The sequence below is a fragment of the Coffea arabica genome, chromosome 4e, assembly GCF_036785885.1.
Source record: "Coffea arabica cultivar ET-39 chromosome 4e, Coffea Arabica ET-39 HiFi, whole genome shotgun sequence".
Taxonomy (NCBI): Eukaryota; Viridiplantae; Streptophyta; class Magnoliopsida; order Gentianales; family Rubiaceae; genus Coffea; species Coffea arabica.
In genome coordinates, this window is record NC_092317.1 from 32,240,014 (window position 1) to 32,312,102 (window position 72,089).

General features: G+C 37.1%; 1 protein-coding gene and 1 long non-coding RNA gene across 3 annotated transcripts; both read left to right on the forward strand.

Moving 5' to 3' along the window:
- The first annotated feature begins 19,703 nt into the window (after nt 1–19,703).
- On the forward strand, nt 19,704–25,522 carry LOC113740558 (uncharacterized membrane protein At4g09580-like). 2 transcript variants are annotated; one of them, XM_027268104.2, is made up of 4 exons: nt 19,704–20,601; nt 23,661–23,931; nt 24,022–24,192; nt 24,929–25,522. In XM_027268104.2, exons 1-4 carry the CDS (start codon nt 20,198–20,200, stop codon nt 25,058–25,060), a joined length of 978 nt encoding a protein of 325 aa, XP_027123905.1. In that variant the 5' UTR covers nt 19,704–20,197; the 3' UTR covers nt 25,061–25,522. The 2 variants fall into 2 exon arrangements, with proteins under 2 accessions (XP_027123905.1, XP_071903940.1); XM_072047839.1 differs by lacking the exon at nt 24,022–24,192.
- A 4,243-nt stretch (nt 25,523–29,765) lies between these two features.
- LOC140005766 (uncharacterized) lies at nt 29,766–33,689 on the forward strand. Its single transcript, XR_011813334.1, has 3 exons — nt 29,766–30,126; nt 32,626–32,681; nt 33,429–33,689. It is a non-coding gene; the product is annotated as an uncharacterized lncRNA (long non-coding RNA).
- Nucleotides 33,690–72,089: the final 38,400 nt, after the last annotated feature.

Below are 72,089 nucleotides of genomic sequence, written 5' to 3' on the forward strand. Positions count from 1 at the left end.
AGGGTTTCATAACCAAACCTGATTTTATTAAGAATTCACCATTCAAATGAGATAATCACACCAAAAGTCCCATTATCAAGTTTAATCACCAACCCAATCAACTAAGAAAACCTATAACAAGAAGCCCAAATTTCTCTTGGTTTGACCGAAATTTCAGCAGCAAAATATCACCAAGATGAACCATTAAACTCTATATAATCACCATCTATATCATATAAGATCATAAAAACAACAAAAGCATCACTTTTCATGGATTCAAGACTTAAGCACCAAACTTTAACTTCCAAGAGAGATGACTTACCTTCTAGTTGCAAGTTTCTTAGGTTGATCTTCCAAAACTCAAGCCCCAAGTTGTTCTTCCAAGATCCAAACTCAAGGTTGATGAACACAAATGCAAGAAACAAAAGCTTTTCTCTCTTTTTTTCTTTCTCTCCCTCTCGGCTCTTTCTCTCTTTCTTTTCCTTTGGTTTGTTTTGTTTTTTTGCCTTATTATTATCTTACAAATCCTATGGTATAATATAGTCAAAGCTTGTGGAAGATATTTTCTACTACCACCAATCACATAAAAGCTCCCAATTTGCTCTCAAGCCCTTACACCTTCAACTTTGCATTTGATCCACTCTTACCCTTAAACATTTGGAACTCTTTCAATTTACTCCATAGGTTATAACCTTAATCTAGTCCAAAACATGTAATCACACTTAATTGCTTCACTAATCACTTTCCTTTCTTAATCACCTATACTTAATCATACCTTAACTCACATAAAAGCAACTAAACAATAATATTTTTGTCATAGGCAAAATTAGGGTTTTAACCCAACTTAGAATTCTAACAAATCATATCACTAGAAATTTTTCTAGTTTAGGGTTTTCCTAACTTCCAAACTCACTTAACCTATATAAAATGGATCAAATCCTATACTTACCCGCACGAAAACACACACTAGCATAACTAACTTTAACCACCACTCGAACTTAGGATTAGTACAAAAACTAGGGTTTCAATCCTAACCCCAACTCAGGGTTTTCTAATTAACCCTAAAACCCCAAATTTTACCGCACAAATAATGAATATCACCTAATATCAAACTTGATAACTGACCGGGGTCTCACAAGTACAATCGCAAAATTTCCAAAAATTAGACTATGCTAACCTGTACCAGTCTCACGCCTCGCTCGTACCCCCTATAAGGAAAACAAATGGCGTGGAATGAGTTAAAAGCCCAGTGAGATTCCCAAACAAGTAATCAGGTATAGAAATCTTGGAAATGTTACATTTAACAATTTGTACATTTTGCACTGTAATATCCAGTCATTCAAGAAATAAACACTCAATCATTGGAAGGATACGTGCTCACTTGGTGCCATTCATTCAAGTCATTCATTCATTTGCCAATCATTTTCCTCATCCCTCCGACATTAGAAAACATTTGCAAGCGAAAACTCCTCCAGTGTTCTTGACATTCATTCATTTATTTCATTTCCCGCCACTAGCCAATTCACTGGCCAGTCTCCACCAATTTTTGTGGTCATACTCGAGTATACCAAAACACTATCCCAGGGTCACCAACCGCCCGACCGACTCCGCTTCTGGCTCGAGTCGGCTGGCAACGAAGGGCAAGGGCCCAATTCAGCCAAAAGGCTTACATTCATGCACAAGTAGCATTCAATCATTGAAAATTCACTTTGGCTTGGGTCAAGTGCGATAAAGTACACACTCGCCCATCGAAAATCCATTTAGTAATCCTTAGAAAGCAGTTAACATTCAAGCAACATTCACAAATAGTCACATAGTCACTTATTGTACAGACACACAAGGAACACTCACCAAAGATTTTGTGCTTGTCAAAATCACATTCAGGTGTAACTCCTTGGTTGGAGTTCAAATCTGCGATACAATATCATTTAAAAGCTTGAAATCAACTAGGGTTCGAAACTTAAGGGTTTCGCTTTAAACAGATCAAGTAAATGAAACTCATTTAGATAGAATTCATGTTACGTATCAAACTCTAGAAAATTCAAACTCGCTTTTTGCGTGTTGCTAAAGAAGCAACTAAAACTTTGGAATTCGCATTTAAGTCCAAAAGACAAGAAAAACATATTGCGAGTGGTCACTACTTTCCAAGGGTACGAGTTTCGGCCAAATTTCAGCTTATATACCTTTACGAAAGAAGACTCGAATACCATAGACAATCCAAGTTCAATTCGACCTCAAATCTTTGTTCAAGTTGCGAGTACACATTCCTAACCCTCGAGTGAAAATTTGGGCGGCATGCCCTTTGTATTTAGCTATTTTCCAACCATTTATGGTTTCATTATTTTTTTCAACTCAGCCCAAATTCACACATAAACAATCTTAACATAATAGCACTTCAATAGGCTCAATGTCATCCCAATACAAGGCAATTCTAGCAATGCAACTATCAAAATCAAAGCTGGAACTAGTACTAAAGAAGAATAACTAAGTAATAGGTTTTACATCTTCCGGTGTTTTGGTCACAGTTGAAGCTACGCTTATCGGATTGGGTTACATTTTATGGCGTTTCGAACCTAAGATAGAGAGCTACATTTCTTATGAAGACATCAACACCCAGTTCATGCATTTTCAAGGTCAAAATGTGGAATCTCAGAGAAATCAGAAAGCTGCCTGTGAAATAGGGCTTTTGGCAGTCAGGGGTATTATAGTCATTTCACATGTTACAGTACTTCGATTGAGCTGAAATTTTACAAGTCATTCCCTACAACTTTTATGTTTTGAGCAGGACCTGATTCAATCTCTATCATGGACGAATATGTAGGTCAGAAACAGGGAAGATTCATCCTCAAAGCTGGAATTTCACTTCTACTCTAATAATTTATATTCTAGCTCAATACTATCAAGTCCTATATCATCAAAACCATCAATTACTAGCTCAATACCATTAATTACTAGGTAAACAACTATAATCAAGGCTAAAAATGCAAACCCTAGCTAACCCTTCCATTATACCATCCAAAACTGAATCATTAACCATAATAAGCCAAGAACATAAGCTTCTATCCAAATTTAAACAAGATTAAGGAAGAGAAAAGGAAAGGCAGCCATGATACCTTCCAATAATTGCTTGTAATGAAAACCACACCCCTTTCTTTCAAAACTTTTACCACACAAAGCTTTCCAACCACCAAAAAAGAAGTTTAATCGGTTTAGATTTTTGGTTCCAACTCAAACAAGTAAGATCAAGGTGGACATGGAAGGTTTCTCCTCTCTTGTTTTTCTCTCCAAGAATTTTGGCCAACATGAAGGAAAATGAAGAAAAATGATCCAAGAAGAAAGATAAGAAGGAAGGAAAATCAATTGGTCAAAGTTTCATGGATTGCCAACAAGTGTCAACTCAAGATGGCTTCTTATTTTTTTCCTTTTCTCCCTTTTCTTTGGTCCAAAATTTTGGCTGATTTAGGAGATATTTTAGGGTTGATTTTACTCAATTCATAAAAAGGAGATTAAGGTAATAAAGTAGTGTTCAAGTGGTGCACTCAATCAGTAGTAAACGGTGTACGTCGGTTCAAACCGTTTTCCCTTAACTCGCGCGTACTTGTGTTTTTATTTATGGTTCACTCATTTATTATTATCACTTCTAATCACACACTTTTTCTTATCCAAAACTCACTCTTAACCATGAAATTTAGTACACACACCTCACCAAATGATCACACGACCAAAATGCACCAAAAACACACCAAAAACCCTAGTATGCACAAAAACCCCCTAACTTATGCCCTTACTTTAGAAAAATCATAACTTGAGTTATAAATATCAAAAATTCATACAACTTGGCTTGTTAAAAACTAGACTTCAAATACTGATAATCTTTAGAAGACACCTCAAAGAAATTCATCTCATAAGTTGGTCCAAATTGAGGCATAAGCTACTACAACATTCCTATGTTTACTTGTGCAGGGCAGAATTTTCAGTCAACTTTACCAATTTTTTGGAATTTATAGAGATTGAATCAAACTCTAAATTTTACATAGTAGGAAGATCTATGAGTGTAGTTTCAAACGCAACAAACAGAACTCAATTCCAACTTTTCTATACGAAGTTATAGCCAATTTTCCAAAGCTGCGCAGAGCCTCCTGTGAAAATTTATAGATTTTCTAACAACTTGAGATTATGAAACTTTTCGTAACAAAATTCATTCCCTTGACTCAAATTGAACCATTAAAGCAACCAAGAATCAAAAGTAAGTGAGTTCACATAAGGGTTATAAAGACAAGTAAAATTTCGGGGTCTCACACTCTCTCCCCCTTAAAAGAATTTCATCCTCGAAATTCGAACCTTTGCTCGCACAAAACTTGATGTTACAGGATTTTCCTCCAATTCCTAAGTGGCTTTCTCTTACTCATAGTACTGCCACAAACTTAACTAGAGGGAAAATCGCACCAACGTAATGGCCAAGTTGCATGCTAAGGAAGTTCAATGAAGGCGTCAAATTGTGCAAAGTGATATAAATTTAAGAACTCGATGAAAAGGAAAATTCGTAACTATGAAACTTGCTTACCACTCTTGCCTACCATCCATACCTCTTTTGAAAATAGATTTATAGGTATAAGCAAAATAAAGTAGTCATAAAGTTCTATAAAGTATTTCCAAATCATAAATACCTATGAGTTTCAAAAACTCTCAATCTCGGCACGATAATAATCAAAATCAAATTTCTATGCGGTATCGTAGAAGGGTAGAAAATAGAAAATAAATAGTCAATCAAGACTTAAAATGAGTTTAAAAGAAATACATGTGTAACCATAATCAAATCGTAGCAAAATCATAGAGACATGGAACAAGGATACACATGTACGGGAGAAATGAAACAAGTTACAATACTAGCGCCTTAACGTTCACGACGTCCACAAACTAGCCATCATCCCTAGAAACCCTAACCAAACATACACGAAACCAATCCATGACAACACTCATTGCTCCACTCTCCTTGATCAGTTCAATCTCAAGTCCACTACTAGAATCTTTCACACCTTGACGTTTACCATCCAAATTTATCTCAAGTTCAATCGAGATATAGACCCTTATTCTAGTGCTATCCACTTTTGGTACTCAAGTACGAGAATCCATAATAAGATAATTCACAACTCGAGTCGGCCTGTCCCAGGAGTAAATCACCCCTACTAGATATTCCTACCTGACGTACATATATATCTTCCCCAAATACCATGATAAGGGATTTTCACTTATAACAGGCACGATTCATAGCTTACGTCCAAGAAGAGCACTTAGTCCTTTACCCTTATTCACATAATCGGGACCATATCACCACTTGGCCCGAGCTCACTCCACGCAGAGACCATGCGAAACAGCTCTGATACCATCTATGACGACCCCACCACCCCATAGGGCGTACCCCAGGGTTTGGCGGATCGCCTGCCCAACTCTCGCCAGGACTCGTTCACTCTTAACAAATAAAATAAGATATAACCTCAAGAATAAGTGAAATAACAGTTCTCAAACTTGGAACGTGTACTTACATTCATATCTTTCCCAAACATTCAAACAATCCCAAATATAACAAAAGTTGTGAATTTCAAATACATTTAACCCTAACCGAGCACTAGTGCGAGTACAATTGCCAAATGTTCAAAAACTAGACTATGCTAACCTGTACCAGTCTCACGCCTCACTCGTACCCCCTGTAAGAAAAACAAATGGCATGGAATGAGCTAAAAGCCCAGTGAGGTTCCCAAACAAGTAATCAGGTATACAAATTAGGGAAACGTTACATTTAACAATTTGCACAGTAGCTAAGTCTAATATTTTGGGCTTGTAGGGGGTTTGGATGGTGGACGGAGATTGTAGCTAAGTGGTGCTCTATTGGACTGGTTACTTTGCTTGAAAGTTGACGGAGTGTCAACTACTACTTGATCAAGCTCTGGTGAAGCAATGGGAACTTGGCTCCTGAGAGCTTTCCGTATCCTTATACTTTGAATGATTATTGTTTATTAGATTATTGTTTCTTTTGAAAAAAAAACACTTTACACTCGATCATTTTGAGATTTGCTACTTGAAATATTATTGCTCACTTTTATGGACTCGTTATGCTCGTTATTTTCCTATTCTGATACTTTCACTTCTAAATAAAGGTCGACTTGCTATTTGAAATCTCACTGGGCTTTTAGCTCATTCCACGCCATTTATTTTCCTTACAGGAGGTACGGACGAGGCGTGAGACTTGTACAGACTAGCGTAGTCTAGTTTTTCTGAATTTTGTAATTGTACTCGCACTAGTTGCTCGATTAGGATTGAATGTATTTAGAACTCCAATCTTTTGATGTATTTGGAGTTGTATGGATGTTTGAGACAAAAATGAATGTAATTGTACTTTCCTAAGTCGGTAACTATTATTTCCTTTATTATTGAGGTTGTACCCTATTTGAGTTGGAGTGAGTGAGTGAGTTCTGGCAAGAACTGGGCAGGCGGTCCACTAAACCCTAGGGTACGCCCTAGGGGGAAGTGGGGTCGTCACAGATGGTATCAGAGCTCTTATCGAGCTCGTGCCGGGAGAGGGTTCTCGGACTATGGGGATTGGCTTATTAAGTGTGGAACAATTGTCTATTGTTGGGAACATTAGATATGTATGTTGGGTAGGAATCTCAAAAGTGGTTGATTTCCCTTGAGCCTGGCCAGCTCGAGTGGCGAATTATCATATTTTCGAATTCTTATACCCGAGTACCAAAGAGTAATCCCATTATGATAAGTTAATATCTCGAGTAATATTAGGATAAGTTTAGATGGCAAATCCAAAGCACGGGGAATGCGAATAGTTTGAACTTGGGATATATTGAAGATATTAATGAGAATTGGGACCCTTAGTATGCAAGTTTACATACCTGGTTGTACTTTTTCAAGTTTTGATTATGTATAGTGCCTGAGCAATACCTAGGGTTAATGTCCCATTGGCTATGTGACTATATATATAAGGAGAGTGTTTTATTTTAAATGTGCTCTATTGTTTTCACTTTAGAATTTAGAAATGTTTTTATCGAACTTTATAGCTACTTTATTTTGCATATACCTCTATAGTCTATTTTTGTTTTTTTTTTCAAAAGAGGCATGGAGGGTAGTATGTGTCTAGAGATTTAATTGTAGTCATGAGAGGAGATGTACTTTGAAGATTATTTGCCAATGCATAGTGTTTTATTTCACGATTTAGCAAGAGTAGTAACCAAGTTTCATAGTTATGAATTTTCCTTTTCATCAAGTTCCTAAATTTATATCGCTTTGCACAATTTGACGCCTTCATTGAACTTCCTCAGCATATCAACTTAGCTATTACGTCGGTGAGATTTTCCCTCTAGATAAGTTTGTGGCAGTACTATGAGTCAGAGAAAGCCACTTAGGAATTAGAGAAAAATCTTGTAACGTCAAGTTTTGTGCGAACAAAGGTTCGAATTTCGAGGACGAAATTCTTTTAAGGGGGAGAGAGTGTGAGACCCAGAAATTTTACTTGTCTTTTATAACCCTTAGGTGAACTCACTTACCTTTGATTCTTGGTTGCTTTAATGGTTGAATTTGAGTCAAGGGAGTGAATTTTGTTAAGAAAAATTTCATAATCTCAAGTTGTTAGAAAATCTAGAAATTTTCGCAGGAGGCTCTACACAGCTTTGGGAAATTGGCTATAACTTTGTATAGGAAAGTTGGAATTGAGTTCCGTTTATTGCGTTTGAAACTACACTCATAGGGCTTCCTACGATATAAAATTCAGAGTTTGATTCAATCTCTATAAATTCCAGAAAATTGGCAAAGTTGACTGAAATTCTGCCCTGCACAAGTAAACATAGGAATGTTGTACTAGCTTATGCCTCAATTTGGACCAACTTATGAGCTGAATTTCTTTGAGGTGTCTTCTAAAGATTATCAATATTTGCAGTCTAGTTTTTAACAGGCCAAGTTGTGTGAATTTTTTATATTTATAACTCAAGTTATGATTTTTGTAAAGGAAGGGCATAAGTTAGGGGGTTTTTGTGCATACTAGGGTTTATTGTGTGTTTTTGGTGCATTTTGGCCGTGTGATCACTTGGTGAGGTGTGTGTACTAAATTTCATGGTTAAAAGTGAGTTTTAGATAAGAAAAAGTGTGTGATTAGAAGTGATAATAATAAGTGAGTGAACCATAAGTAAAAACACAAGTACGTGTGAGTTAAGGAAAATAGGCTTGAACCGACGTGCACCGTTTGCTACCGAGTGAGTACACTACTTGAACATTACTTTATTACCTTAATCTTCTTGTTTTTAATTGAGCTAATTAGCCCTTAATTATTCCATAAGTCAGCCACCATTATTGACTAAGGAAAAGGAAGAAAAGAAAACAAAAACAAAGAAAGATCTTGAGCGACAAGTGTCGGCAATCCAACGGTTGTTTGACTAAGACAAGTTTCTTTCTTCTTGGCCAATTTTACTTCATTTCTTACTAGCATGGCCGAAATTTTGGAGAGGGAAAGAGAGAAAACAAACTTCAACTCCAACCTTAGATTTTACCTTGTTTGAGTGAAATCAACCGAACTAAACCGATTATACTTCTCTTTTGGTGGTTGGAAAGCTTTGTGTGGTAAAGTTTTGGAAGGAAAGGTTGTGGTTTTCACTTGCAAGCATCCTTGTGAGGTATTATGGCTGTCTTTTCTATTTCTCTCCCTTAATCTTGTTTAAGTTTGGCTAGCAACTCATACTCTTGGCTAAGGATGATTATTTAAGTAGTTTTGATGAATGTGGTGGATTTTTGAGCTAGGGTTTAAGTTGTTCAGTTGTATTTCTTGTTGTTTATATAGCATATGATGTTTATAAACTTGGATAGGGAGTTGGGATAGTGGTTCAAGACATGAATGAGAATTTTAAACTTCGAATTCATCAAATTTCCAGCTTTAAGATTGACACTGTCCTGCTTCTGACCTGTTTAATTCGTCCATGTTAGAGGTCGAATCAGGCTTAGGTCAAAACATGAAAATTGTAGAAATGCTGCCTGTAAAATTTCAGCTCAATCGGAGCACTGTAGCATGGATATGACAAAAATACCCTTGACTGCCAAATGTACTGTTTTGCGGATAGTTTTGAGATTTCACATTTTTTGCTTCATTTTTCACTTTGATCCGTATCAAATCAGCCTTTGGTTAAAACATGAAAATTTTACCACTATTTTTCAGCTTTCCAACGCATCTGAAAATGCCTCAATCGAAAATTTGTAGTTTGAGTTATTGTCGTTCAAATCCAATGCTGACATTGAAATTCTGGTTCTGTAATCTACAAATTTGACCTAGATCAAATGTGAACTGGGTTGACATGTCTCCATAAAAGTTGTAACCCTTTATCTTATCTTCGAAACAATATAAAGTATACCCCAATCCGATAAATGTAGCTCCAGTTGTGACCAAAATGCTATATGATGTCAAATCTGCTGTTTAGCCTTTTGTCTTCAAAACTGATTTCCGATTGTATTATTAGACTTGTGTTATAATTGGATGATTTTGGAGCCTAATTGAAGGACTATGATGGTAACATTGCTTGTGTGTGACTTTGGGGCTGATCTGAGAAAAATAATGAAGCCATAAATAGTTGAAAAATAGGTAAATACAAAGGGCGTGCTGCCCAAATTTTCATTCGAGGACTAGACGTGTGTACTTGTAGTTTGAGCGAGGAGTTGGGGTTGAATTGAGTTTGAATTGTCTAGGTTATTCAAGTCCTCTTTCATGGAGGTATGTAAGCTAGAATTCGGCCGAAACTTGTACCCTTGGAAAAATGAAAGTAACGACTAATAGAAATACGTTTTCCTTGTCTCTTCGACTCAAATGGTGATTTCAAAGTTTAATCGCTTCAAAGTTTCAAAGTTTTAAGAGCGAGCATGAGTTTTACGAATATTCTCCAAATGAGTTTCAATCACTTGATTCTCGTTAAACGAAACGTTTAAGTTTCGAACCTTAGTGATTTCAAAGCTCTTAAACAATGTTTTATCGCAGATTTGGACTCCCAACAAGGAGTAATACCTGAACGTGATCCGTAGAAACACTACATCTTTGGTGAGTGCTTCCAAATACCTGATTGAACTTGACACTTGTTTTCAATACTTGACTAATGTGATCGAATGATATTTGATTGGTATGATCGGGTAAGGGTATACTTTATCGCACTTGCTCTAATGTGATATGTATGTGTTTATTGATGCAATTGACTTGATATACTTGTACTTGATTTGTAAGTGCTGGAGCGGCAGCATGTACCACACTCAATCAGAGTAGGAGGTGCCTCTCATTCCCATCTCCGTACTTTTACCTTGATTCAGTCGATCGAAGATGATATCTCATCGAATTCTTGGGGACCCAAACCCCATTGGCTAGTTAATCGAGTCGAGTCGGCAAGGGTTTGGTTGATTAGATAACGAACCATGGGTATCTAGTGTTATCGAGTGGAGTGTTATCTCCTTAACTAATCGGTATGCTCGAGTATTACCACCAATGTTTATTGAGGATTTTGGGCCCAGTAGGGGGTTTGGATGGTGGACGGAGATTGTAGCTAAGTGGTGTTCTACTGGACTGGTTACTTTGCTTGAAAGTTGACGGAGTGTCAACTACTACTTGATCAAGCTCTGGTGAAGCAATAGGAACTTGGCTCCTAAGAGCCATCCGTATCCTTCTACTTTGAAATGATTATTGTTTATTGGATTATTGTTTCTTTTGAAAAAAAAACACTTTACACTCGCTCATTTTGAGATTTGCTACTTGAAGTGTTATTGCTTACTTTTATGGATTCGTTATGCTCGCTATTTTCCTATTCTAATACTTTCACTTCTACATAATGGTCGACTTGCTATTTGGAACCTCACGAGCTTTTAGCTCATTCCACGCCATTTGTTTTCCTTACAGGGGGTACGGGCGAGGCGTGAGACTTGTACAGACTAGCGTAGTCTAGTTTTTCTGAATTTTGTAATTGTACTTGCACTAGTCTCTCGATTAGGGTTGAATGTATTTAGAACTCCAATCTTTTGATGTATTTGGGGTTGTATGGATGTTTGTGACAGAAATGAATGTAATTGTACTTTCCTAAGTCGGTAACTGTTATTTCCTTTATTATTGAGGTTGTACCCTATTTGAGTTGGAGTGAGTGAGTGAGTCCTGGCGAGAACTAGGCAGGCGGTCCACTAAACCCTAGGATACGCCCTAGGGGGAGGTGGGGTCATCATAAAGATTATCATCTTGCTACTCGTGAAAAGATTAAGGATACACGATTTACGTTATATCTATTGTGAAAAAGGTTTTACAATTCTTAAAAGCGGGATGCAGAAGAGATTTCTGGAGTTTTCGAACTAAGGTGAGAATTTCGAGGATGAAATTCTTTTAAAGGGGGAACGATGTGAGGGCTCTACAAATTTTTACTATTTTTAAAAGGTAAATAATAATGATGAAAATATTTAAATTATGTGATTTTTCCAAATTTTTGGTATTCTCATCTATTAAAATGTCATTTTACAACTTGGTTGAATTTTTATTATTAATTGCCCAATTATCATTTGGCTAGCATTAAGTGTGAAACTTTGGAGTGGTGACATGGAACTTAGTCTTAAGATGAAATCTAGAGCATGTAAAGGCTTTAAAGAAATAGAAAAATGATAGGATAATGTTAGATGAGAAAAATCTAGTTAAGGACAAGATGATGCACGAGGACAAGACACATAAGCGAGTAGGTGAGGTGGCCCACCTACCACACTTTAAAAGAAGAAACTAGACTTGAGAGCTCATTCTCTTTCCTCCTCCATTTTGTTTTTGAAGATCACTTGGGGAAAACCATCAACCATCACAATTTCTCTTCTCCTTCTTTTCCTTTTCTTTTAGAGCCAAGAGAGAGAGAGAGAGAGAGAGAGAGAGAGAGATCAACCAAGAGAGAAGGGACACCATCCATCTTGCTCCTTGTAGATTTGTGGAAGAAATCACTAAATAACCTGGAAGGTTTGACCTTTCTTGAGCAAACTTGAAGGGGTGAATCTTGGAAAGAAGTTTTGAGGTTGAATCACACTAGATCTAGTAAGATCCTGAGATAAGAATAAAAAATCACCCTTAATCTTTAATTTCTAGCCATGAAAATGTTAGATTCACTTGATTTAAGTAAGATCTATGCTAGATCTAGTAAATTTCTTGAAACTATACCACTAGATGTTCTAGTAGTTAAAATACTTGCATAGCTCTTGATTTGATTGGTTGGATTTATTTGGAAATTTTCCATTGATAACCAAGGGTTAATAATTGATGAAACCCTTGAGGATTTGAGTTATATTTCTAGTGATTTATTGGGGAAAATGGAAGAAATCACTATGTCCACTAAGTGTTTGATCTTTAGTTGAGGGTTATGTATGTGCAAATTTTCATGATTTTTCTTGCTAAGAATCTCGGCAATATATTGTTTGATGTGTTCATGGATTTGTTATGGGAAAATTAGAAAGATTTGATGGAGAAATATTTGGAAAATTCTGCCTTTACTGTCCAAAACAGGGGAAGATATTCCAGCCTTGATTTCCACTTTTTCTTAATAATTTTGGGCAAGTTCTTGTTCAAGAAACTTGTTAACACATCACTCTTTACTTGTATGTTGAATTTGAACCAAAACTATGAATTTCTTCCTTGTTTTATTGTTGGAAAGTTTGCAAAATAAACTAAAACTCAGAGAGCATTTTCAGTCAAATTTTCAGATTTTCTGGTATTAATTGAAAACGAATTAGAGTCTAAATTTTATACCGTTGGAAAGCCCTTTGAGTCTAGTTTCAAGCGCAACCAAAGGCATTCGATTTCGATTTTTCTACATTGAGTTATAGCCGTTTTCCCAAGACTGCTCAAATGCCCTGATATGACGCGACAGTTTTCTTGTGCCTCTGTGATCTCTATTTTTTACCACGAAAATGCATGAACAGAATTTAGATGTCTTCATAAAAACTATAGATCTATGTCTTAGTTTCGAAACTCCATCAAATTCATCTGAATCTAATAAGTGTACCTCCAGTTATGATCAAAATGCCGAGAGGTGTCAAAGTTGTCACTTTGATTTTTCTCCTTTGCACTCTTTCCTTCACTTTTCTTGGTTCAATTTAACATTTTTCACTCCATATTATACCTGAACCATTGACCTAACAATGTACATGGATTTTTCCTTTGGATTTAGCTTGAAAAATATTATTATTTTCATAACTCGAGCTTACGTGTTTATAGGAGTGATTGAAGACTGTGTTACCGATCCTAACTTGGATTCGGAGCTTTGATATATTGGTGAGTTTCCATGCATGTTATCTGACTTGAATTTGCAAATGTGACATAGATGTGAACTTGATATTGTGACTAAGATGTATAGTGTTTTGAATTGTTGAAGTGTTGTGATGTCGCTTGGGTTGTTATCCCATCGACGATCAGTGATTGAGTGTGCATGTTAATTCTTGGAAATTCATTAGTCCTATAGGTAAGTCTATCGATTCAAACTAGTCATGGGACTTGGTCGAGGAGATTTGACGAGGCATAGGAGAGTGTTATATATTCACTGGACTTGGCGTATGGACTTGTCTCTTGTGAAGTGAAAACTATGGTATGCTCGACCAATACCTATTTTAAGTGTTTTGGAGTGCGGGCCCGGTAGGAGGGAGTCGTTGGAAGGAGAATGAAGTAAGTGGAGCTCTACATGGTGTGAAACTTGAAAGTTGACGGAGTGTCGACTACGTGAAATAAGATCAAGATTCGTGGAAATTGGCTTCTGAGAGCCACCCGTATCCTACCCCTTGATATTGTTAATCGCTTTATTTACTTGTTTTGACTTGTGAACTTGAAGTGTAATTTGAACTGCTCTATGTGACTATATGCCTTTTTGGACCTCACTGGATGTTAGCTCATTCCTTTAATTTTTTTTTCCTAAACAAGAATTGAGAACCCGAGTCTAGCCGCTGTCAGTTAGGGTGTGACCCTGTTTCTTTTGTATCTTGTTTTGGGTTGTTAAACTTTGAATTAGATATTTTGGAAGCTTGTAAGACGAACTCTGATTGTATCTTAAGTACGTTGGATCGTATCTTATTAGTCGGGTTTTAAGTTGAACTTAATTATGTTATAAGTTGTGGAATTGTTATTTAAGTACTTTAGAAGTTTTTTATTCTATTGTATGAGTGAGTCCTGACATAAGTTAGGCAGGTAGCCCGCTGAACCCTTTGATTCGCCCTAGGGGAAGGTGGGACTGTCACACTAACCAACTTGGACAAGGGAAGGTTCACTCCTTCCTTACCCTAAAATCCTTTAGTTGAGCTAAGAAGTTTTACAATTGTCCTAGTTACAATTGAAAGTTCACTCAACTAATTAAGAACTACTTATAAGTGAGGCTCACCTTATTCAAGGTTTTACTTCTCCTCAATGAGAAATCTCACAAACCCAAGAACTTTCTCCACACTTGTACAATATTTAAAGTATTTTTCTATCCAAAAATTACTTTTAAAAACTTGTGTCTTATGTAGGCAAAAGTCTTGCTTTTTATCAAACTTGGGGATAAATTATAGATGGTGAAACTTTGCCCTAAAAGCGTCTCCAACAGTAAAAAAAATAACTGTTAGAAAACTAGCCATTAGGAGAATCAGACATCCGAAGCCAGGGATGTGCCCGAAGCATGCGTTTGATTGCTGAGTGAAAAGCTTCTTTCCACTCCCAGCTCCTGTCGGATGGCCAAAGATTTCTTCTGTGTCCGATCCTCTTCATCCGATAGCAGACAAAATGTAGACAAATTCTTCTCAAATTCTTCGAACGATTGATGCTATTGTTGTGCATCCAATCAATGTGTTTGATAGTAGCAAATGTCCTAAATGTCCGTCCAACATTTGAAACATTCCATTTGAGAGTGTGATCGTTATCTATCGGACATTCGAATGATTGAGTAGCGTCCGACAGCAGCGTCCAATCCTTTGAATCACTTTTTGTGCATTTGAATGCTTTCAATTTTGATTGTTTTGATTGTATATATGTATTCTCACAAAGCATTGGGAAAGATATTAGTAAGAATCATCATTTTGGTTTGTTACCACCAAAGCAAAGGATTGATAAATCTAAAGTTTCAAGTTTTAAATAAAAGTATATAAATGAAGAGCTTAAACTATAGGCAAATAAATGAACTGCCTTCAAAAGTAAAGAAGTAATTTTGTAAAGTAGAGTCAGCTCACATTGCTTCACATAGCAAATTTTGTACTGCATTCAGTTTTCCCTTTCTTTTTTGATTCCGCACCTCATTAAACCAACAAATGAAATGAGACATAACAATGTGGCTCACTTCTACTCCTTTCTCTCCATTCAAATAGACATTCATCTTCCAAACAGGACTAAGAGAACTAAAAATCAATTCATTGTATATCATATTTCATTCATGTACAAAAATACAGGACACATGTTCTTAAGACTCTTAATCCACTTTCAATTTCTTATTACCATGCATTGAAGTTCCATTTGATAGTAATACCTGGCAATAAGAAAAGCAAGGAAAACTGAAAACATGAAAAAAAACTAAAGGGCTTAAACTGTAGACAAATAAATGAACTACCTTGAAAAGAAAATAGAAAATGAGTGTGTTTTTTTGTTTTATAATATTTTTGCTTTCTTTGAGCATATTATTAATTAAAAATCAAAGCCATATTTTGTTTACAAGGATAACTCATCAAATCTGAAAATTGTCTTTATTGATTTGCAACTACTATCAAATTCTTGGCTTGCAATCACTTGTTTATGTCAAGTTTCAAATAATTATATACAAATGAAGAGTTTAAAATGTGGGCAAAAAGATAAATTGGTTCAAAGAGGAAATAGAAAACAAATGGACGCCTTTGTTTTGTAATAATTTTACTCCATCTAGGCATATTACATGCGCATATTAATTAAAATAAAAAATGATATTTTTTATTTGTTTGTCTTTTGTTGATACATTTTGTTTTCTTAATTTTTAAAAAAGGCTAAATTAGGTAGACTTTGATTTATATCGTGTGCTATGGTATCTACCATACCATAAAAGTGTGATTTATAAACCCTCATGATGAAAATAATTTCTTTCTTTATTACTAACTATAATGGTTAAAGAAAGGGATAATTTCACAAACCTCCCCTGAGGTTTGTAACACTTGCACTGAGACCCCTCCAGGTTTTAAAAATTTCACCTAGCTCCCTTGCTTTTCAAATTTTGGCAACAATTCAGTCCAATTAGGATTAAAATATTACTATCATGATAGAGATGACATTTTTATTCCATGAATACCCTCTTCCTCTCTATATTAGTACAAGATTGCAAGTTATTAAAAAGGTTGAGATGATTATCAAAGTTGAGGGGATATAAATGCAATTCAGGAATTTTGATGCAGTACATGGAGACATCTTCAGTATGTTAACAGGAATAGCCAATGACAACTTGCAATCTTCCAACGGCCAGATTTTGTATACCTCCAACTGTATATAAACATCAGAAGTGCAAAGTATATCCTCAAGCCAAAAGATTGTGAGGAGGAAGAGTTTAGGTAGATTAATCCTCATTGTTTTGCAGGAGCATTAACAGAAGGCTATAGTGAAAACATTTAGCAGATCTTATGCATGGCCCCTTGATCCACCATCGACTGCTTGAACCAATGCAAACCGCGGAGTTTAAGCACTTTTAGCTGAGGAAGTCCATTGCAGCATTCTTAACTGACAGAATTTTCAGAAATTTCTGGTTAGTAATCAAAAGTTGCTGTGGCACTGGTTAGGCATTGAAGTAAGGGATGCAATGGGGCTTGCCATCCCCATTTGGTGTCCAACGTACCATAAAAGAGTAGGACACAAGCACCCAAAACATCATTGGAGGCACCATTTTGAAGCTGTTTAGAGATGAACTAGCATTTTTAGCATGATTTTATTTATTTATTGTGAATTTGTGCAATGACTCTTACGGATTGCTACAAGGATTCGGTGACGGATAAAGTATCAACAAATAATTTTTATTTTAAAAGGAATTAAAAAACTTGAAAAAAATTTGCTGGCCAAAATTTGTAGTAAAAACTTAAAAATTATTCACATGACCATCATATGAGTAATTAGTCATAATTTATTATAGTTACTGGCTAGAAGTATTTTTTAAAATTTTTAAAAATAACTAGTTGTTGGCACATGACTCGATTTTGACAATAGCATTCGATAAAAATCAGTTATTAGAACTAAATATGCATGAAACTAAAATATTTGGAACTATATTTATTTTCATCCAAATTTTAGTAACTAAAAGCCTTCACATTCCAAATATTTGGAGCCAAAATTGTAATTCTCCCAAAGCAGTATTTATCTATCAAATTCGGCTTTGCTTCTGACCTTATATATTGGGTCAAGAATGTAGTGCCAACTTGGTAGCGTTAATAAAAATCCCCTGCTTCAATGATGCGAATAAATTAGCTGAAAAAAAGAAAAATCAAAGTCAATCATCAAAGCTTTGCACGAGCTCAACCCATCAAATTTTGCTTTGTGCTACTGGGTGAGAGATTTGGATTGGATAAAAATCATAAAATAAAGGACGGCACAACAACTTTGATCCGAACGCCAGACTGAAGATGGCTGGACATTTGAAGATGTAAATACCAATGTGAAAATGCATTTGTCATCCAAGTTAACGTTAGTCATCTAAACCAACCTCTAAGGACAAATTGGTAATTTCAGCACTCTTCATGTCAGCAATGACCCCAATACTCTGCCAGGGGAGCTAGGTGAAAATTTTAAAACCTAGAGGGGTCTCAGTGCAAGTGTCAGAAACCTCAGGGGAGGTTTGTGAAATTATCCCTTAAAGAAATGACTACTCAAGAGGTTCCCCAAATACCAGAAGGAAGACCATTGTGTCATGTTTTCGTTTGCTCAAACGGAGAAAAGCAGGTTAGTTGTTCAAATCACTAATATATATTCTCCAAAAACACATAAATTGACATTAGCTTTTCTTCCTATAGGGAATTTTTGCGTCTATTTTTCATTCCCTTGGTCTTCAAAATGGTCAAACTATTACAATCTACCAGGCATACAGCACTGGGAAATCAACCTCAAAGATAGATGTTTTGAACAGGGATAGGACTCCTTCTGCAGAGAAAATCTTATTCATGAAAATAATATGGTTTTCTTCACAAAGGGAAATCTTACCTACAATGTTTTAGCTTTCTCTAAGACACAAACTCATATTTGGATGCCTTGGACTCTTCCATTACCAATGCTCTCAAACAAAGGCAGCTGCTTATTTCCTTAGTCTTTTTGTTATTGATGTACCCTTTTTTTTTGTTTCCATAGTATTTAGTATTGTTGACATGTTATCCTTTGTTAATTTATAAACAGATCATGAAGTCCAGGAATCTGTCCTCCATCTCATTGTCTCGTCTATAAATCCATTACTAAAACATGACTGGATGGCATTCAGTTGCTTCTATCAATTCTATCTATCAAAGTACAAGTACAAGTTGGCATTGTTTTGCGTTTCCTCACTTTATTAACTCTCTTTGTTTTTTTTTTTAATTTGTGTGCACTTCCTGATCACTTTTTTTTGTGCATTTATAGGATCTACCAGAATTTACAGATCTAAGGCTAAATGAAGATAGGATGCCAATTATAACTCTCACAAATAGTCATAAATATTATCACACTGGTATGACTGGCAGATGTTTTGATCAAAACTGGAACTATTTTGTTATTGATCATGATTTACGAATGATCAAATACTATTTTTTATTCTATAGTCGAATACTTCCTTTGCCATACTGGTGTTTGACCGAAAAGAGATAGAAAAATTGTATCCATGGCACTTTGCGTTTTGCATTTGATCAGGCATTTGGTTTACGTGATTTTGTTACAGCAAAATGCACTTCATTTGCTGCATTTCTGTTCTTAATACAACATAAGTTCTGATTAGAAAAATGTTTCCAATGCACTAGAAGTTTAATGTTTAGCAAGTTGTTGCAGTTGTTTATAGATTCAAGCATTGATAATGGATGTTTAGCCACAAAATTGATGTAAAGCTACTGACTGCACTTATCAAGTTTTGAAAGTAAATGTTTGAAGTGTTTCTTTGGTTTTTTTCCTTTTTAACTAATAATTAGCCATTGCAATTTCTTTTGCAAATAGTTTCCATATGCAAAACAAATTATTGAAGAGGTTTATCTCCATAAACTACATGTTTAAGAATTGATCTGTTTCGGACTTTATTAATAATCAATATACTTTTTTGGCAAAAATTATTATTTTTATTATTTTAAGATTGGATAGGGTATTTTACATTCCATTGCGAAGCGGGTTTATGCCTCCTAGTTCGAAGGATATCATACTTTTTGCCACCTGACTCATTAATAGTTCTTTGGTACTTATATGGAGGTGAGTTGTATCTTCTCCTAGTTTCGAGTAACACATTACGGAGCCCCCACGGGGTAGCTCGGACGGTGTGCTCCCCCTCTTTAGGGTATGACCACTTACCTGGCAACCAGGGTTTGAGTTCCGTGGCTTACGTCTTCGGTGTGGAGTGGGGCCTCCTCTCCCGGAGCGCAGGGGATTAGTCGAGCCCCGTAAGAATTGACCCGGACACCCTCTGTGTCGACAAAAAAAAAAAAAAAAGAGTAACACATTACCGCTTGTCCGACTAATAAAACGTTACAGTGCTGGAACAATAGGAATCACAAATAATTGATACCATCTCTTCCTCTGTCACTAAAGAAATCTTTGAAATCCCACTATTACTTAATCTCTCTTCTGCCTTTCTCTCCAACCAAAAGGAATGCACAATAACAAGTCCGTAGTCCACCCTAGGAAAGACAGAACCCTCGTCTCTCTCCCTTGGAAAACGCCTTCAATTTTCAAACATCAACCCAACGACCTCACTGTTTACTCTCTCTCTTCTTCCTTTAAAAGTTTACAAAGCAAAGTGTCTAACTTTCCCTAGGGTTCAACTGATAGCCCTTGTTCCAAGAATCCATTTTTATTCTTTGATTCTTCAATTTCTTGATCAATTTTTTTTCATGGGTTTGATCCGATTTCAGTCTTTCGCAAATCCCATCAGAATTACACTGAAAAAAAGTTACTGATATATTTTTATTTCGGTTTCTGGATCAACAATCCTGTTGATCCATCAATGGAATTGTTATCTGATGAAATCAAATCAATATCCCCAAGTTTTTGAATCCATAAATGAAACCCAGATCGTCATTAATCCGCAGCTCGTCGATTTCAGATAGCGCTGGGGGATTATCGTGCGTGCCATTATCAGCAGCATCATCATCAATGGCGGCGCCGAGGAGTGTGGTGGTTGATGCTGGCAGTGTCGGCGTTGGAGTCGGAGGAGGGAGGGTGAGGGATGAGGAGAAGAGTTTTGGGGATTATACTGCAGCGATGGCGGGGGATTCGCCCACCGGCAAGAAGGGTAAAATAGGGGAAGGGGTGATTTTTCCGTTATCCCGGTGGGAAGTCATGGCAGGGTTGGGTGTATTTCTGTTGTTTTCCGTTGGATTGGGTTGTATTTACCTGACAATGCCAGTTGCCGACTATAGTAAGCTCAAGCTGCCTCGGACCCTTTCTGATCTTCGGATGCTCAAGTAAGTTGCTTGTTTTCTATTACTTTTCTTTTATAAATGTAATTTATTTGGTTGGATTTGTTTTTAATTATCGATTGCTTTATGATATGGGAGGACCCTTGTATATTGAAGTTTTTGTTTAACTGCTATTTTAAGTAGTAGTGCTTGGAGTTAATTGGTTAGGTTTATAGGGGTGTTTTAGCAGTGTAATGTGGATAGCTAAAGTACAATGTGCCTATGGACACAGGAGGAACGGGTGAGACTTGAATGGTATTGCGACTTGAATGGTAGAAGACTTGATAGATGGAAATGGTAATTTTTTGCACTTGCATAGAAGTTCCAAGATCCCAAAGTGTACTATTGGTTTGGCCCTCCAAGATCCTACGGTTTTTAAGAGCACAAGATCCTGCGGTTTCTAAGAGCACAATGTATTGGCGTATTGCTTCAGTTGGAGAAAGCTATGCTAGAACTGAAGTAGGCTTTGGGCCTGATGTGGAGAAGTGTAATATGTGGCATCATATCATCAATTTGAAGATAATAAATGTGAAATGGGTAGGAATGTACTGGTATATGATTTAATCATTTGTCGTGTTTGAATTTGAGACCTAGGTTCTTTCATTATCTTTGAGAATAGGAAATATGGTATGCAACTAGTTAATAGTGGTTTAGAATTCAGGACATATGATTGAAATAAAGACTTTTATGGTCCTAGTGATCTGTACTCCAAACCAAAGAAATGCAAGATAAGAAGGAGAGCTCTTCAGGTAAGGTTTCAATGAATGCATGTGGTAAGAGTAAAATGGACCTTATGGTCGATCCAAGGTCCTGTCCACCTGGACTCAAATCTAGCTGATCTTTAATCTATTTCTTCCAGCCAACTCATGAACAAATGTTGGACCAATTTCACAGCTGGCGCAACTGAATTGGTTGATTGAAGACTGAAGAAATGCCAAGTTGTCAAGGACATGTATGAAGAGGAGGCAGATCCTCTAAATTTACCAGAAATATGGGCATAGTAATTTAAATTATTTACCAAGTTGCCAAGTTAGTAGGTCCTTTATTGTTTATGATTATTCGGGGATGATTATTTGGGGATGGCAGACAGTGATTTATATAGTGGTTGTCAGGTATTCACAGCTTTCTTCTTTGGCTTGTAACACAGTGAAATGAGAAATTGCAGAACATAGTAATCGAGGGCTTGTGTAAAGTATGTAGTGTTGTGTTGTGGCTTTCTTGCGATGTAGTTTGGGTCTTCTACAATTAACTTCCAGGAGTTCATTAGCATTTAAATTGTAACTACTGCACTCTGTCCAAAATGGAAACATATTTCCTTAATATTGCCAAAGGAATGTTATAATTGTCTTATTCATTTTGCCAATTGCGCAGAACTTGTTCTGAGAGTTGAAACAGGTATGTTGTGCTTGTGAAACTCCAAGTTTAGGATCTTTGCACCAATGTTTTAAAAGGCGAAAACATTGGGCGAGGCATTTGGTCCTTGCCCAGATGGGGTGAAAGCCCCAAGGCATGAGGCGTAAGCCCCACAAATTTTGATTATTTAATATTAAAAAATATGAAGAATACAAAAAGAAAAACTATTAGATTACTACAAATATACAAATATAGAGTAAATGAATATTAAAAAATCAAAATGCAGAAATGTTAGTGCTTTAAAATTCTGCACCAATTAAGCAGATAATTTCAAGTGATTTAATTCTTTCTCTTTAAAGTCAACACCAGATTGAAAATTTCCCCACAGCTCAATTACATCAACTGCCTTTACTCGTTCAATTCCTGCCCCAAAAAAAACTTTCATTCAAAAAATAGATTTTCATTCATTCTTTCCCCTGGGTTGTGAAGTAGTGGAAGCTGAGGGATGGTGGTGACGAAGGGGCTGAGTTGCAAATTTGGAGGAGTGAAAGACTTTGGTTGACTTGATGATGGATTGACACTATGTAAGAGGGATTGATGAGTGAATAAAAAGAGGAATTAGGGACTTTGGAGGGGATTAGGGTTTAGGAATTAGGGATTTGCGATTAAACACAGAGGCCTCTCGGTATCTGTCGTGGATTGTAAGGTTTTAAAAGTTGAAAAAAAGAACTGAATTACAGGAATTATGGAACTATATCAAAAGGCATATGCCTTCTTCCTTGAGGCGAAAAAAACTCGCCCAGCACAGTAATACGTTTGCCCCATCAGTTGGGGGCGTGCACGCAACGGTATGTCCACCCCCTTCAACTGCCCGGGGCAGTTGACATGTGCCCTGCCCTGGAGGCATGCCTTATTAACACCTCTCAAAACAATGCTTTGCACTGCTTCTTGGTTTTACTCGTACATTTAATTGAGGAATTCATATTGTGGGTTGGTCTGTTAGACATGCCAAAATGAAGTCTTGTAACACAGACAACATATGATTTTTTATGTTGTAATATTTTTTTGCACCACAGCATGTGGTTTCCCGAGAATAAATTTGCAAATATATCTAGAAGTTCTTTGAAAGAGATTTTTTTTCTCCAACCAATCAAAGTTTTTAAAATTTCTGGAGGTTCTTGAGTAGTTGTTGCTTGTCAAAAAATTGGCCTACCTAGTTGGTTGCGTATTCTTGGGCCATTGATAAAGTTCTGTGGGTTATGCTGTGAATAAAATGACAGACTTGGAAGCAAAGTGGCTTAAATTTTGTAATGGAATAAGCATAATCATGTCAACAAGTTGCTTTTTATCACCAATATCTGGTCTTAGATGTGTGTCTTCCAGATGAAGATGTCAAAGCTGGAATTACATCATATTTGAAGCTACATAGTTGAAATATTTTCTTTTAATGGACCAAAATTCGGGTATTTCATCTTTTTTTTTTTAAAAACAAATTTTGGAGTTAGGATTTTGAGTAATCGGGTGTCCTAGCTTACCCTTTCTTCACTGTTATCATGTGAATATGGTTCTTTCAAGTTGTTTATTTTGTCTACTCCCTCCACTACATCTTAACTTGAATTTTTTATACCATTACCTTGCCATCCATTCCAGACTGAATGTTTGTATAATTGCAATTTAATATTGCTTAAGTTGTGTTTCCTATTCTATTTCAGAGATCATCTTGCGACATATGCTAGTGTTTACCCAGCACAATTCATCCTTGGTTACTGCTCGATATATATCTTCATGCAGACATTCATGATCCCTGGGACAATCTTCATGTCCTTACTTGCTGGAGCACTTTTTGGTGTTATCAGGGGCCTTTTCTTGGTTGTCTTTAATGCCACTGCCGGGGCATCATCCTGCTATTTTCTGTCTAAGCTAGTCGGAAGGCCTATAGTTAATTGGCTTTGGCCTGAGAAATTGAGATTTTTCCAGGCAGAGGTACATACACTGTGACTTAGTTTTTTGTACATGCTTAATTGGTAATTTATGCACCTCATTCATGATAGTCATTTCCCTTGCTCTTTTCAGATAGCAAAACGCAGAGACAAGTTGCTTAATTATATGTTGTTTTTGAGAGTAACTCCAACCCTGCCAAACCTTTTTATCAACCTGGCCTCACCCATTGTTGATATACCATTTCATATCTTTTTTCTGGCTACTGTGGTGGGTCTGATTCCAGCTTCTTACATTACTGTCAGAGTAAGTTCTTTTCTACTGGGTTTTGGTTTCAATTTGCGCTTTTATCTATGGTTTGTTTTTTCTTCATTTTTTTTTCTTTTCTCTTTGGCTATTATATGTAATATGTTTCTTAGGGGCATATTACTGTGACAGAGCAGTATATGTTGTTTCTTAAGATTGTAAAACACAGTATACAAATATATAGAGCATCTGTAGGCCATTGCTCGAAAGTGTGTGTGGACTAAGTTGAAGTGGCATAACTAGATTCTTTTGAAAGGGGTTTTATTACTGGAATGCCTTAAAAATCTTGTTCGGATGACGTTTTGTTGTGCTTCTTGGTAATGTAAGAATTTGTTGTGCCTTCGGAAATCTTTTAACCTGTCATCGCCTTGCAACTGGATTCCATAAGTTAGGCTTAAATTACTTGATCATATACAAAAATGCGTGCAATGGCGATTGTCAATACGATACTGAGTATAGGAATTAGTTCTTTTGTCTTGCCTTCCACTTTCAATGGCTCCATGGAGTGGATAATGTTGCTTTATTCTGCATTCTGCAGTTAATTATGTGATTAGTGGAGTTCAAAAAAATTATGTGATTAGTTATGCTCTATGTCAGAATTATTAAATACAAGTGGAATTGCTGATATCCTCCAGTAGACATACTAGTGACAGTCATGACTGCATGAAGCCTATCCATCAATTGTTGGTTCATGCCTTGAACACATTTGATTTACAGCTGCTTTTGTTGTCATCAGGCTGGCCTTGCACTTGGGGAGTTGAAGTCAGTTAAAGATTTGTATGATTTCAAAACTTTATCTGTTCTTTTCCTCATTGGATCGGTGGCCATAATTCCAACCTTTTTGAAGAGGAAGCGAGTCTATGAATAGAGATTCTTGTTACCACCTACCCGTCTTTTTGAGGGAATGAAACTGGTGACAGGGTATGATCTGACTGGTATACCATTTTAAAAAGTTGGGGAACAGAGGTGCGAGTCCTTGTTAACTGCAATGCACCTGAAGGTTAGAAGTGGGTTCGCTTCACTTGCGATTTGCAGTCAATCACAGCTTTAAGCATCAAAAGAAGTGCTGATTTAGTTGATTTCGCATACTATTGGCTCACCTGTCTTCCTGGGGGTTTATGAGGCCAACAAGCTGAAATATAACCAATTGCTAACTACTTTTGTATTCCAATATCAGCATAGTCATTTGTTAGGCAAAAGTAATGTTGTAATTTCCTTTCCGGGTATTTCCTTCCCTACGTCTTACTTGTTCCTTACTTTGTTACGTGTGTACCATGTTAGGATCCTATTGGATTGGACATAGTTGAAGATAATAGCTCTGTTTGGATCATTCTTTTCCGAAGTGTTTTTAGAAAAAAATTTATCGTAACAACCTTTTTTTTTCTTGAACAAGTATATGTGAGATAATTAGGCAGTGAGATAATGTGTTAAAAATTTAATAAAATCAATGCAAATAAACCAGACATTTCCATAGGTAATTGGCGGTTTTTCTATCATCTTAGGCTAAATTTACACTGCAAATGTGTTTGACTCGTATTAAATAATCATTTCCATACTTTGGTGATTTCATGGGATGATTAATGTTTGCTATAGACGGTTGTTGTGGGGCCATGTTTTGCCTAAGAATTAAGTGATATATATATATAGAGAGAGAGATATATATATGTATGTATATATGGACTGTGAACCTTATAAGGAGAATAAGGAAGGGCTTTAGAGTTGAACCATGAACCTCACCGTCATTTATCCAATGTTCTTAGCAACTAAGTAGACCTTGAATATAACCGGATGTAACTCCATGAAAATGATAAAGAAGGACTCTAAAATTTTAACATTTGTGAATTACTAACTAAATTGAATTGTCAATTTTTCACAAGTATAGAATTAGATATTTCAATACTCATAATTGTGAGTCAGTTGTTATAAAAATAATTTGTGCAAAGTTTTCTCTTTTGCTAGCAAGATCTAATTAGGGGTGTGGGCAAGCCAATCTTGTGACAGCCTCACCTCACTCTAAGGCGAACCAAAGGGTTCGGCGGACTGCCTGCCCAACTCTCGCCGGGACTACGGATCCGGAACAAACGTAAACCCTACCAATGCTCAAAAGAATTTTGAGAAGATAAACATTCAGAATCCAATTGAGCCGAACTAAAAGATACGATAAATCTTTGGTACAACGTTCCCACGAAAAATCAAAACGAAAAGGAAGTGCCGCAGCCACGTCACAATCCGGCCGGATTCTTGGCCGGATTGGAGGCAGTAACTCAGCCCCAAAAATTTTCAAATTCCCCTGCAAATCCGGCCAAAACTGGCCGGATTCCATGAACAATTCCCACCAGAATTTTCTTCTTTTCTGGATCAACTATCGCACTCATCCGAAATCCAACCAAAAACAAGTAAACTTTGTCTAACATGAGAGAATGTACATTCCCAAATACATATACATAAACATGAGGAAACTTTTCAAAATATACATATTATTAAGTTTACAAATCCAAAGGAAACATTGTATTAAGATACATTTAGGGTTTCCAAATTGTCGAGGAGCTATACCAAAAGAACAAAAGAATTTCTAACTAGCTCAACTCATTCCTCAAAACATCGGAGTTCCAAAAGATTGTTCCCTATAAGGAAAACAAGAATAACGGAACGGGGTGAGCTAGAAGATCAATAAGATACCAAAAGTATAAACAGTAGAAATCATGAGAAATCACTTTTAAGGCACATATACACACAAATAAGAGAAATGAACGAACACCACAATTTGAAGGATACAGGGGGCTCTCAGGAGCCAAATCCCCGTTGCAATACTTGATCCAGCCTCGTTGACCATCCGTCAACGTTTAATGAAACACACATGTCCGTAGACCCCTTTTACGCCAAAATTCCGTTCACCAAACATACCCCTTATCGGGCCCGAACGCCATACAAGAACAGGAATGGTAATACTCGAGTATACCGGAAACCTAGAATCTCCAATACCCAAAGATTTCCCAAAAACAAACACCCATGGATTGTCAATTTTCCTCAACCAAGCCCTTGCTGGCTTGATTCAATTGACTCCCTATGAGATTGAGCTCAGATTTAACAGGAAGGTCGTTGGATACACTTCCAAACGACATCATATCAGGCACAAGTAACAGATTCAAGCATATACAGGAAACAAATCACACAGGCTAGAGAACGAGTGTGATAAAGTACACACTCGTCTCGTACAAAATAAACAGTCAGTAAAGACATTAAAATAGCAATTTGCAAGTACAGATAACCAGTTTAGCAATAATTCAGGGGAGTGGTACACTCACCGGTTCACGTAAAGATACTTCAAAAGTTGTCAACCAACGTATGACTTTAGTCACCAAGAAATCCTAGAATAACCAAGGGAAACAATTATGGTTCCCACAGCCACAAATCCAGCAAATAAGATGCATAATTGAGGCTCGACTGCAAGTCGTATACCTCTCTAAATAATTACTAATGCAAGAGTGCAAAACATGATTTTGGGAACGAAAAGGTAACATGAAGATCTAGGGCTCGAACAACCCCAAAAGCCCTTCTTATATATCCCAAACCAAACCAAACTCGAAGAAATCCAATATTCCCAAAATTTGGACAGCATATCCCCTACATTTCCTTACTTTTCCATCCTACAATCATACCAATGTCATCTCAATTCAACCACAATTGAACACACAAATCACAAGCTATTAAACACACTTAGTTAGGGCGACAATACCCTTCCACTTGAGCCAATTAATAGCTTCAATACTAATCACAAGAAAGCCCCAATTTTGAAACCCTAAAACTGAAATTTTCCACCACAAACCACAATGAACATAAAGAGCTTCATTTTACCCCACATAAAGCTATCATACCATGACTAGTCAATAATTATCATGTAAGAACAGAAAAATTATCAATAAATCTGAAATTTGCCAAGCTCTACCTTAAATCATGAAATCTCCCACAAAATAGCATATTTAACCACTAGTAACCTCTAATTTACCATTATTAGTAACAAAGAGAAGATTTATTGACAAAGTACCTTAACACCTCAAGAAAGGTAGTAGCTTGGAGCTTGTCCTTCCAAAATCACTCCACTCAATCCTTTAATCCACCTTAGTAAACAACTTTTATGAAGGGTTTTGTAAAAATTCTGGTTGGAATTCAAGATTGGACAAGAAATGGAAGAACAAATGAAGTTTCTCTCTTGGTTTCTTTCCCTCAAGGTGGCCGGCCAAGGAAGCTTAAAATGGGATAAAAATTGGGTCAAAATTGATGTTTAGGAAAGTGAAATACTCTTAGTCAAAGTCCACTCACTAATCGGGTCGCGACCCGTGGCGCCTCTAAGCTTTAATCTTATCTTCTTCTCTCCAATACTAATTAATCTAACTAACCTCCCATTATCTTCTAGCCCCCTTGAAGAATTATATCACTTAATACAAAACTCCAACTATTGATCCAAATTTATCGCACTTACCGCATAGCGGGTCCTGTGAGAACCCTGAAAAATATATATATATAAATATCATCTTGTATTTCGTTTGCATTTATTTTAGTTGCTTACCTTGAGATTTGAAATATTTCATATAATGATTAAGTGGCTAGTTAAATGCCTAATTGAATTCTTATCAAAATTTAGAAATTAAAAGTATCCTGATTTAATTAAGAATAACGGTGTAAGGGGAATGGAGTATCTATAAGTCATAATTAATATTTCTTGAGTTAGAATAATTTACCGCCTTAAAATAAAATGCTAAAATACTTAGTTTTCTTTATGTTAAAAATTAATGCTACCTGAGTAGATTAATTATGTAAAATTTCGTGAATTCCAATAATTAATCCTAATTAGCGAATAACGTTAAATACTAATAAGAATTTTCACGTTAAGACCAAAACCAATAAATTTTATGTGCAAAATAAAATTATTGTGCTAAACTATTGAAATTCTAGTTTTGTTTCATTAAATTCATACTTCAATGGTAAACCATTTCATTGATCTAACAATTAATCTCCCTGAACTCTAGTATTGTAATTAATGGTTTTGAAATAAAGTGTAAAGATAATTTTTATGTAATAAATAATATAATTGTGCCCAATATTGAATTATTCAGTTTTGTTATACTAAAAGTAATAATTCTTGAGCTATATTAAGTTTACTCTTTAAATAAATTCCTTAATTTACAATAGCTAACTTTATTACGAATAAGATTAAGAGTATACAGAAACCTTAGTATTAAGATGCAATCGATAAATTTTGGACAAGAACGATAAAAGTATCCTAGATATACTTAGGACGTAAGACTTACGATAATTAAGGTCTTGTAGGACTAGTGTATAATTCGACGTTTAAATCACACTTGGGGATAATTTTTGGACTTTAGTTAGGGCCAAGGACTTAAGGGGATATTAGGAGGAGATGTGAAAAGACCAAAATGCCCTCCATACAATCCCAAAATAGCCATGCAATCCCAAAATCAAACCTGCCGGACAACATCTTCACAACCTCTTCATTCGGCCAATGAAAAGCTTCCCCAATCAAACACTCAACCAATTCTACCCACAAACACCTCTCAAAACCACGGCACCCTCCTCATTTCCTTTCCACTTCACATCTCAAGCCACAACTGCAATTCACTCTGCCTTGCTAGTGTCGACAAACCGAGAGAGCGTGAGAGAGGCCGAGCTGCATTCTGCAGCCGAGAGGAAGAAAAGAAACCGCAGGATTGAATGTTTTTGGTTCTGTCCGTCAGTCGGAGTGAAACCAGGGAGAGCAAGTGGAAGTCGGAGGAGCTGCTGATCATCACCATTTTCGTTCACTTCAGACCACCATTTCCAGCTGCAAATCGAACCAGGACCAACCAGTGTTCGTGAGAGCCGAGAGGGAGCAGAAATTTTCCAGAATTTTTGCGTGAAAGCTTAGCTTGCTGTGAGGTAAATTTCTGGATCGTTTAAGGACTGATCAGAGGTAGTTTGAGCTATCTAGAGGCATGCATGTACTATGGTACAATCGGATGAATGAGATTAAGCCATTAGAAAATTTCTGTTTTGAATGTTGATGTTTCTGCTGAGAAGTTGAGCCGATAATGCAGTTTTATTTTCATTTTTCTGGGACATCTGAACACCTAAGTGACTTTAGCTGGACGAAAACTTGAAGTCTAATACCATGCATGTTGATTTGTGCATTCGGATGATGTGGTATAGTATACAAAAATTCTGTTTTGGGGCTAAACATTCTGCCGAGTAGCTATTTTAGAAATGTAGCATTATTTCTGATTTCCTGCGACAATTTGAGTTTGATTTAGTGTTTAACTAATTAATTACAATAAGGATAAGTCAGCTAGGGACATGCATGTTGATGTTAGGCACTCGAATGGGAATTTTAAGAACAGAATTTCTGTTGTGCGCAAGAAATTTAGACTTGCCGTGAGCTTAAACCAGAAACGCAGCTGTAATTTTGGTTAATTGATACACCAGAGCTTGCGAATATGATTAACTCACTAATAAGAAGGTAATTAAGTCTTGCATGAGGCTAAGTAGCTCGGCTAACCAAGGAAATAAAATGAGAACAGAAAATCTATGCATGCAACTTCATCCATGACTAATTGAACAGAATTTCTGGTTTTCTTGGATGATTAGGGCTGTGTTTGAATCCGATTTTGAACTAGAAATATTGATTAGCAAGTTAAATATTTGCATGTTAATTTTAAGCACCTAATACCATGAATTAACCGAGGGAAAAGTTGGATTTAGGACCAATCTAATTGCTGGAAATCTATTGAGTTGGCCGAGAGTTTGTCTTAGTAATGTAGCTTCATTTGATTCAATTTCGTTGTTTTGAGTTTGCAACCATGAATAACTAGTTAATAACATGATAATTGAGCTTTGCATGTGGTTAATTGGTGGGTTTAGATCAGAAAAATAAAACGAAACTGAATCTGCTACATGCATGTTTCATCCGAGACTTGTTGGATGTTTCTGGAAATTTTTAGATGATTTTGTGTTGATGATTGAAGTTGTTTTCTGAACTAGATATGTTAATCAGTTAGTTAAGTAGTTGCATGTTAAATTTGAGACCATAATACTCTGTTTTAGCCAAGGAAAAAGTTGTGATAAGGACATACAATTGCTGGAAAAATGATATCCTAACTGATGACAGATTTATGAGGACTTCTTGGTGGAATAACTTGCTGGAATTATTTACCATTTGACTCATTCCATGTTGGACAAAACGCATGTTAAGTGTTTAGTGTTTAAAGCAAGATAAGGATGGAAATCTTGTTGAAAATTATGAAGTATCTTTGCTGGAAATCTGTACGTGGTTGCTAGCCGTACTAGCTCAAGCTTTTAATGAGTTTATTTTTCTGGATTCGTGTATTATTTGCTTTAGCTTAAGTTGAGCAGGGTATAAGCTATATGTTTAGTGCATCTAGCAAGTAAAAGATGGAGATCTAATAGACATCTTGAATTGACATTTGCTAGAATTTTTCTTGACTATCGAAGCAAGAAAGGAAAATATGAACTTCTAGAATTATTTGAATGCAAGCTAGCCGTGACTTATCTTCTATATTTGAGTTAAAATTTCTGTTGTTTGTGGCAAAGGATGTTTGTTTGATACCAAGAGCTAATGATTGATGAAGCTCTTGGCCACTTAAGTAATTTTTGCAAGGGTTAAATTCTTGGTGGAATTGTTTAAGTGGTTTGGCCAAAATGCATTTGGAAGGTCCACGATTTGTGATTTGGAATTGTTTTAATACTTTGGACTTCCTTTGGTTGATTTTGATTAGAATTGAATCTGTTGAGACCTAGGGCTAATGATTGATGAAGCCCTAGAGAAATTGATATTTGGTTTGTGATTTTTGTTTATCTTGGTGACTTGGGAATCCATTGTGCAAATGAGCTGAATTTGTGAAGACCGTTTTGATTATTCTTGATCTTGAATATTTTCAAAATCAAATTTTGTGGAAATATTCTGCCTTAATATCAAGTGATAGAATTGAGTTTAGTATATTATTAAAACTTAGTTATTTGGACTTTTAAAACCTTGCAGACTAGTTAATTCCTTTATTTTGCTTAAGCTAGTTTATTATCTTTAGGGAGTAATCGTATTTAACCTTCTAAATTTTAAGCTTTCCTAAAACTATCCTTGACTAGACGTTTTAAAGGAAATTCGTTAAAAACATTAGATTTGAATAATTTCAAATAAAAGACAAAGAAAACTTGTTTGAATTAATTTGGTTCTAGTTTGCCCTCTAGAAGGGAAATACCTTTAAAGAAACCATACGAGATATTTTATTTCTTTACTAGCCTTAATTCCAAGGGAATGATTGATTTGTTTCGAGAAATTAAATTAGTTTTATACAGGATAACCTTTTATATACAAAACAAGAACTTGTTTAGTAAAACTTATAGTTTTAAAACTTGGATTTCTAGGGTGTAGCGAGGACGTGGACTTCGATTCCCAGCTTGACTTTTGAGATTCACTTTTGGTGAGTGTCCCTGCCTGTTTTATGACTATTTGGTTAAAGTGCTTTATCGACTCGTTATGTGATAATTGCCAAAAATGATTGCTGATCCATCGAAGTGAGCAGTGTGTACCTTATCACACTAGCCTTTCGAGTGGTGACTTGCTTGAAGTGTTTTTCGTGAATATCTTGCTTGCGTTTGCTAAGTGATAAATTACTAGGCAGGGGAATGTACCACACCATAAGGGTGGGAGGGTTTCTTATCTTGTTATAACAATCAAGTGCTGGACGTAAAGTCGTTGGGTGAATCCCTCGATCAGTCTATAACAATTAAGTGCTAGACGTAAAGTCGTTGGGTGAATCCCTCGATCAGTCTATATGCTAGACGTAAAGTCGTTGGGTGAATCCCTCGATCAGTCTATAACAATTAAGTGCTGGACGTAAAGTCGTTGGGTGAATCCCTCGATCAGTCTATAACAATCAAGTGCTGGACGTAAAGTCGGTGGGTGAATCCCTCGATCAGTCTATAACAATCAAGTGCTAGACGTAATGTCGTTGGGTGAATCCCTCGACCAGTCTATAAATATAAGTGTTGGATGTAATGTCGTTGGGTGAATCCCTCGACCAGTCTAAGGTATACTTGAGTATTATTGCTTCCCTATTTATTTACTTCAGTCGAATCAATACGTGTTAATTGTTTCGAGTGATTGCATGATTTTGGGGCACCACTGAGCTTTAGCTCACCCCACGTTTATTTGTTTTCCTTGACAGGTCTTGAGGTTTGAGAAATCTGAGCTGCTTATATCTTCTTAAGAATGTATCTACTTCGTTTTGTGACTTGTAATGTATTTGAATTTAAACGATATAGTTTTGTTTTGGGATTGAAGCTGGAGATGTGTAAACCCTGATTATAATATTTGGCTTGTATGTGTATATATACTCGGGCTGTATGAAATTTCATGTTTTGGAAACTGTAAGACCTTACTTCTTGAATGTAACGCATGAGGTGTTTGGGAGCCGTCGATTGGCTAACTTCGGTTGCTGTCATCTTTGAAGTTAATGTGTTTTAGTATTCAAGCCGCTTAAAAGTTGGCATGATCGGATGGCGGATTGTGTTTTGGTTTAAGTTATACGTGGATATTTGGTCGGTTTGCTTGCGTGAGTCCTGGCGAGAGCTAGGCAGGTTACCCGCCAACCCTCTGGTTCGCCTTAGGGGGAAGTGGGGTCGTCACAGGTCCCACGTCCCTAATGCACTTCAAATTGAACGTACACTAACGTATACCAGAAAAATGATTTAAAAACTGTACTTACTTATAAAATATGTAGAAAATGTAATATTTTAAAGGAAAGTAATAAAAATGTAGGCAAAGAAATAAAATAATGCCTGTAAAATGTGAAAATTTTCAGGTTCTCACACTCTCTCCCCCTTAAGAAATTTCGTTCTCGAAATTTTCTTACCACCAGGATCTATAAAATCTACGTAAACAACGGATCGTACCTTTTTCGTCCTCAAACGAGTCAAGGACCTGATATGACTCTAGGGAATACACCCGAGCCGACACCTTCGGTCTAGTCCCTTTCCCCTTCGACTGGTTAGAGTTGGTCTTGGTTGATTGTCGGTTCCCGCTCCCTTCTCAAGATAGGCCTGAGCAATTAGCGATTTGATGATCTGCACTCCCGCAACGTAGAAATTTTCTTCCTTTCTTCCAGCAAACATCCTCCGTCTGATTCAACTTTCCACAGTACCCGCAGGGACCATGGGAAGCAGAGTCCGAGCCTTTCTGTGAAGCACCACCCGACATTCTCGGAAATTTTACTCCTCCAATTCCCTTTCCAAACTTGGGAGGTGTGCTCGTATCCTCTTGTCCTACGCTACTTTCAAGAATAGCTCTTTTCCTCGCCTGAAAGGTTCTAACTTGTAACCTTGCGCTTTCAACTCGTTGAGCTTTTTTCACCGCGTCACTGAAGGCACTCAGTTGGGCTACAGCCAGATCCTTCTGAATCTCAACATTTAAGCCCTGGACAAAACGCTTTATCCTCCTTTGCTCAATCACAATTAGCTCGGGAGCGAACTTAGACAACCTAGTGAACTGGCTCTCATAATCGGCAACAGTCTGAGCTCCCTGGCGAACTCTAATGAATTCATCTTCTTTCTTTTATTGAATTAGAGGCGGGAAGTACTTTGCGTTGAACTCTCTCATAAAATTCACCCAAGTCCTCGGTGTTTTTTCTCTCTCCCATTTCAGTCTTATTGCATTCCACCAAGAACGGGCTGCTCCCTCCAGTTGGAAGACAGCAAATGTCACTTGTCTTTCCTCAGTATAGTGCAACGCCGCAAAAATATCAATCATCTTCTCTAGCCACCGCTCGGCTACATCAGGGTCTGGTCCTCCAAGGAATTTCAGTGGGGAGAACTTCTGAAATCGTTCGAGGGCCCTATCTTCCCCCTCTATATGGTTACCAGGGTTTCCAGATTGAGGAATAGGGTTTTGGCCCTGATGCTCTACTACGTGAGCTAAAAGATCAGTCATGCGCTGGATAGCTGCAGCTACCTGAACGTTAGGATCCACTCCAGGTTCAGGATTGGGTTCAGGCATTGGTTCCCGATTTCCCCCTTCATTCGAGGGTTGCCTACGTCCACGGCCCCGGCCTCGTCCACTACGAGTTCCTTCCATTGGATTAACTAATCTAGGCTCGAGGCGCGAATAAAATATACAAACTAGCGATGTCAGTTAGTCAGATATACATATAGTACGTCCGCATCAATTCAAAAGCAAATATACATATAAAACGACTATATCAAACAAATCACACAGTAACAGTCAGTCAGATACAAGCAAAGGAAATCCTATGGAAATAAGGGGTCATTCATAGAACACACTACGAACTAGACCAAGAGTACAAAAGCAACTAACGAAAAGCTTCCCCCCCTAGGGTTCCATCCATAATCTACAAGAATAGCACAATTTATATCTTAGGCAGGGTTAATTATCCTTAGTGATCCCTAACACATCATATAAAGTTCCATAGAATCAGATTTCTAATTCGTCCAAGTCATTTCTAACCTAGGCTTTCATCCCGTTTCGTATTCGGGTACAAGAATCCAAAATAAGATAATTCACCACTCGAGCTGGCCAGTCCCAAGAGTAAATCATCTACATTTGTAATTCCTACCTGACATACGTAACTATAGTCTTCAAGTACCACCGTGATTCATAGCTTATGCTCAAAAGAGTACTTAGTCCCTTACACTCATTCACATGAGCGAGACCACAACACCACTTGGCCCCAAGTTCACTCCGCGCAGAGACCACGCGAAGCAACTCTGATACCACCTGTGATAGCCCCACCTCACCCTAAGGTGAACCAAAGGGTTCGGCGGACCGCCTGCCCAACTCTCGCCGGGACTACGGATCCGGAACAAACGTAAACCCTACCAAATGCTCAAAAGAACTTCGAGAAAATAAACATTCAGAACCCAATTGAGCCGAAATAAAAGATACAATAAATCTTTGGTACAACATTCCCACGAAAAATCAAAACGAAAAGGAAGTGCCGCTGCCATGTCACAATTCGGCCAGATTCTTGGCCGGATTGGAGGCAGTAACTCAGCCCCAAAAATTTTCAAATTCCCCTGCAAATCCGGCCAGATATCCGGTCAAAACTAGCTGGATTCTCGGCCGGATTCCATGAACAGTTCCCGCCAGAATTTTCTTCTTTTCTCGATCAACTTTCGCACTCGTCCGAAACCCAACCAAATACAAGTAATCTTTGTCTAACATGAGAGAATGTACATTCCCAAATACATATGCTACATAAACATAAGGAAACTCTTTAAAATATACATATTATTAAGTTTACAAATCCAAAGGAAACATTGTATTAAGATACATTTAGGGTTTCCAAATTGTCGAAGAACTATACCAAAAGAACAAAAGAATTTCTAACTAGCTCAACTCATTCTTCAAAACATCGGAGTTCCAAAAGATTATTCCCTATAAGGAAAACAAGAATAACGGAACGGGGTGAGTTAGAAGCTCAATGAGGTACCAAAAGTATAAACAGTAGAAATCATGAGAAATCACTTTTAAGGCACATATACACATCAAATAAGAGAAATGAACGAACACCACAATTTGAAGGATACAGAGGGCTCTCAAGAGCCAAATCCCCGTTGCAATATTTGATCCAACCTCGTTGACCCTCCGTCAACGATTAATGAAACACACATGTCCGTAGACCCCTCTTACGCCAAAATCTGGTTCACCAAACATGCCTCTTATCGGCCCTGAACGCCATACAAGAACAGGAATGTTAATATTCAAGTATACCGGAAATCTAGAGTCTCCAATACCCAAAGATTTCTTAAAAGCAGACACCCATGGATTGTCAATTTTCCTCAACCAAGCCCTTGCTGGCTTGATTCAATTGACTCCCTATGAGATTGAGCTCAGATTTAACAGGAAGGTCGTTGGATACACTTCGAAACGACATCATATCAGGCACAAGTAATAAATTCAAGTATATACAGGAAACAAGTCACACAGGCCAGAGAACGAGTGTGATAAAGTACACACTCGTCTCGTACAAAATAAACAGTCAGTAAAGACATTCAAATAGCAATTTGCAAGTACAGATAACCAATTTAGTAATAATTCAGGGGAGTGGTACACTCACCGGTTCACGTAAAGATACTTCAAAAGTTGTCAACCAACGTATGACTTTAGTCACCAAGAAATCCTAGAATAACCAAGGGAAACAATTATGGTTCCCACAGCTACAAATCCAGCAAATAAGATGCATAATTGATGCTTGACTACAAGTCGTATACCTCTCCAAATGATTACTAATGCAACGGTGCAAAACATGATGTTGGGAACGAAAAGGTAACATGAAGACCTAGGGCTCAAACAACCCCAAAAGCCCTTCTTATATATCCCAAACCAAACCAAACTCGAAGAAATCCAATATTCCCAAAATTTGGACAGCATATCCCCTACATTTCCTTACTTTTCCATCCTACAATCACACCAATGTCATCTCAATTCAACCACAATTGAACACACAAATCACAAGCTATTAAACACACTTAGTTAGGGCCACAATACCTTTTCACTTGAGCCAATTAATAGCTCCAATACTAATCACAAGAAAACCTCAATTTTGAAACCCTAAAACTGAAATTTTCTCCATAACCTGAAATTTTCCACCACAAACCACAATTAACATAAAAGAGCTTCATTTTACCCCACATAAAGCTATCATACCATGACTAGTCAATAATTATCATATAAGGACAGAAAAATTACCAATAAATCTGAAATTTGTCAAGCTCTACCTTAAATCATGAAATCTCCCACAAAATAGCATATTTAACCACTAGTAACCTCTAATTTACCATTATTAGTAACAAAGAGAAGATTTATTGACAAAGTACCTTAACACCTCAAGAAAGGTAGTAGCTTGGAGCTTGTCCTTCCAAAATCACTTCACTCAATCCTTTAATCCACCTTAGTAAACAACTTTTATGGAGGGTTTTGCAAAAATTCTAGTTGGAATTCAAGATTGGGCAAGAAATGGAAGAACAAATGAAGTTTCTCTCTTGGTTTGTTTCCCCCAAGGTGGCCGGCCAAGAAAGCTTAAAATGGGATAAAAATTGGGTCAAAATTGATGTTTAGGAAAGTGAAATACTCTTAAAGTCCACTCACTAATCGTGTCGCGACACGTGGAATCTTCTTCTCTCCAATACTAATTAATCTAACTAACCTCCCATTATCTCCTAGCCCCCTGGAGAATTATATCACTTAATACAAAACTCCAACTATTGATCCAAATTTATCGCACTTACCGCACTAACGGGTCCCACGTCCCTAATGCACTTCAAATTGAACGTACACTAACTTATACCAGAAAAATGATTTAAAAGCTGTACTTACTTATAAAATATATAGAAAATATAATATTTTAAAGGAAAGTAATAAAAATGTAGGCAAAGAAATAAAATAATGCCTGTAAAATGTGAAAATTTTTAGGTTCTCACAAAGCTGTTCACGAGTAGTTTGCGAGTGGCAAATCAAACCGAGTTCAAGCTCGAGCTTGAGCTACTCGTTCCGTGTAATGAGTTCAGTTTGAGTATCAATCATAACTACTTGAGTATTCGATGAGTTTAATCGAGTATTTATATTATTTATATATATTATATATTTTAATTATGGAATGACTATTGTGGGTTTGTAGTTTAATAAATTTACATGAAGTAATGTTCAATAAAAAAAGTGATGGATGGCAAAATGGTAATTTGATAAATTTAAAATATAAAAAATTTAAAAAAAGAAAAGAAAAAGTCAAGTTTAAACTCGAGTAGCTCGAGCTTGATAGGGCTTGTAGTTTACTTGAGTTCAAACGAGTTGAATTCGAGTTTCATTTCCATTATGTCGAGTCGAGTTCGAGTTCAAATTTATGTCGTTTGAGCTCGAATAGCATTGATAGTGATTGAGTTCGAGCTCGAATATGGTGCTACTCGAGCTTGACTATGCTCCATAGCACCCTTAGATCTAATTATACTTAATCTATTGTGCATAGTAAATAAAAAGAAAATTTTGGTTGAGCCAGCTTAAAATATGTATGGGAGGTAATTTTAAGCAATAATTTTTACATAATATACATAAATTGTGAAGTCAAAATGTAGAAATGTGAACTTGGCTATTCCTTAAAACATGATAAATAAGAAGGTCCAGTCAGTCTTTTTTGTTTCAAAGTGGAAACAAAACAGAAACAAGAGAGTTGGATTAATAAAAAAAAAACATAAAGTTGAATTTGGATATTAACAAGAGCGCTGGATTAATCAAGTGAATAAAGATACAAATTACAACTAACTGATTGAGAAGGACGGTATTTTCTTCTAAAATTTTTAAACTTGCTAAATTGGTTTAATTGTGGAATAAATTGTCTAAAAATTAATTCTAGGGGATAAATTGATAATAAGGCTATAGTTTATAGGGGTAAAATTATAATAATTTTAAGGTTTAAACATGTCTTTTCACTTGAATTAACAAATTTCGTTAAGTTTAACAGTTAGTCTTGGGAGTAAAGTGATTAATAAGTAATGTTAATTAAAAAGTAATGTTAATGGGAAAATTGTTAGTAGCATCAAACATTAAGAGGATAAAGTGATAATAACCTAAAAACCAATACCAAAAGTGTCAAACGCGCGAGTATTCGGGGCAACCTTGCACTCTCACTCGCCGGCTAATACCCTTTAAATTTTCCAATTCTTTCCCCCAAGTGTTGTATCCACACATGCACTCTAAAATGAATAGACCCAAAAAACATATACTTTCCTATTCATATAAATAATCACGAAAAAACATATTATTCCTCAACTTCTGGTTGTTGATTATATGTTTTTTTCTTATTGGTCAACTGCTTGTATTATTCTGCTGATGGTTTAACTTTTTCAATGTCTTGCAACTCTTGGAGATCAAGAAAAAATAATACAAGACCACTTGTATTAAATTGTATATCTGTTATTTTTAGTGTATGTTTAACCTGCCATTAAGACAGTGTTGGACGAATTCTAACAATCCATTAATGAAATTTACGCTTTGCCAAAAAAAAAAGAGATAGGCGAGTCCAAACAAAATTTGTTAGTGTTGATGCCTACTCTTCGACATGAATTTTTCAGACTAATTAATGCCTATGAAGGATATATACTGGGTGCCCTCATGCCATATTACATAGCATTTTTCGAGCAGTACTAGTTGAATTTAGTGCTTTTGTTTTAGATTGTGAGACTTATCCGAAATGAAACCTGATTTAAAATGAGCTTTCGAATTTTGAGAAGAATTTTATTAGATGTATTGTGTTGCCTCACAAGGGTTATGGAAAAAAATGTCTTTTGTGTCAAAAGCCCTATTAATCATAGGATACGTGATTTGTTATCCTTTTTTTTTTTTAACAATAAGCTACATCATCCATCTCAAATGACCATGTCATAGATAGCAAATCCAATTGAATGCGAACCAACCCTTTGTGGGTGACAAAGGTTTCATAAATGTTGCAAATGTTCATCTCGTTCATTTTCTATATTTGAGATGATAATTTTAGTTCTTGAAACTGTTTTGCCATTTAGACGTGTCAAAACCTGATTTCTTCTAGTCAATGAACGTAAGCTAAAGTTTTGACCAAAAAAAAAAAATGAACGTAAGCTAAAGTTTGCAATCAGTTGCTGTTGGCTAATTAAACAGCAATGACCTTACCTCCACATAGTTAAGTATTTTATCCTGATGGCATCACAAACATGATATTCCTTTTTCAACATACTTTGGTATCACTGTCCAGAGCTTCAAATGATGAAAGAAGAATTGATTTTCTTTCCTTTGCCTGCAATAGGTCACTTGCTGTCAATGGTACAGTTTGCAAAGCTGTTTGTCAGTCACAATGAGGAGTTCTCAATAAAAAATGCTCCATTTCAAACTGCCACCTGATGAAAATTTAATTCGTACATCCAATCACTTTACACACAAACCACTAGAGGCATACAATTCATACAACTTCCCGATCCCCAGTTGTCCTCAAAATTGGACGATCCTCTTGCTAAACAATCTGCTTTAATCAATAGCACTGATGGGCACATAGAATCCAATGATTCATGTTCAAATCATACAAGTAGTTGATCCATTGCAGTTCGTCAAATCATTTTCAAATACAAGTAGTTGATCCATTGCAGTTCGTCAAATCATTTTCAAATCATCCATTGGAGTCATCAAAACCGGATCCCTTTCCTATGTTTTGTCATTTATTTAGCTTATAAGTGTTAAGTTGTCGTTGGTCTAAGTTAAACTCCAGCTGTGTGCTAGTTAATATTTAGTATTAATTTAGAGTTAACTTGAGTCATTAACTAAAAGGCTAAGGTCATGTTGACCATAGTTGAGCCTTAAGTCAAGTTAGTGTCTTAGTTCTAGCCGAATTAAGATTTAGAAACTTGTTAATTGTTTTCAAGTTTAGTTAGGTTTTGAGTCTTTGTAAAGGCTATTAGTCAAGATGAATTAAGAAATTTCAGCACACTTTGAGTGTTTTTGCGAGTCTCTTGTCCAAGAGTTCCAAAATTGAATACTTGAGAGGATTCTCGAGTTTTCATTCGACTTATCAATCTAGAAACAGCCTAGATTAGATTGTGGCGTCACTCTACCTTTCTAATCAATCTCAAGCTGTTTTTTATTGGATTAGAATCCATCCAATTTTGTCCATAACCTGATCAAGATAAATCTTTCCGCTGCCTAAGCAACTTGGTTCTTCAAGACAAGTTTTTATTGGGTCGAATTCGTATTAGTTGGTATCAGAATTTTGCCTTTTGATTCAGGTTAATATCCTTTCCTTGAGCAACTTGGTTCTTCAAGACAAGTTCTTATTGGGTCAAATTCGTATTAGTTGGTATCAGAATTTCGCCTCTTGATTCAAGTTAATATCATTTCCTTTTTTGTTTTGCTCTTTATTCTTGATAGGTTACATTTTTGTTATTAAATTTATGATTATTCTCTCCTTGATTTTAACTAAATATTGTGTTAATTGGTAGATTCTATTCATAATTGATATTTGGCATTGGTTATAGGAAAGTGAAGCAAAAAACGGTTCAAGGAGCAATTTTTTAGAAGATTATGAACCAATTTGACATGGACGCAGCCAATAATTATTGTCAAATTCGGAGGCTCGAGCTTTTCCTGAGCATGGAAGTTTTCTAAACCAAGTCAAACTCCGAGCAAGACATTTGGCTGAAGATTAAGAGATTTCTTTCTTATTAGATGGATTATTTGATTTAGAAAACAATTAACATTATCTTTTGAGAGTTTTCCTTTTCAAGTAGGAAGTTTATTTTATGTCAAAGACTAAAAAGTAGGAAATCACTGATTAGTTAGGTCAGGCAGTCCCGAGTGATTAATACTTGGGGAAAAACACAACTTTGGCTGCCAACTTTGGTTAGTCTCGTGTCAAGCGACAAAAGCGAAGAGCTTTTCTCTTTGTCTTTTCTCTTCCTTTATTTTTCTTTCTTTTGCTTTTCTATTGTCTAGGCTTGGTCCTACTTTCTTCAATGGAATTGCATGGGTTACTCTCGATGAAGAGTAACTAATTTTCTCATTCTAGTCAAGAAATAAAGGAAGATTTGGTTCATCTAAAATTATGAGATCGAATTGATTATATTTATATATTTTTTATTTACTGGTATTCGTATGTTCCCTGATTTAATTTCTTGTGGCTATTAAGTTGTTTAAATATCAAGGGTGCCCGATATTTAATTCAATCTAATAACCTAAAACCAGTTAGAATAGTTTAATCCGTAATTGTTTAATTACTTTAAATTAGTGGTGACTGGCATGATTGAATTTGTGTTAGAAGAACATATGGGCTAACTTAAAATAACACTCGTAGCGTGTTATTTGGTTAGAACAGGGTTTCTCTAATTTTTAATCAAATTAAGAAATTGAACTCTAAGGTCGTATCTAAAGTTATTTCTTGATTAGGGCAGTGGTTAATGGTCGTATCTTAACCATCAATACAGTAAGGAAAAGTTGATTGTCATCACTTGTTTGGTAGTTATAACTTATTTATCAGTGAGTAAATCAAATTATTATTGCATCAATGATCAATTGATTGAACTATCTCCGAAGTTATTTTTTGGTTAGAGCTTATTTATTATTGTTTCAATTTTAATAAATTGTCATTTAGTCCTTTTTATTTGAGTTATTTAATTATTCTCATTTTTATAATAATCTCCCTTACTCTAAGCTCTAGAAGAAATGAAAATTTTCTAGTTCCCGTGGATTCGACTTTACTTGCCGCTATATAAAATTCATATTTTTCTTGAGTAGGAATTTATTACTGCACAAGCTCGACACCTGCTAATTCTTCTACCAAACCCTACCCAATTCAAAAAAAAAAAGAAAATTTGTTCATCATTCTAAGGTTTGAATCTTTTGTGATTACCTTGTGTCATTTGTTTATTCCTATTTTCCTCAAGTCATTTGTCTTCCTCGATTAGATTTGTGTATCTTCGTCGTGTCAAAAAGGTACTGTAGTTATACTATTCATCATTATTGTTGTTGTACTGTTCATCATTACTGTAATGATTACTGTTCATCATTATTGTTCATCCATGATTTATTCTTGTTTGGTGTGTTTCTTGGAATCTTGTGTTGTCTTGTGTCAAAACAAATTATATTCCTAGGTTAGATTGGGAATCCGTGGGTTGTTCTTGTGTTTTGAGTCAATTCGTGGCTAGTTTTCTCTTGTTTTCTTGGAAGTACTTGAAGTTCTTGAATTTCTTGGCTAGAATCTTGAATTTCTTGAACACTTTCTTGGGAATCTTGAAGTTCTTGAGGTGTATATTTGGGTTTCTTCAAAATCTTGAATCAAAGTTTCCAAATCTTGAACTTTTGAAAACCTTAGTTTATCTTCTTGAACATTGGAGTCGCAGCTGTCTTGTTTCTTGAATTGGTGAAGTGAAAAATAAAAGAAGAAGAAGAGAATCTCATTCGTGGTTAAAAAAAAAGGGGACAAGTTCATTGAAACGGATCATAGCTTGAGAAACCAAAGTTGACTTGGATTGTTTCCAAAATCTAGACACATAATCCTTGTTCGATTTGATTTGTGTTACCTGCTTGAACACCCTTAGGAAAGCTCCATAAAACAGCATCTTGCTTTCCAAAGTCAATCCAAGAAACACTCGAGCCAAGTTTCCAAATTCCAGCAACATGCAATCAGATAGAGCATCTTTCTAGGTTCCTAAAAATTTCAGCCGACTTGTTTGTTGTTCCAGATTTCGTATGTACACTGTCCAGCCACACTTTAGGCTGTCTTTGAGTCCTTATTTCCAGTTTTAATCGAGTCTAGTTATAGTCCAAAGAGTCCAAATCAGTTTTGGGTTATAAAGAGTCACTAGTATCCTAATTTGAGTCCTAGGTTTCCTAACTTGAGTCCCCTTGATTGTATCTTTCACTTCGTAGGCTTGCTCCCAAACGATATGGATTTCTTCTAAATGAGCATGATGATATATTCATCATAGAAGATGATGAACCTACTTCTTATGAAGATGTCTTGTTTAGTGTAGACAAAGATAAATGGCTTAAAGCCATGAACTCCGAAATGGAATCCATGTATGAGAATAAGGTTTGGACTTTAATTGATCTACTTGAAGGGTAAACCCCATAGGGTGTAAATGGGTTTTCAAAAAGAAACAGACATGGATGGTAAAGTGATTATCGATAAAGCTAGATTGGTAGCAAAAGGTTACAAACAAAAACAAGATGTTGACTTTGACGAAACCTTTTCACCGGTCGCTATGCTTAAATGCATTAGGATCATGCTTGCTATAGCAACACACTATGACTATGAGATATGGCAAATGGATGTAAAAACTGCATTCCTTAATGGAAATTTAATTGAACATGTGTTTATGGTAAAACCTGATGGCTTTACATCCAAAGAAGCAAATAAAGTGTGCAAGTTTCAAAGATCCATTTATGGATTTAAACAAGCATCAAGGAGTTGGAATATTTATTTTGATTAGATAATCAAAGAGTTTGATTTTTTTAAAAAAAATGAAGACAAAACCTTGTGTATACAAAAAAGTTAGTAGGAGTGCAAGAGTTTTCGTAGTACTCTATGCTGATGATATATTACTAATGGGAAATGACATATCTATACTCCAATTAGTGAAGGTATGGTTATCCAAGAAATTCTCCATGAAAAATTTAGGAGAGGCAACCTATATTTTGAAAATTATGACCTATAGAGATAGATCAAGGAGGTTGCTTGGTCTTTCACAATCTATGTACATAGATAAAGTGCTAAAGAGGTTTAGCATGGTTCAATCCAAGAGTGGTTATTTACCAATCAGTCATAGAATACACCTTTCTAAAGACATGTCTCCTAAGATAGACGTCGATAAGGATTACATGCAAAAGATCCCTTATGTCTCGGCTATTGGATCTATAATGTATGTGATGCTATGTATAAGACTCGATATCTCCTATACAAGTGTTATGAGCAGATATCAAGCCAATCTAGATGAGAGTCACTGGACGGCTGCTAAGAACATCCTTAAGTACTTAAGAAGAATTAAGGATTTATTCTTAGTTTATGGTGAGTCCAATTTAGAAGTTCAGGGATATTCAGATGCAAGCTTTCAAACTGACAATGATGATAGCAAATCACAATTTGAATATGTTTTTACCCTAAGTGTTGGTGGAAATGTTTGGAAGAGTTCTAAACAAGGCACTATTGTTGATTCTACAATAGAAGCTGAATACATTGCTGCTTCAGAAGTTGTATGGATCAAGAAGTTCATTTCTGAACTTGATGTGATTCCTTCCATTGCCAATCTGATAGCTCTATTTGTGATAATAATGGAGCAATTGCACAAGCAAAGGAGCCAAGGTCTCATCAATGAACCAAGCATGTATTGAGATGTTTCCATTTGATTAGAGAGATCATTGATAGAAATGATGTGAAGATAGAAAAGATCCCTATGGATGATAACATTGCTGATCCATACACTAAAGCACTATCCTAGAAGAAACATGAATGTCATGTAAATTCACTTGGCCTGAAATGCATAAGTGATTGGCCTTAGTGCAAGTGGAAGTTTGTTAGCGTTATGCCTAAATCCAATTACTTTGGGGCTCTAAAGACACTTTTATATTTATGCATATTAATTCGTGGAAATCTTTATTTTTTATTCCTATTGTTATTCCTTACTACAACTTAAATTATAAAGCCCTTAGAATTAATAACCTTGAGAAGAAATCATAAGAGTTATGATGGTGAGATTCTTCTCTTCCCCATGGTCACTAATCTTAGATATCCCTAACCATAGTATTAGTGAGAAAGGCATCACTAATGCGGATAGGTTAGCATATATACTAAGTTTCTTCCTTTCAAAGGAAGTAGTAGATCACATCAACTATGATGTGGTAACATCTAAACTAGTATATGGATGCTTGTGGATGACAAGTACAGTGGATTGACCAATTGAGAGTTTCATAGTGTCAATGAAAATTTCTCTATGTGATAGTAAGTGTTAGTTGTGACAGCCCCACCTCCCCCTAAGGCGAACCGAAGAGTTCGGCGGACCGCCTGCCCAACTCTCACTAAGACTCACTCACTCACTACAGTTCTCAATTAAATTACAATGCGCCTCTCAAATATATTACCTCAAATACTCTACAAATTTACATATCATAAGCGTGGAACGTGTAGACACCAAAATTTCATCATTTTTTTATTTATATTTTTGTTTATTTTATTTATTTTTAATTTATTTTTTTTCATTTTATATTTCTTGAGGAAAATCATTTTAGAAAATTGGGAAAGAAAGAAAGAAAAAAAGAAAAAAAGAGAAAAGAAAAATCAAATCAAAAAAAAAGAGAGAAAAATATTCCACGCGCGCGTACTCGCCATTTTCTTCTTCATTCGTGCAGAAGCCAGGAGAAAGCTCAAAATTGTAGCGGTCATTTGCCCATTTTGATTGCTTTTGCATTTTTTCTTTTATCCCTCCAAATCCAGTACAGGCCACCTCACCCCAACAAAGGTGATTCCAGAAGAAAGAACGATCTAGGGGCTCAAAATAATCGTGAGAAATGGCAGCAAACTAGCACCATTGGATGCTAGGGTAAGGAAGATTCTGGTAGTTATAAAAGCTGAGAAGAACAACCAGTAAAGGGGGGAGGATAGGATTGACGGCTAGGTTTTAGAAAAAGCAACAAAAGAAAAAGGGCTGAGGGAATAAGGAGAGGAAAAGAGTTGGCGGCCGGAAAGGGATTGAGGGAGGTCTTCGGCCGAACAAAGAGAGAGAATTGGAGTGGCGGCTGGGGTTGGAAGAAGAAAGTGAGAGAAAACTGAGAGAATTGAGAAAAGAAAAAGAGTGAGCAAGAGGGAGTGTGTGTGTGACGGAGCCAAAAGAAAACAGCAAAGGAAGAAAAACGGAGAGGAGAGCAGAAGAGCAAAGGAGGAAGACGAAATCTGGTGCTACCTCCTCGGCGAGCCAAGAAGCTATTGAAGCTGCTGACCTCCTAAGAAGAGGTCATCATTCCACCACGCCATTTTCAGTCTGAATCTTCGACAAAAGAGTGGCCACTGTAAGCTATTCTCTCCTTTGAACCCCGAATTTTCTTCAGGTGCTGATTCTTTAAAGCTTTCCAAGCATGTATGTGTGTGATTGGAACTTTATGAACCTAAATCTGTTAGCTCGTGTTTCCTTGTGTTTGTCTATAGCATTAAAGTTGTCGTCTTTTGCTGTTACCTTGCATGTTCAGTGTTGTAGAGTTTGAGGTCCATTTGGTGTTGTTCGTAGGTTGCAGTTTAGTATCAAGATGTTAGCTTTGAAAAGGGAGGACACTTACATGGTCTGTCCTTTTGAAATATTGGATAGGTTGTGAAGAAAAATGGCTTGCACTGTTTTACTTTGAATCTGTCTGCATTTGTTCGAATGTTGGAATTTTAATTGAAATCTGGGGTTTTGGTTTCTTCCCTGTGTTGTTGATTTCTAGTGCAAGAACAAGAGAACCACGCCTGTGAAATTTGTATGGAAATTCTTACAAGAATTGCATTTTTAAAGAGGTGTTTGGCCATGATTCTAATCGAAGCTGGTTCATGAATTATGCTCACAGCAAGCTCACTCCGTCTTTGCTGCATTTTTTATTATCCCGTTGCTTTGGTTGAATTTCCTGGGATAGTTTGGGGGGGGGAGGTAACCATGATTGATCAGTGATAGATGGAGGTTTGGAGATGTGTGTGAGTTTAGTGAATAAATGGTCAGTTTAATGCAATGTTTTCAGCATTTAACCTACGCGAGCTTGAAGCTGCGAAATTCGCAGCAAAGGAAAAAGCTGCTACATTTTTCTGTGTTGTTTTCTTCGCCGTGGTTGCTCTTTGAGTTTTCGCACTTAAGTTGCATGCTTAATCTTGTGTTGAAGGGAAGAAATGGAAAGTTTGGTGCTGAGTTTGTGTGTTTCGGTTTAAAAGACACTTGAATTATGTCCAAGTACTTGCTGGAAAACGCATTTTAGCTTCCCGAACCAGAAACTCATAGCCTTGTCCTCTTGTTTTTCTTTCTTTTCGGTTCCAAGCTCTGGTATTTTGTCTAGATAACAATTCAATCATGTCTTTTTCTTGGTTTGCTTGCATGAATGCGTCTAAATTGCATAAGAATAGACGCGGAAGAAAAGAAAATTTTTTGAAGTAATTGCAGAGGTCTATTTCTCAGTTAACTTGCATGAAAGACTTCTAAGAATTGCCTTGCCATGAGGTGTTTAGTCATGTTTCGATTAGAGTTAGTTCAAAGTTTTGCTTGCCGAAGGTTTATGGAACGAAGGTTGCGGGTGGAGCACTGGAAGTTGTTCATTTGTTGTTGCAGAGAGTATTTCGTAGCTTTGCATGCACATTTGCATGGAAACTGTTCTAGAAGTTACATTTTACCCCTTTGATTTGTGTTTAATGCCACTGTGGCTCAAAAATTGAAAAAATTTGATCAATTCTACCCCTTTAACATGTTATTTTTTCCTTGGTATGTTTTCATTTGATTTGTGGATAGATTTTCCGTGAATTTTGGGATGAAATTTGATTTGGATTTTTCTTTTATGATTTGGATTTTGGTTTGTTTTAATTTCTTGAATGTAGATTGTTTGCATGACTTAATTGATTCAATTTCATGTTTATTTGCATCTTTTATGATTATTTGTTAATCAAAGTGATGCCTTGACCTTTTTTTTATTTTGGAGGATAAATAAGTAATTTCACTCCATTAGGGCCCCAACTCAAGGGAGGTACACCCTATCCCTTATTTCTTATTTTATTTGACCCTACGTGCCCTATGTGACTTTACGTGTTTAATTGCATGCCTCTTGGATGTTTATTTATTTATTTATTTGCTTTATTGGCTTTAGCTTTGTATATTTATCATTTGAAAGGCACTTGAATGCCAAATTTGTAATAGTTAGGTATTTATTTTTATTATTTATCTTATTTCCCCTTTTAGATTGTAGTAGGGCCCCCCCTAAAATGTAATAGTTAGGTTTTTTTTATTTGCTTTATTTTTGCTTGTGTGATTTGCATACTTACGTGCTATGTGTTACTGCTTTCTTAGGGCCTTGCATCTAGATATTATGATTATGTGTTATGTGTTTATTTGATATTATGTGTTTACATGCTTTTATTAGATTGTACATGATTAATTTAGTTATAATTAATGTGTGACGTGTTATCACACTAGTCCAATGCTAGTTGTAATCCATTTTCTCGATATCACACTAGTCCAACGCTAGTTGTGGTTCCCTTGTCCAATTTCTCATTAGTCCAATGCTAGTGAGGATATAGAAATAAGGGCTAGTCCAATGCTAGACCCAATAGGGCCGCCCCTCGCTAGTACATACTCGCATGCCTTCACTACATTTAATTCATTTTTCCTTTTTTAGTATTTTACATTTTTGTATGAACCTCTACCCTTTTCCCGCATTTGAAACACGATCTTTAGGACTTTGCATTTCATTCTAGTTACTAGGGTCATCTGCTTGATTAGGTTAGGGAGTCACCCTTCTGGTAAGGGAAATGGACGAGTTTGGCTACATGTAGCCTTAGCACGCTTGTTTTCTTTCTAACCAAAAGGCAAATCAAAAGTCATGATTTAGGGTCTCCCCATACTCGTCTTGCTTGCATTCCTCTAGGGTTCATGCATTTCCAAGGCACATTACACATTTTCACTTTTCACACTTACCACTTCTCACATTTTTACTTCATGTGAGACCCCGGTCAGTTCTTAAGTTTGATATTAGGTGATATTCATTATTTGTGCGGTAAAATTTGGGGTTTTAGGGTTAATTAGAAAACCCTGAGTTGGGGTTAGGATTGAAACCCTAGTTTTTGTATTAATCATAAGTTCAAGTTGTAATTAAAGTTAGTTATGCTAGTGTGCGTTTTAGTATAGGTAAGTATAGGATTTGATCCATTTTATATAGGTTAAATAAGTTTAAGAAGGTTAGAAACCCTAAATGAGTAAAACCTCTAGTGTTATGATTTATTAGAAGTTTTAAATTGGGTTTAAACCCTAATTTTGCCCTTGACAAAAAGGTTATTGTTTAATTGCTTTTATGTGGGATAAAGTATGTTTAAGTATAGGTGATTAATATAGGAGGGTGATTAGTGAAGTAATTAAGTGTGGTCAAGTGTTTTAGATTAGATTAAGTTGGTAACCTATGGAGTAAATTGAAAGCTTTTCAAATGTTTAAGGGCAAGAGTTGATCAAATGCAAAGTTGAAGGTGTGAGGGCTTGAGAGCAAAAATGAAGCTTTTGTGTGATTGGTGGAAGTAGAAATATCTTCCAAGGCTTTGACCATCTTATACATATCATAGGATTTCCATAAAAAGCAAAACAAAATAAGAAAGAAGAGAGAGAGAGAGGTGGCCGAGAGCAAGAGCAAAGAGTGAAACAACTTGGGGTTTAAGGGAAACAACTTGGGCCTTGTTTGTGGTAGCTTTCTTCATTTACAAAGCTTTCTTGAAGGTAAAATTATCTCTCTCTTGGAAGTTAAAGTTGGGGAATTAATTTTGAAGCCATGAAAGTGAAGTTTTGTTGTGATTATGAACTTGTATGATTCATGTGGTGTTTATGGTGTTGATTGATGGTTTATTTTAGTGGTTTATTGCTGCCCAAATTTCAGTTAAGCTTATGAAAGAATTAGGGTTTCTTGCTTCATAGTTATTCAAGTTGATTTGGATGATTGTTTGGCTTGTATATGGAGCCTATGATGTGTTAATTTCACTTGTGTGGTTAATTGTTAGTAAAATCAGATTTTGACCATGAAACCCTAGACTCCATTAGGTTAGTTTAGCTTGGCTAGAGTTTAGTTGGTTAGGGTTTGGTTAGTAGATTGTTGGAATAAGTTCAATGGTGCCAATGAGTGAGGATAGGGATTTTGGTTAGTGTTTGGTAATTTTATGGTCTTAGAGGGAAAGTTTTGGCCCATTAGTAGGCCATGTAGAAGTTAGTATATGTGTGCTTATTTGGTAGGAATTGGGTTAGAAAGCTTGCATAAGAACCATACAACGGACCGTGCGGTTGCGGCGCGCAAAAAAACCGGCAAACTGGAAACCAGGGCAGTTCAGTATCTGAACTTTGGCTCCATGTTTCTTGATGTTACGTACGGATTCAGGGTTTTCCCAAAACATGAAAGTTGTAGCCCATTAAGTCCTTGTTGTGCCTACAAAATTTCAGTCCAATCTGATCAGTAGATCCTAAGTTATGGCTAAAACCTTCACTTCTGTTCTAAACCCAGGATTTTGCTACGTTTCTGGATTTTGCCTCTGACCGTGTTTAGTTCACTTCGATAACGTGCGAACTGGGTGTTGATACCTTCATAAGAAATGTAGATGTTGGTCTTAGCTTTGAAATGGTATAAATTTCATCCGAATTTGAGTTCCGTAACTTCAGTTATGACCAAAACAAGATCGGTTGTCAGAACTGCCTTCGAATTTGGACCGTTCTGACAGGAACTTTGAACCGCTTTCCCTATGCTCCATACTGATTCAGCTTTTGGTCAAAACACAAAAGTTATAGCCTTATAAATAATATTTCTAACGCCTCTGGAATTTCTTGATTCCGATTTCTGAGTCGTGAGTTATGGTCTTTCAAACAGGGCCTGTTCGGTAACCCGAAATGAAATGGCTGGAACTGTTTTGCACATTTTTGTCCTAGTTCCATTGAGATCTGACTTGAGGTGCCTTTATGAAAGTTGTAGCCCTTCTTCTTAGCTTCGCAACAGTACCTCATGCACTTCGATCCGATAACCGTAGTCTGAAATTTGATCAAAACGGTTTTAGGTGCCAAATCTGCCGTTTCCGTTGCCGGCCGTTGACGTTTTCGTTTGCCGTTTCCGCACTTGCATGTGCCAATTTTGCCGTTTTGCTTGTTTTAGGCATGTTAGTAGCCGTTTGTGATATTATGTGATGCTATCTTTTATTTCAGACGGTGGTGAGTTAGGCGGAGCCGGTGGGGCCTACTACTAGCTACTCTACGTGACATAAATTGAACACCTTTTGATATCTTTGTTTTGAAGTAAGTATTCGGGCCGTTTTGTATATATGACTTGCTTATGTGTCTAAGGTGAATTAAAGGGTACCTAGGCGAGGGTGTACTTCATCGCACTCGACCTAAACCCTAATTTACATGCATATTTATACATGACATGTTTAAATGAATTATTTTGGGTTTGAACCTCTTGAGCTTGTAGCTCGGGGTGACGTTTGTGAGTTGGGGTCGATCTTCCGACCTAGACGGACTATTCGAGCCAGCCGGGGCTTGGTCAAAGCCAGTCCAACTTAGTCTGAGGTCACCAAGTTTGTGAATCCAGTTCACCGAGAATGTGAACCAAGTTTGTGAACCGAGCTTGTGAACCAAGCTCAATTTCGTTCGCTCGAGCAAGTTTGTGAGGTGACTGGCCAGTGAGGGTGATAAGGTGTTAGGTGGGAGTACAAGTGGAGTTCTATAGACCTTATTTGTGGTCGACGGAGTATCGGCAGGAGGTCACGCATGGCAAACGACTTGGCTTTAGAGCCAACCTGTATCCTTCATTTGTATTGTTACTTTTGCACTTGACTTGACATTTTGTGAAATAGTTGTTTATCTAAATGTGCAATTTACGATTTTACCCCAGTTTACTTACTAAGCACATAGCTTACCCCGTTTCTTTTGTTTTCCTTAGCAGGGGACGACACGGGGAACTCCTTGGCACATTCACTAGTATAGTTAGGTTTGCTTGTAATAGTTGGACAATTAAGATGGTTGTTTTTATTTTGGTGGTTTGTATAAGGACCCTCATTAGGGTCTACTTTCTGCTGGTTGTTATCATAATGTAATATAGTGGTTTGACTAGCTGCTTTTGGGGATGTAAATAGTACTCTTTTGGAGTTGGCTATATTGTGAATAGTACGCTTTTGGTTTATCTAGTTTTATTGTTTTGAAATTTCGAGTCCTGGCGCGAGCTAGGCAGGCATCCCGCCGATACCCTAGGGTTCGCCCTTGGGAGAAGCGGGGGCGTCACACTTCACACACTACCACTTTTCACTTTTCACTTCACACACTACCACTTTTCACATTTTCACTTCACACACTATCACTTTATACATTCTCACTCTTCACACTATCACTTTACACTCTCTCACATTTGTACACGTGCATTTTTACATACTCATTTGCACCCTTGTACTCTGCACACCCATTTGCGCACTTGCACTTTGCACACTTGCACCTGGCACTCGTTTTTACACTCAAAGACATTTTTCGCACACACTCATTTTTCCTCATTATTACTCGAGCATTCATTTGCATTTATTCGTGACCTCTTTGAGGGTTCACCATTGGCTATCACAATTCATGTGATTAGGTCCAATCGAGCCTCTAAAGAGACATTTTATCCCTTTCAAACCACTCATTAGATTTAGGTTTGCATTCATGTTAGATGCATCCAAAATGCAATACATCTTTTGGGTAAAAATTAGGAAAATTTTCACTAAATCACGGAACTAGCTTAGGCTAGGGTAAAAGGGTGCCTTAGACTTCGTCTTTGCCTTCCCTTTTATCAACCGTGACCCCCGAACTCGTCTCTTTGATTTTCGTAGACTGGAAGTCATCTAAAAAAGTTTTTACTTCCTTTTTTCAAAAACTACTTTTGGGTGACTTGGTACACCCCAACTCGATACCAAGTGGCGACTCCTACTTTTCTGTTTAAAAATCTTTTTAGATTATCGTTTTGGCCAAACCGTTGCAGTTAAAAGTCCCATGGCCTTTCCCTTTATTTCTCACATTCACACACTTCACATATTTCATGCACACTACGCATCATGATTTCAAATAACTTTACTTTACTATTTTCTCTTTTTCTCAAAAATGGGGCGCGACAGCTTGGCGACTCCATTGGAGATTTCCTAAGTGGGTCCGAGCACTTGATTTAGTTATTCTTTTACTTTTCTACCCTTTTCATGTATCGCATTTGGATGTTTAGGGTTGCATTTTTCCTTTTTAGGATTTTTTTTTGCATTTTGCGCGAATCAACTCACTTCCTCACCCATTCGCATACGATTAATTTGATGGATGGATGGTTTATTTATGTGATCCCGCGCTTTGCATTGCATTTGGGGGGGGGAATATTACCCTAGAGCCTCGCGTTGATTCTCGATCCCTCCCCTCCGAACGAAGCACTAGCATACGTGCATACGTTTTATTTTTTTATCCCTCATTTATTTTTCTTTTAGTGGCTTGTCACGCCACTCTTCCCTATTAGGATTAGGCGACCCACTTGGACGTGTGATCGCGACACGACGTGTGCGTAGCATGGTCCGAGGGGTCACTCAATCTTCCATTTTAAGCTTTGGGTTGATAGCCTTCAGCTTTTAGTCGAAGATTGAGGATTTTTTTGATAGATTCGCTCAGACATTGGCCGTGACACGACGTGTGCGTAGCAGTGTCTGGGGAATCGCTCGAGCCACCGACAAAGAACTTTGGGATTGATGACCTTTGGTTTTCAAGTCTGAAGGCTCGAGTATTACCTTTGTAGGTTGGTGGAGGTTGGTGGAAAATGATGCAATTTCAAATGAAAAAAAAAAAGGAAATGACAGGAGAACGAGCGTATCTTTTCATGAATGTTACTATCGCTTTCCATTGTACATGTTTCTTGAATTATTGATACTCCATATTTAATGTTTTGTAAATGTTGTAATTGTTTCTGGACTTATCATTTGATTTATGACATCATTGAAAAGAAATATTGTTAAACCGATTCGATTACTGATTTTCTGGTTACTCGCTGAGCTTCTAGCTCACCCCAAAAATATTTTATTCCCCTCCACAGGGCTCAAAGCGAAGGAAGGCTTGTAGTACTTGTCCGCGTGATTGGTTGGATGGCCTTTATGTTGTACAGTTTGGATTTGGAATCATTTTATGTATAGTTGGGAATTGTTTCCGCTTTGCTTTTGACATGTAATTATTGGAGAATGTGATGTAATATTTGAGATTTATCTTGTAATCTGTTTGAGGAATGTAGTGAACGACTGAGTCCCGGCGAGAGCTGGGCAGGCGGCCCGCCGAACCCTCTGGTTCGCCTTAGGGGGAGGTGGGGCTGTCACAGTTGGTATCAGAGCTTAGGCTTCAGATCTCTGTAGTGTATCCTAGGCTTGAAGTTTAGGATGCCGGACTGTGGGTTTGGTTTTTAGTGATTCTTGCGGGATGTCTCGACTTGATTGGTACAAGATGGAATGTCGAGGACGACATTCTTTTAATGAGCTCAACTGTGACGCCCCGAAAAGTATAAGTGTGAGAACCCGAAAATTTTCTAATTTTCTAGGGTTTATTTTATTTAATCGCCCGCCTTTTCTACGTTTTCTTTATTAGAAAAATTCCCCAGATAAAGTTTATGGGCAAAAATAGTTTTAAAATAATTTTTCTAGTATCGGTTAGTTTTTGAGAAATTAAAAGCGTATTTTGGACGTGGGACCCGCAAGTGCGGTAAATGCATTATATTTTTGACAACTTGTTGGAATGTTGTATTAAGTGATATTATTTTACAAAGTGTTAAGATATTTGTATTGGAGAGACAAAAAGATAAGTTTTGAACCAAAAGGTGACAAGTGTCACCATAAGATTAAGTCTTGGACTTTGACCATTTGACTTTACCTTACCTTTACCAAATAAATACCAAAAAATTGCCAAAAATCATCCTTATTTCTAAAGCTTCATAGCCGGATCTCACTCAAAGGAAAAGAAAGAAAAGCTCTCAATTTCTTCCTTCTATTTCTTGCTCAATCTTCAAATCCAACCAATAAAACTCCAAATCATTCCATAAAATCTCTTTGCTAAGTGGTCTTGAGGTGTTTTGTGGAGTTGTTTGGAAAGCTAAGGTGACTAGTTGCTCTATCTCTTGTATTGCTAAGGTGAGTTGTGAATGACCCCTCTCCTTGCTCTAATGATGTTCAATTCATGATTAGTGGTGATATAAGGTGCAACTTTATGGATTATATCTTGATTTTGGTTGAATTGGTGAAGTTTTATAATTATTGGGGATTTTTCTGTTTTCATATGGATATGATTATGGGGTCATGTATGATGATTGGAAATGATGTTTAATGACTCTAGGAGGTGGAAAAAGTGATTAATTGCAACCAATTTCTGTTTTGGACCAAAAATTGAAAAGTGAGGGTTTTGTGATGAACATTCTGTCCGAATTTTTAGGTCATAGATAGAGGCCGAATTGGCCTTGGCTTAAAACATGAAAGTTGTAGGGAATGATATTTTAAAGGTGTCTACAAAATTTCAGGTCAATCGGAGTAGTGTGGAATGAGATAAGTCGAAATTACCATTACTGTCCTGGTTTTACCCGAATGTAAGAATTGCGCCTGTAATTGGTTGTTTTGGCTGGAATTGCTTCCGAATTAGTTGTTGAGGCCTTTTGATGAAATTTAGCCCTGTTTCTTAGCTTTCAGCTGGTTTTGGAATTTCTGGTTTTGGACTTGTAGAGCCTGAGTTATGATGTTTCCGCTAGAATGCGTTCTGTGAATCTGTTTTTGTGATTCTGGTATGGTATCTTGCATTTTTGACCTGGTTACACTCGCAACTGGGTTGAGTGACCTTCTGTAATATTGTAACCCTATCTCTTAGCTTCGAAACGGTGTATCTTGTACCTTCATCCGACAATCGTAACGCCTTTGGTACCATTACCGCAAAATGACGTCCAAAACTATTTTTCTGGTTTTGAGCTTAACTTTCATTTCCGGACTTTTCCATAGCTTGACTTGTACTAGTACTCCTTGGAGCTTGCTGAATGGCTATTGGATGAACTTGTTGTTGTGTGTGTACCTTTGGGTTGGAATGAGGAAATAATGAAGCCATGATGGCTGGAAAAGTTAGTAAATTCAGGGGAAGTGCTGTCCGAACTTTGAAGGGATTTGTTTGCATTGAGTTTGTGATCTAAGACTTGGATTTGAGCAAGGCAATGTTATATGCTGGATGATTTCGGAGCCGTGGAGGTGAGTGACCCTAAACTATTTCCAAAGTACTTGTGAAATGTTTCTTACATTATTTACTTTTGAACTGTTTCCAAAGCTACTTTTGAACTGTTTTCTTGCATATCATGCGTGCTTATATGAAAGTGTTCCTTGTTTGATATATTTCCTTGACTTCATGACTTGTATTATTGATTGATAACGTGTTACGTGCTTTGAATGATTTCCAAAACGAGCTTTCTAGGCGAGTGTGTATTTTATCGCACTCGACCTAAATCAATGTGAAATTTTCATGATAAATGATTAAATGCTACTTGCGCATGAATGTAAGCCTTTTGGGCTGAACTGGCCATTGCCCCTTGTTACCGGTCGTCTCGAGCCAGAAACGGACTCGGTCGGGCGATTAGGGACCTGGGTGAACGTTTGGTATACTCGAGTATTACCTTTGTAGGTTGGTGGAGGTTGGTGGAAAATGATGCAATTTCAAATGAAAAAAAAAAAGGAAATGACAGGAGAACGAGCGTATCTTTTCATGAATGTTACTATCGCTTTCCATTGTACATGTTTCTTGAATTATTGATACTCCATATTTAATGTTTTGTAAATGTTGTAATTGTTTCTGGACTTATCATTTGATTTATGACATCATTGAAAAGAAATATTGTTAAACCGATTCGATTACTGATTTTCTGGTTACTCGCTGAGCTTCTAGCTCACCCCAAAAATATTTTATTCCCCTCCACAGGGCTCAAAGCGAAGGAAGGCTTGTAGTACTTGTCCGCGTGATTGGTTGGATGGCCTTTATGTTGTATAGTTTGGATTTGGAATCATTTTATGTATAGTTGGGAATTGTTTCCGCTTTGCTTTTGACATGTAATTATTGGAGAATGTGATGTAATATTTGAGATTTATCTTGTAATCTGTTTGAGGAATGTAGTGAACGACTGAGTCCCGGCGAGAGTTGGGCAGGCGGCCCGCCGAACCCTCTGGTTCGCCTTAGGGGGAGGTGGGGCTGTCACAGTTGGTATCAGAGCTTAGGCTTCAGATCTCTGTAGTGTATCCTAGGCTTGAAGTTTAGGATGCCGGACTGTGGGTTTGGTTTTTAGTGATTCTTGCGGGATGTCTCGACTTGATTGGTATAAGATGGAATGTCGAGGACGACATTCTTTTAATGAGCTCAACTGTGACGCCCCGAAAAGTATAAGTGTGAGAACCCGAAAATTTTCTAATTTTCTAGGGTTTATTTTATTTAATCGCCCGCCTTTTCTACGTTTTCTTTATTAGAAAAATTCCCCAGATAAAGTTTATGGGCAAAAATAGTTTTAAAATAATTTTTCTAGTATCGGTTAGTTTTTGAGAAATTAAAAGCGTATTTTGGACGTGGGACCCGCAAGTGCGGTAAATGCATTATATTTTTGACAACTTGTTGGAATGTTGTATTAAGTGATATTATTTTACAAAGTGTTAAGATATTTGTATTGGAGAGACAAAAAGATAAGTTTTGAACCAAAAGGTGACAAGTGTCACCATAAGATTAAGTCTTGGACTTTGACCATTTGACTTTACCTTATCTTTACCAAATAAATACCAAAAAATTGCCAAAAATCATCCTTATTTCTAAAGCTTCATAGCCGGATCTCTCTCAAAGGAAAAGAAAGAAAAGCTCTCAATTTCTTCCTTCTATTTCTTGCTCAATCTTCAAATCCAACCAATAAAACTCCAAATCATTCCATAAAATCTCTTTGCTAAGTGGTCTTGAGGTGTTTTGTGGAGTTGTTTGGAAAGCTAAGGTGACTAGTTGCTCTATCTCTTGTATTGCTAAGGTGAGTTGTGAATGACCCCTCTCCTTGCTCTAATGATGTTCAATTCATGATTAGTGGTGATATAAGGTGCAACTTTATGGATTATATCTTGATTTTGGTTGAATTGGTGAAGTTTTATAATTATTGGGGATTTTTCTGTTTTCATATGGATATGATTATGGGGTCATGTATGATGATTGGAAATGATGTTTAATGACTCTAGGAGGTGGAAAAAGTGATTAATTGCAACCAATTTCTGTTTTGGACCAAAAATTGAAAAGTGAGGGTTTAGTGATGAACATTCTGTCCGAATTTTTAGGTCATAGATAGAGGCCGAATTGGCCTTGGCTTAAAACATGAAAGTTGTAGGGAATGATATTTTAAAGGTGTCTACAAAATTTCAGGTCAATCGGAGTAGTGTGGAATGAGATAAGTCGAAATTACCATTACTGTCCTGGTTTTACCCGAATGTAAGAATTGCGCCTGTAATTGGTTGTTTTGGCTGGAATTGCTTCCGAATTAGTTGTTGAGGCCTTTTGATGAAATTTAGCCCTGTTTCTTAGCTTTCAGCTGGTTTTGGAATTTCTGGTTTTGGACTTGTAGAGCCTGAGTTATGATGTTTCCGCTAGAATGCGTTCTGTGAATCTGTTTTTGTGATTCTGGTATGGTATCTTGCATTTTTGACCTGGTTACACTCGCAACTGGGTTGAGTGACCTTCTGTAATATTGTAACCCTATCTCTTAGCTTCGAAACGGTGTATCTTGTACCTTCATCCGACAATCGTAACGCCTTTGGTACCATTACCGCAAAATGACGTCCAAAACTATTTTTCTGGTTTTGAGCTTAACTTTCATTTCCGGACTTTTCCATAGCTTGACTTGTACTAGTACTCCTTGGAGCTTGCTGAATGGCTATTGGATGAACTTGTTGTTGTGTGTGTACCTTTGGGTTGGAATGAGGAAATAATGAAGCCATGATGGCTGGAAAAGTTAGTAAATTCAGGGGAAGTGCTGTCCGAACTTTGAAGGGATTTGTTTGCATTGAGTTTGTGATCTAAGACTTGGATTTGAGCAAGGCAATGTTATATGCTGGATGATTTCGGAGCCGTGGAGGTGAGTGACCCTAAACTATTTCCAAAGTACTTGTGAAATGTTTCTTACATTATTTACTTTTGAACTGTTTCCAAAGCTACTTTTGAACTGTTTTCTTGCATATCATGCGTGCTTATATGAAAGTGTTCCTTGTTTGATATATTTCCTTGACTTCATGACTTGTATTATTGATTGATAACGTGTTACGTGCTTTGAATGATTTCCAAAACGAGCTTTCTAGGCGAGTGTGTATTTTATCGCACTCGACCTAAATCAATGTGAAATTTTCATGATAAATGATTAAATGCTACTTGCGCATGAATGTAAGCCTTTTGGGCTGAACTGGCCATTGCCCCTTGTTACCGGTCGTCTCGAGCCAGAAACGGACTCGGTCGGGCGATTAGGGACCTGGGTGAACGTTTGGTATACTCGAGTATTACCTTTGTAGGTTGGTGGAGGTTGGTGGAAAATGATGCAATTTCAAATGAAAAAAAAAAAGGAAATGACAGGAGAACGAGCGTATCTTTTCATGAATGTTACTATCGCTTTCCATTGTACATGTTTCTTGAATTATTGATACTCCATATTTAATGTTTTGTAAATGTTGTAATTGTTTCTGGACTTATCATTTGATTTATGACATCATTGAAAAGAAATATTGTTAAACCGATTCGATTACTGATTTTCTGGTTACTCGCTGAGCTTCTAGCTCACCCCAAAAATATTTTATTCCCCTCCACAGGGCTCAAAGCGAAGGAAGGCTTGTAGTACTTGTCCGCGTGATTGGTTGGATGGCCTTTATGTTGTATAGTTTGGATTTGGAATCATTTTATGTATAGTTGGGAATTGTTTCCGCTTTGCTTTTGACATGTAATTATTGGAGAATGTGATGTAATATTTGAGATTTATCTTGTAATCTGTTTGAGGAATGTAGTGAACGACTGAGTCCCGGCGAGAGTTGGGCAGGCGGCCCGCCGAACCCTCTGGTTCGCCTTAGGGGGAGGTGGGGCTGTCACAGTTGGTATCAGAGCTTAGGCTTCAGATCTCTGTAGTGTATCCTAGGCTTGAAGTTTAGGATGCCGGACTGTGGGTTTGGTTTTTAGTGATTCTTGCGGGATGTCTCGACTTGATTGGTATAAGATGGAATGTCGAGGACGACATTCTTTTAATGAGCTCAACTGTGACGCCCCGAAAAGTATAAGTGTGAGAACCCGAAAATTTTCTAATTTTCTAGGGTTTATTTTATTTAATCGCCCGCCTTTTCTACGTTTTCTTTATTAGAAAAATTCCCCAGATAAAGTTTATGGGCAAAAATAGTTTTAAAATAATTTTTCTAGTATCGGTTAGTTTTTGAGAAATTAAAAGCGTATTTTGGACGTGGGACCCGCAAGTGCGGTAAATGCATTATATTTTTGACAACTTGTTGGAATGTTGTATTAAGTGATATTATTTTACAAAGTGTTAAGATATTTGTATTGGAGAGACAAAAAGATAAGTTTTGAACCAAAAGGTGACAAGTGTCACCATAAGATTAAGTCTTGGACTTTGACCATTTGACTTTACCTTATCTTTACCAAATAAATACCAAAAAATTGCCAAAAATCATCCTTATTTCTAAAGCTTCATAGCCGGATCTCTCTCAAAGGAAAAGAAAGAAAAGCTCTCAATTTCTTCCTTCTATTTCTTGCTCAATCTTCAAATCCAACCAATAAAACTCCAAATCATTCCATAAAATCTCTTTGCTAAGTGGTCTTGAGGTGTTTTGTGGAGTTGTTTGGAAAGCTAAGGTGACTAGTTGCTCTATCTCTTGTATTGCTAAGGTGAGTTGTGAATGACCCCTCTCCTTGCTCTAATGATGTTCAATTCATGATTAGTGGTGATATAAGGTGCAACTTTATGGATTATATCTTGATTTTGGTTGAATTGGTGAAGTTTTATAATTATTGGGGATTTTTCTGTTTTCATATGGATATGATTATGGGGTCATGTATGATGATTGGAAATGATGTTTAATGACTCTAGGAGGTGGAAAAAGTGATTAATTGCAACCAATTTCTGTTTTGGACCAAAAATTGAAAAGTGAGGGTTTTGTGATGAACATTCTGTCCGAATTTTTAGGTCATAGATAGAGGCCGAATTGGCCTTGGCTTAAAACATGAAAGTTGTAGGGAATGATATTTTAAAGGTGTCTACAAAATTTCAGGTCAATCGGAGTAGTGTGGAATGAGATAAGTCGAAATTACTATTACTGTCCTGGTTTTACCCGAATGTAAGAATTGCGCCTGTAATTGGTTGTTTTGGCTGGAATTGCTTCCGAATTGGTTGTTGAGGCCTTTTGATGAAATTTATCCCTGTTTCTTAGCTTTCATCTGGTTTTGGAATTTCTGGTTTTGGACTTGTAGAGCCTGAGTTATGATGTTTCCGCTAGAATGCGTTCTGTGAATCTGTTTTTGTGATTCTGGTATGGTATCTTGCATTTTTGACCTGGTTACACTCGCAACTGGGTTGAGTGACCTTCTGCAATATTGTAGCCCTATCTCTTAGCTTCGAAACGGTGTATCTTGTAACTTCATCCGACAATCGTAACGCCTTTGGTACCATTACCGCAAAATGACGTCCAAAACTATTTTTCTGGTTTTGAGCTTAACTTTCATTTCCGGACTTTTCCATAGCTTGACTTGTACTAGTACTCCTTGGAGCTTGCTGAATGGCTATTGGATGAACTTGTTGTTGTGTGTGTACCTTTGGGTTGGAATGAGGAAATAATGAAGCCATGATGGCTGGAAAAGTTAGTAAATTCAGGGGAAGTGCTGTCCGAACTTTGAAGGGATTTGTTTGCATTGAGTTTGTGATCTAAGACTTGGATTTGAGCAAGGCAATGTTATATGCTGGATGATTTCGGAGCCGTGGAGGTGAGTGACCCTAAACTATTTCCAAAGTACTTGTGAAATGTTTCTTACATTATTTACTTTTGAACTGTTTCCAAAGCTACTTTTGAACTGTTTTCTTGCATATCATGCGTGCTTATATGAAAGTGTTCCTTGTTTGATATATTTCCTTGACTTCATGACTTGTATTATTGATTGATAACGTGTTACGTGCTTTGAATGATTTCCAAAACGAGCTTTCTAGGCGAGTGTGTATTTTATCGCACTCGACCTAAATCAATGTGAAATTTTCATGATAAATGATTAAATGCTACTTGCGCATGAATGTAAGCCTTTTGGGCTGAACTGGCCATTGCCCCTTGTTACCGGTCGTCTCGAGCCAGAAACGGACTCGGTCGGGCGATTAGGGACCTGGGTGAACGTTTGGTATACTCGAGTATTACCTTTGTAGGTTGGTGGAGGTTGGTGGAAAATGATGCAATTTCAAATGAAAAAAAAAAGGAAATGACAGGAGAACGAGCGTATCTTTTCATGAATGTTACTATCGCTTTCCATTGTACATGATTCTTGAATTATTGATACTCCATATTTAATGTTTTGTAAATGTTGTAATTGTTTCTGGACTTATCATTTGATTTATGACATCATTGAAAAGAAATATTGTTAAACCGATTCGATTACTGATTTTCTGGTTACTCGCTGAGCTTCTAGCTCACCCCAAAAATATTTTATTCCCCTCCACAGGGCTCAAAGCGAAGGAAGGCTTGTAGTACTTGTCCGCGTGATTGGTTGGATGGCCTTTATGTTGTACAGTTTGGATTTGGAATCATTTTATGTATAGTTGGGAATTGTTTCCGCTTTGCTTTTGACATGTAATTATTGGAGAATGTGATGTAATATTTGAGATTTATCTTGTAATCTGTTTGAGGAATGTAGTGAACGACTGAGTCCCGGCGAGAGCTGGGCAGGCGGCCCGCCGAACCCTCTGGTTCGCCTTAGGGGGAGGTGGGGTCGTTACATCAACCCCGTAGGTAGTCAATTGAATCGAGCTGGCGAGGGCTTGGTCGTGAAAATTGACATGCCACGGGGACTGTACTGGGGAATCTTGTAGTAATGAGACTCTTGGTTCCGGTATACTCGAGTATTACCAAAAGCTACTGATTGGAGTGCGGGCCCGGTTGGGGTATGTTTGGTGGAAGGAATGGGAGTGAAGTGGGTTCTACGGTTGGTACTCATAAACGTTGACGGAGAGTCAATGAGATTGGATCAAGAATATAAGCGTGGAAATGGGCTCTTGAGAGCAATCCGTATCCTTTTACTGATTTGTTTTATTCCTTAATTGTGTACTTGAAATGAAAGGTTATGCTTAAGTGATCTTTGTTGCTTATGTGGTAGTAACTCACTGAGCTTTAGCTCACTCCGTTCCATTTGTTTTCCTTACAGGAAAATGACTATTTTGAGAAAGGTTGTGCTAGTTGGTTGTCAAGTTGAGCTCATGTAAATGACTTTTGAATAGCTCCTTGAGGGTGAAAACCCTAAGTGTTTTGTTTCAACCAATGGTTGGTTGTAATTGGCTAATTGCACATGTATGAACTTATGGGATATTTTGGTATCTCGCTTTGGCTTGTAAATGTTGAATTTCACTGTATTTATGTTTGGTTGATGTTTGGATGGATTTCGGATCAATTCGGCTTTCAAACGGCAAAAGGAAATTTTTCGACTGAAGGGCACTGGATTGAATCCGGCCAGGAATCCGGCCAGTTTCTGGCCGGATTGTCGGCCGGATTGCTTGGGAAAAATTTTGAATCCGGAAGTTAGCCACTGGATAGTATCCGGCCAAGAATCCGGCCGGATTCCACTGTTCCAGGCACATTCTTCGTTTTCGTTTTTTTTAAAATTTTGTTATTTGGTTACCTGTGGCTTGTTTGAGCGCGCTTTTACTTTCCCGAAATGTTTGAGATCGCGTGTATCTGCTCGTTAGTCCTGGCGAGAGCTGGGCAGGCAGTCCGCTAACCCCTTTGGTTCGCCTTAGGGGAAGGTGGGGCTGTTACAAATCCAGTTTAGTTATGAAACCCCAGGTTAAGGGGAAGTTAGTTTGGTTTAGTTAAAACTTGGATGGTTAGGGTTTGATGGGTTAAGTTTTGAAGTAGCTAGAGTTGGTGAGATTAGAATCTTTATTATGGTTAGTGTTTGGTAAGTTTTGGGACTAAATTGGGAAAGGAATTTTGGGTCTTTTGTGGAGCAAATAGGAGATGGTATATGTGTGTTTATTTGGTATGAAATTGGTTGGAAAACCTTGCATGAGAACCATAGAAACGGACCATGCGTTTGCGGCACGCGAAACCGTTCAAATCTGGAAAACAGGGCAGTCCCGAATCTGAACTTTGGTCACATTTTTATTTGTGCTACATATTGATTCAGGCTCTACCCAAAACATGAAAGTTGTAGTTTCTTAAGTCCTTGTTGTGCCTGCAAAATTTCAGCCCAATCCGATCAGTGTAGCCTGAGTTAGGACCAAAACACTAATGACTATGTGAAATGTTGGATTTGGTGACGTTTGTGGTTTTTGCTTCTGACCGTGCTCAGTTCACATTGATAATGAAGGAACTGGGTGTTGAGGTCTTCATAAGACTTGTAAATCTTTGTTTCATATTTTAAACGGTATAAAGTGCGTCCAAATCTGAGTTCCGTAGCTCTAGTTATACCCAAAACAAGATCGGGTGTCAGAACTGCCTTTGAAGTTGGACAGTTCTAACAGGAACTTTGGACCCGTTTTTCCCTATGCTCTGTACTGATTCAGCTTTTGGTCAAAACACAAATGTTATAGCCTTATACATAATCTTTCCAATCCCTCTGGAATTTCTTGATTCCGATCTCTGAGTTATGAGTTATAGTCATTCAAACAGGGCCTACTTGGTAACCTGAATTGAAACGGCTGGGCCTGTCTTGTGCATTTTTGTCCTAGTTCCATTGAGATCTGGCTTGAAGTGTCTTCATGAAAGTTGCAGCCCTTCTTCTTAGCTTCGCAACGGTACCTCATTCACTTTGATCCGATAACCGTAGCCTGAAATTTGATCAAACTAGTTCTAGGTGCCAAATCTGCCCGTTTCCGTTTGCCGGCCGTTTTCGTTTTCGTCGCAGTTTCCGCGCGTGCATGTGCCCGTTTTACAGTTTTGCTTGATTTATGCACTTTAGTAGTGGTTTGTGTAATAATGTGGTGCAATGTTCTATTTCAGACGGTGGTGAGCTAGACGGAGCCAGTGGGGCCTACTAGCTATCACACGCGAAGTGATTTTCGCCCTTGTGCTATTTTGTACTTTGTGTAAGTATTCAGGCCGTTTTTGTGTATAACTTGCTTATGTGCTTTGGTGTGGATGAGAGGGTACTTAGGCGAGGGTGTACTTTATCGCACTCGACCTAAACCCTAATATGTGCATATAATTTTACATGATATATGTATATGACTTGCTTTGGGACTGAACCCCGTGAGCTTGTAGCTCGGGGTGACTTTTGTGAAATTTGTTAAATATGATGAAGTTGTGGGCCCGATCTCAAGACCTAGACAGACTATTCGAGCCGGTCCGGGCTTGGTCGAAGCCAGTCCAACCTAGTCTTAAGGTCACCAAGTTTGTGGTTCTGTGAACCAAGTTTGTGAACCGAGCTTGTGAATCAAGTTCAATTTTGTTTCGTTTGCTTGAGCCATTTTGTGAGGTGACTGGCCAGTGTGGGTGATAAGGTGTACGGTGGGAGTAAGTGGAGTTCTACGGACCTTTATTTGTGGTCGACGGAGTGTCGACAAGAGGTTACACATGGCACATGATGTGGCTTTGAAGCCAACCTGTATCCTTAACTTGTGTTGTTACTTTTATATTTTCGATTTGACATCTTGTGACGTAATTGTTCGTATTACTGTGAAATTTACGTTTTTATCACTGTTTACTTACTAAGCATATAGCTTACCCCTTTCCCTTTGTTTTCCTTAACAGGGGCCGACGCGGGGAACTTTTGGCACTATCACTAGTATAGTTAGGCTTGGTTTGTAATAGCCGGAGAACTAAGATGTTTTTTCTTGTTTTAGTGACCTGTATAAGGACCCCTCTTTGGGTCTACTTTATATTTTGGTTATTAGCATAAGATAATGTAGTAGTCTGGATAACTCCTTTTGAGGATGTAAATACTCTTTTGGGATTGAATATATTATGAACAGTACTCTTTTGGTTTATCTAGTTTTATTTGCTTTGTGTTTTGAGTCCTAGCACGAGCTAGGCAGGCGTCCCGCCGATACCCTCGGGTTCTCCCTTGGAAGAAGTGGGGGCGTCACATTGTAGCACTATCTTCAAGTGTCGGGCATGATCTTCTCGGGATTTAGAATACACCAATATGTCATCTATAAACACCACTACAAACTGATCCAAATATGGCTTAAAGACTCGCTGCATTAAGTCCATAAATGCGGCAGGAGTATTAGTCAATCCGAAGGGCATCACCACAAACTCAAAGTACCCATACCTTGAGTTAAAAGTAGTTCTCGGTACATCTTCCTTCCTAATTCTTAACAGATAATACCCTTGCTGAAGTCTAACTTAGAAAATAATACCGACCCTTGCAACTGATCAAATAGTTCATCAATAAGCGATTAAGGATATTTGTTCTTTATTGTCACATTAGTTAGCCCTCGGTAGTTTATGTATAACCTCAAACTCCCATCTTTTTTCTTGACAAATAATACGGGCGCTCCCCAAGACGAATCGCTTTCCCTAATGAATTCCCGCTCTAACAAATCTTGTAGTTGAATCTTTAACTCTTTAAGTTCCACAGGGGCTATCCGATATGGGGTTTTAGAAATGGGAGCTGTTCCTGACACTAAATCAATCTTAAACTCCACCTCTCGCTCGGGAGATAAGGATTCTAACTCCTCAGGAAAAACGTTGGGATAATCTCTCACTATTGGCATATCTTCCAATTTCATTTTATTAGTTGGAGGGTTTATTAGAAAAGTCAAATAACCTTGAGCTCCCTTACTTATTAATTTTCTAACCCGAAATCCCAAAATGAGGGCAGACAAAACTAATCTTCCATTCATATCCAATCTTAACGTTGCTTCCCCCGAAATGCAAAATTCCACAATTTTTGTTCTACAGTTCAAGTTAGCATGATATCGGGCTAAACTGTGACGCTCCCATTTCTCCCAAGGGCGAACCCAAGGGTATCCGCGAAACGCTTGCCCAACTCTTGCCAGGACTCAAGACAATTCAATTCAAACTTAACAGTACATACCAAAATGATACCAGTCTAAAATAAAGAAAATTCACTTCTTTAACTGAATATCCAAATCTTACATCACGTTCTCAAAAGATACATCAAGTCCCAAAACACAACTATTAACAGTCGACTAAACATTTACAGCCCAGATTCCAAACAAAAATATAACCTAGTCGGTTTTTTCAAAATCTTCCAATCCACCTGTTAAGGAAAACAAATCCATGGGGTGAGCGATTGCTCGTGAGGCCAAGAAACACACATGCAGGCACATAGTTCAAATAGCAATCCCAATTTAGCAAGTAAAACAGTAATATTCAAGTAATTACAATTCGAGTGAGAAAAGTAAACAGAAATAATTCAAGGATATGGGAGCTCTCAGGAGCTAATTTCCACTTGCTTTGTCAATGTACGATCAATTACCTCCCCGCGATGACACTCCGTCAACCGGGTCGGTATTTAGTCTGTAGAAACTCCACTTACCCATTCTCCGTCCACCATACATATCCCACCAGACCCGAACTTCTATAAAGGCGCTACTGCACAAATAGGCCAAGCAAGATCTCTCCAATAGATCAGGCTTATACAGGTTTTCTCATGGCTCACCAAGGTTCTCGACCAAACCCGTGTTGGCTCGAGACCAAGGTCGGCCGATGAGATTTGGGTGTCCCCCGGATCAGGTGTGAATCGAGAAGTTTCACTCCAGCGACATATGCAGCCATAGCATATAATTCAATTCAATTCAGGTCAAGTAATTCAATTCAATTCAGGTCAGGTAATCCAATTCAATTCAGGAAATTCAATGACGAGTCATTTAAATGAGAACGAGTGCGATAAAGTACACACTCGATTCAGCAATTATCAATTTCAGTTCATGAGAAGCAATTCACATAATTGCAACAAAACAAGCACTTGACACTCACCTAGTTAAAATAAGAGTGGTGCACAATCAAGTATTTAGGCATCCCTTGTGAGATCCTCTTGAAGGTCTCCTTGAGTGCCTGAGCAATTAATAATTAACTACCATACACCATTGTTTAAAAACCCCTAGTTAACAAGGGAGATTGTACACTTGTACAATCTAAGAAAATATCATGAAAGAGAGCCTTAATTACTCGTAAATAGAGACTCAAAAGTGGGGTTTAATAATACAAGGAAAAACTGATTTTCATCTTTGAAATCAAGTGTAAAATGGTCAAGCAATATCGAAGGGTAATGGAGAGTTTCTAAAAACTCAATTCCCTTCAAGTTCAGAAATTCCAGATTTGAGGTGCAATTTTTGAAAAATCATATCTCACTCTCTGTAAGTCCAAAATTGGAAAACTTGGTACCGTTGGAAACTACATCCCAAGTACTAAAAGTTCCTCGAAGACACTTTTCCATGATTATAAATGAATGACACTCAAATTTCGGCTTAAATTTGCTAACTTACACTTCCAAGACAGATTCGGGGTTGGTTTTTGGCAAATTTTGGAAATTTGGCAAAATTCATAGAATGTGAACTAGCCTCTAAAATGTGAAACTCAATTAGAGTTACAATCAAAGTTTAAAACACAACTAACAGAACTAAGATCGGAGTTTCAAGCATCAAGATATAGCAGCCCAAAGTTAGCTAAAAATAATGACAGATTGCACATTTTCCAGATTTGGAAAAACGATTTTGGACCATCATTTGGGTATCGAAATGGTCTTGGATTGACACCAAAATTGGTACAACTCAACTTCCATATGAGGACTACTCCTCTACCAAATTTCATTTGAAAATTCACACGGGAAGGTAGTGTATCAAACTACCAAAATTCAAGAAATCCCAAGACCAATCTGTCTTTTGCTTTCTTCTCCCTTTTTCAAATATTTTGTCCAATTAAAACGACTTAAATCTGGCTCATTTATGAAACAAAAGTCTAAGAAACATCTAATATACATTTGGTGGGTGATTGACATCAAAATTTGCAAAACAACAAGTCCCAAGTCAAGCTAGGCCATTCGGCTAGCCAAAATTAGGGTTTTCTATCACTAGTGCAGTTCTGTAATTTGGCCATAACTCAGTCAATTCAACTTGAAATTGAGCATGGTCAGTGGCATTGGAAAATATATTCATAAGGCTACAATTCCTCAGAAGAAAGAATTTTGAAATTCAGTTCATAGCTAGCTCAAATTCAAGCAACAATTCCCAGCACATCACTGACTCTCGAGCAGAGTAACAAAACAGAACGGGTAATTTTGGTGAACTAGTACAGCTCACTCACTTTGAATCAGGGGATGCATTTTATACCTTTATAAAAATGGATGTGTCTAGTTTCAAATACGTCAAACGGCACTGGATTTCGACATTGGACCAAAGAGTTATGATCGTTCAAATTTCACTGCCAGAGAACCCCTGATACGCGAATTTCCAGTTTGTTCTTGTTCAAAACTCAACTTTTTCTTAACCAAATCAAGTAATTTTTTGTGGAAACTTTCCACACAACCTATAAAACATATCTACAACAAATTCAAGGTCATTTGATCACAAAAAAAATCAAACCAAGGGCTCTGTAAAAACAGGGCAGAATCGGCTAAGCTTCTCATGCAACTTTCCTTTTATTTTCTTTCCACTTTTTCAACTTATATCTACTTGTTTAACACTTAATCAACATAAATAACACCCATAATCATCATATCATTCGAACATGTCCATTGTGGGATTTCATAGAGCCCACTCAAATGATTTTCAACCAAATAAAGATACCCACATGAAACTACAAGCTTCCAAGTCACATTTAACTCACTAGAACCAAGTTTAAAAGGTTAGATAGTTACCACCTCTTGGGTGATGAAAACTCAGAAATTTTGGTTACTAAGAGCTCCAAGAAACCGTGAGAAAGGTACTCTCTTCCTGGTCCAAGTGAGTCTCCAAGTTGTGGGTTTGTGTGATGATTTTGGAGTGAAATGGTTGGATGATTTGAAGTGAAATGAGATGAACTTGCTCCTTCTTCCTCCTTTGGATTTTCGACCAGCATAGGAGAGAAAAGAGAGAGGGTTTGTTAATGGTGAAGCTTCTCTTGGAAGCTTGGTAGTTGTAGTTCAAATTTTGGCACAAAAGTCAACTCTCAATAGTGCCCGTACGCGTGCGTTTCATGCCCGTTTCCTCTCGGGTTTGTTTCACTTGTGCACTAAACCTCTAATGCACTTCCTTTAACACTATTATTATCCACTCTTAGTAGTCTGACAATAATTTTCTAAAGTCTTTCAATTAGTCGCGCGCGCGAAAATGCGAACTTCCGACTTATGCGCGATAAAGTGCAATTTCTAAGAAATTCTTGTAACGATGATATGACTAACTAATACTAGGGTTATTAATCATAAAAATA

Coding starts and splice junctions, on each gene's coding strand:
- LOC113740558 (XM_027268104.2), top strand. CDS start 20,198: ATGAAACCCAGATCGTCATTAATCCGCAGCTCGTCGATTTCAGATAGC. Junction 20,602..23,660: donor TCTGATCTTCGGATGCTCAA/GTAAGTTGCTTG, acceptor ATTCTATTTCAG/AGATCATCTTGCGACATATG. Junction 24,193..24,928: donor CTTCTTACATTACTGTCAGA/GTAAGTTCTTTT, acceptor TGTTGTCATCAG/GCTGGCCTTGCACTTGGGGA.